A 70,482-nucleotide genomic window follows, 5' to 3' on the forward strand; every position below is an offset into this window, starting at 1 on the left:
GATTAAAAGCTTGATTCAATCGTAGTTGTTAAAAAATATTTTTTAAAGTATTTGAGTGGCATGTTTGTCTTTCCTCCACTGATCTTACACCGCTGCCTCTCTTCTGTAGCTGCATTTGACACAAAGGGAACATATGTTTCACTGGTAATCAGCTGTGGAGAGGTAAGGAATTAGCTGGAGAAAATAGGCTGCATCCAAATTATGCAAGGAAGAGTAGAAAAAACGCAGAAGAACTTTGATTATCCCAGAAGGGACGGGGGCAGTGAGGGTGGGACGCAGCGCTGCTGCTGAGGAGGTTTTCAGCACCACCTTCTCGGAGTCCTTCGGACTCTTCGTCCAACAGCAGGGTTTCCATGCTGTGCCTCGCAAGCTTTATCCAAGCTCTTGGCTGTTGTCACTTTACTCTTCCTTTCCCTTCTTAGTCTGTCCTGCCTGAAGGTGTTTAAGGCCAGACAGTGAGGTGTTTAAGGAAAGACGGGACGCGGCACCCCTGGCACAGCGGTGCTCGCTCACAGACCGGACTCGGCGATCTTCGGTTCTCCAGCCGAAGTGATGCTGTGATATCGGCCATGGGGGAAGCAGAGGGCGGCAAGCAGCCAGCCCAGCCTGGGGAGCAGGGCCCGCTCCCCGCTGTGCCCCATTGCTCTGCCCCGTCGCTGGTCCCTGCTCCGTCCCCTCAGAGGAGCCGCGGCCCCGCCTGGCGCGCTCCCGTGAGGGGGCGCGGAGGGGGCGGTGCCGCGCGCAGGCGCGCTCCCGCCGCTCCTCGGGCACGGGGCGGGGGCGGGCGGTGCCGCCCCGTCGAGGAGGGACCCGCGGCCGCCATGGAGGTGAGGGCGGGGGGGGCTGCGGTCACGGCGCTTCCCGGCTCGGCCAGTGAGGGGAGGCCAGGGAGGGCAGTCCCCAGGGGATCGGGCCGTGCCCGCGGGAGCTCCTGAGGCTCGTCCGCCGTGTGGCGGGCTGAGCGCTCGGACAGCGGGAGCGGCGGCAGCCCCCGGCTGGAAGGTGCCTCAGCCCTCCGGCCGGCAGCTCTGGGTCCGGGGGCCCTCCCCAAGGAATGCGGGAGTTTCCTCGTGTCTGGAGATGGAAATCTGTTCCCCGAAGGTTTGAAGTGCTGTGTTTCATATCTAGTGCGTTTTGCAATAAAGAGTGGTAAGCGTGTACTCTCCTACTGCAGCTGCTTTCTGTTGACGTTGCTGGAGTGGGAAAACAGGCAAAAGCCAACGGACCAACTTCTAGTTGTGATCACGAGAAATCTTTTCGTTCCTGTGTTTTTCCTCTGGCATAAGATGAGAGCTGTGAGCCCCGAGGAGCTCTGAAAATCTGCCTAGTGTATACTTTGTGACATTAGCTCGAGCAGGGTGACCTTCTGAGGCAAGAGGAGCAGCGGGACAGCCCTGGGTGGCAGCTCGGCTGCTGGCATCAGCAGGACTTGTGATAGCCAAAAAAATCAGCCCATTCCCTGACACCACTGGCACTTGTCTTTGAAGTGTCAGATTTGTTGGGAAATAAGCTGCTGCCTTTTTTTTTTCTTTCTTTTTTTTTTTTTTTTTTTTTGTGCTATTTACAAGCTGACCTCTTCTAAAATCCTCTATCATCCCATGTTATGACTCACAATTGGGCTTGGGAAGATTGGTGTATATTCTGATAACTTCAAAGAACTATTGTTTGCCTTTTTTTTTTTTTTTTTTTTTTTTTCTGAAGCAGAGCTCCTCTTCATGCCTCCCAGGTGCTGGATGGAAGCAAGGCAAAACACTCCTGCAGAGCTGAACCTCTTTCACTTCATTTCTAAAGGTGTTTTGTATTGGCAGCCTTCCAGGTAAAGTGGGGTGCCATGTTCATTTGAAACTTTCTTGGTTTTTTAAAGGTCTTTTTCAACCAAAATGCTTCTATGACATTATTTCATGGTACTAGTAGTCTGTAATGCTTTCAAAAAAAGTATTTACTGCTGTGAGGAATGTCCTGTCTCCTTTAAGTACCTTCCTGGTAACAAATGTTGGAACACTGGTACAAATCTTATGTGACATCAAATGTGACAATGCAGTGGAGTTTATTGACTTAATTTTAGAGTTGAAAGCACAGAAAAGGGCAAATAAAAAAAAAAATCAGTCTTGCTTCAAGGTTTAGAAAAACATTAAGTTAGATTAGTTTCTCCAAACAAGGCTGCTTGCTGATGTAGGTGTATGTTGTGTGGCTTTTTTTTTCTAGTGACAAATGTGATTATCTGATTGATCATTTGTGGGTGTGGAGCAAGAGCAGGAAATGTTTATCTTGTATCTGTATGAAAAGGAAAGTTGTCTTCTAAGAAGTTTTTCTCTTTGGTTTACACTAGCAAGGGAGCTGAGGGGGATTAGAAGAGCTACTTGGTGATGCAGAGACAGTCTTCTGAGAGTTGTTCATGCCATCAGATGTAGAAGAGAGTAAACAGCTTGCTGTTTAGTAAGAGGCCCTCAGAACCTACTTACATTGGATATCTCCTTAATTTAAAAGTGCTCTCAGGGTTGGAGGGCCTTTAAGTAATTGAGTCAACACACTATTGCTAGGAGTTTTCTAATTTTGAATATGTGTGATAACTTTGCTGCTAAGTTCTTACTTACTTGCCCTGTGGTGGCAAGTCTTAAACATGAGCTATCTGCCAGTGGTCAGTAGCAGCAAATACTCTGTTTGCCTGTTCTGCTGGCTGTGGAAGGACAGAGGATGTTCTTTAGTGCAATAACCAGCGTGTGTGCCATGTTGTTCCCAACAGAGCTCGCCATTCACAGTTATTTGTTAGCCCTGTGAAATACACCCTATTATATCCTCCCATCCGTGTGGCTGCCTTGGAGGCACATTGTCCTTGAACAAGAAATTAAAAAAATTACAGTGTTTTTAAGCCACCCTCAGTCTAAGTTGTTCTCCTGACTTGTTACATCTTAGCTGGATCAGGACACTTCTCTTGTTTGCCTTTGTCTTTCCAGTGTGGATGATAACAGTTCTTTTGCTGCCATTCTGAATGATAACTGCTGCTTTTAAAGAAATGCATGTGTGCCTGAGGAAACACAGGCTGATTTCAGGAAGTCTCATGTCTGCAGCATGTGTGTCAAAATATGCTGTTCCCCCAACACGAGAGGGAAAGGAGAGCTGTGGGCTCTCCTCTCCATTAAGGTTCTCCCTGCTTCCCCAGCAGTAATCCTGGTGAAGTAAGAAATTGGGATGGGAGGAATCTATCTGAAATAACTTGATGTGCTATCCTGAAAAGTGAGATCCACCCATTGCTGGAGGGTTTGACTGGGAACCTCAGAAAACCCCTCTGTTTGCAAGGGAAGTGTTAGCTGAAAATACCAAAGAGTTGCTCTGCAAATTGCTCAAGCAGGAGATGATGTGACACTGATCTTCTGGAAGTGTGACAGAGGGAATGTCAGGGGGAAGCAGGGACGTAAAGAGAAAGGTTGCTGTAACCTTTTCCCCAGTATGAAGGGTTTCAGGCAGGTGGTGTCAGCTGTGACACTGTGGGTTGTTACAGTAATGCTGTGATAAGGCTGGATCAATAATTTTTGTCAGACTTGCTCTTTCATGAAATTGGATTGCTTGGGTTTCCTGTGAACTTTTGGGTGTTCATTTGAAAACGTTAATACTCTTGTATATTATTGAGAAGATGATGGAATGTTTTTAAGCTCCTCTCCCTTCATGGATAACTCAGATTAAATGAAACTAGAAGTTGTACTGTAGGTGGATTGAGAAGGAAACTCTGGCAGCTAAGAATGAATTGTGGAAAACTAGTGCAAAAATCAAGTAGGAGTATTCACTTCTTACAATTTGAAATTAATGTACTTAATACAGAACAAGTATAAAATAATTTGATTTGACACAGGACTATCATACATCACTGCACATTTTTCCTCTTCAAATTGTATCTCTTGGTGTGTAACATTACAAACACAATTAATCACTATGTAGCTGTTTTATAAAGGCAGCTTGGGTTGTTCTGAGCTTCCTGCAACTTGATGGTTTTTGCAGAATCAGCACCTGCTGAGTGTGTCCAGTTTCATTATGAGCCACATCTACAGGAATCGGTGTTGATGGAGGAGGAAGGGTCCAGGAACAATGTGAGACACTGAGCTGAGAGGAAAACTGGACTGAAGTCTGTTTTCATTTTGTTCCAGTGAAATTGTAGGGGTGTGCTTTTGCTGTGTGTTCACATGAAGCCCAGTAAAACAGGTCCTTGCAATGTCTTTAGGCTCTGGGCACTACCTAAATGTGTGGAAAAACAAAAAAACATTTTCATGATTTCTGAGTGGTAATGTGATGATGTTTCTTTTCAGCTCCAGAATAACTTGGCTGAAGCAGGACCCAGTTTTGGAGCAGGTGGTGGTACCTGGACTCTGTTTTCTTCCACTGAGTTCAAACAACGCACAAACAAGGTATTTTCTTCTAAATAGAAAAAGGCACCTCTTCTGTGTTCCCACGTGCTTCCTGTTGCACACATGTGCTTCTTTTCCAAATATCCTCTTCCTTCCTTTGGGAAGCAGATTAGAATGAGAAGGGAATTAGGTCTGGGTAGTGGATTTTGGCATGTTCATATATGGAGTGTTATGAAGCAAGGTGAAAGATGACTTAAAGTCTGAATGAAGTGAAACTTGTGGTAATTGTTCCCTTTCTTCTTCTCTTGGCTTTGTTTGCAAGTTTTCTTTACAGCAAAAGAGAAAGGCTGTAACAGCCTTCCCACAAAGGCTCTGAATAGTGTGTGTGTTAAATATTGCCTCAACGCTGAGTTATGATGATGGTAATAACATTCAAGCACTTCAACAAAACTGCAGCTAAGACAGAAACTTGCTCTCATTTTACTTACACTGTGGATTTTCCTGGTAACATTACCCTCTGAGTAATAATCCTAACCTGACTGTGATCAGAATTTGAAGACACTCACCTTGGACCTGATGTGTTCACGGGTCATTTCCCTCCAGAGCAGTCTGTCCAGTCCCTGAGCTCTGTCTGGCAGGGTGAGCTGACACAGCACTCCTGCAGTATGCAGAACACCTCAGCATTGCTTGGATGAAGGCATGCTGTCCTTCAGTGTCTCCAGAAACTCTCTTGTTTGCACAGTTGCAGGAAAAAAAAAGCATTGCTTGAAAGCTTGAAAAATCTCTAAAGTGTTTGGCTGGACAAAAGGCATTTTCTTCTAGTACCTGCTGTTACTTAAGTACTGGCTCATTATAACAAATGAGTAATGGGAGTGAAGCTGTGATACCTTTAAAGGATGAGCTGTGTTGACAGAAGTGAGCTTCACAGTGATGTGAAATAGCAGACCAGAAATAAGAATCTAATACAACTAACATTTCATGCTTTAGTATGATGGCAAATTTAGTTAAGACTATAGGTTAAAAATGTCAACTTTTCAGCAATTTGGTTTCTGTATACGTAACTAGTGAACTTCCTGTTTTCAGGGAAGCAATTCTCTGTAATTTAGGAATAGAGTCAGACTAAAGGGAATTGAAATAATGTAGTGACTTAATAAACAGCTGACTGTAAATATCAGAGCCTGCTGGTAGAGTGCAAGAGCTGGTTGTGGAGCTGTCAGCTGTCCTGAGAGACGGGATTCACATTCTTGAGTTTTTGCTGATTTTTAGTCAAAGCTAGATTTTTAGTTTCAAGCTCTGAAGCTGTGATATTTCAAATGGAATAGAATCTGTCTAGCTATGGCTTGTAGAAGGTCAGGTCATTAAAGTTACTTGTTTGACACCTTGTGGAAATCAAGAATCACCTTGAAGCAGAGCAGCCCTATCTCTGAGCAGCTTCACATGTGTCATTTTAGTCCCAGTTCTGAAAAACTCCTGATGCAGGTTGAATTGAAAAAGGAGAGCTGGAATTTGCTGCCAAAGGCTCACCTTCTTTTTATGTTAAAATTTGAAACTGTATGTGTGTCAGTTTGAGTTAAAAGGAAGGTGTTCAGAAGCTGGTAAAATGTGCTTTATATTACTGTATTTAAGGAGTCACATAGAGCATCCATCATGATGATTTCTGAACACATTCTGCCTAAGACTTGAAAATGAGGATTTACTATTGTTTTGAGGCTTTTAGTGATGTATGTTGAAGTGTTTCACTAAGTTGTTAAGGAGAAAGGACTTTCAAAATAACATTTATCCTGAATTTTCAGACATGTGGGTTCTAAGTGACACTCACAGTAGCTATTACTGACAGAGAAGAGCAAGAAAAATATAATGGAGCAAAGAAAAAGTACTTCATGTATTGCTAGATTAATGTGGAATGTTTTCTGCCTTGGAGCTTCTCCCATGTTTTGAGTACTTTAGAAAGAGTGAAAGGCAGAAAAACTGCTCACGCAATCTCTGTTAAAAGAGAATTGACAGAAGTTTTTGGGACTTGCTCTTTCATTACCAGTGTTCTCATAATTACACTCTTTCTATTGATTTAGCTTTTTCTGTAGTACAAGATGACTAAAAGTGAATTTAGTCAGAATTCCTCATGGTTGTAAAATGTCTTAGGTGTACTTTGCTACTGCCTTGAACACTTTCAGCTGAGATTTTAAACTGTTGAGGCAAACTTAGCTGGATGTGACTGGTGTGAAGTACTCCTGCCTAGAACCTCAGTGTGAAATCATGTAACTTTTTGGAGATAGGTTAGCTGTACAAATATGGCCATGTTTTTATTTAGGCCTTCAATAACAATGTGCAGGCGGTTTTTTCTGCCATACTATCTTGCATCAGTGAATTGTTACCTCTGACTAAGCTGTTGTAGGATCTGCAGCTAGTAATGTAGGAAAAAAAATCTGAATGCCATAAACACTTCTTGCTTTGGAGCATAAATTACCCACTTATCTGTGGTTTAGAAAGGTACATTATGGTTCTGTGAGAGATGGTTTTCTTTACGGCCTTTTGGCAGCATCAACTGACCTAGATTGCTCTTGTGATACTTTAACTCCTGCGGTTGCTTTGTTTCACTGAGTGATTTGAAACTTCCCCACACCTTCCTGCTGTTTTGGAGGCTCATTTCCTTGAGCTGATTTGAAAAAAATGTCTTTGTAAAACAGCAGAATAGCTCAGAGGAGTGCCCTTGTGAGAGCTGCAAGTGCTGTCTGATATCAGGGCACGTGTTCTGTTGTGGGTTATTTCTGTGCTTTGCCTTACTGTGCTGTGAGATAAGGATTCAGAATAGATGCATTATTGTTCCCTCCTGTTTTTACATTTATTTATCAACCCCCCCAAACTATTAATTGGCACCTGAATTGCCTTTTTAGGTTTCCTCTGATATTTGAAAAAGAGGTGGCATCCTGTGATGAAGAAAAGCAGAGAAACTTTTGGATAGATAAAAACATAAGCACACAAGAGCATGTGCATTTTATCCTGAAGTAATGATTGTTAAAGTCACCTCTATGTTCTGCCACACAGAGATGGTCAGCAGCCAGCCTGTCCCCATAGCAGACAGTGGGAAAAGGAAAAAGAAGAAAAGAACCAGAGCCACAGATCAGGTCCCTGGGAAGTTTGAAGGTTGGTGACAATTCAAGAACTTTTAATTGCTACAGTCTGCTTTGCTTTAGCTGTTTTTCTGTTTTCTTAGCTAAACATTGAATTTTTTTGGTAGGAACAGTGCTGATCTCAAAAGGTTTTGATTGAATAGATGTGTGCACAAATGCTGTGAAATTTTGTAAGTAAAATATAGTTCAGTGAGAAAACTGAGCAGTATAAAACTTCTTAGTGGGCAAGTACCAGTGGAAGGTACATTTCAAATAAAAATGGTAGTACCATTCTAGGTTTAAATGTTCAAGTTTGTTATACTTAAAACCATCTCTGCAAATAGATTATGTATGGTAGGCATTTTCTGATGAAAGAATTCATTGTCTTCCACCTGAAAAAAGGTTTCTGAGTTTTACATGAAGGCAAGTATAGTGGCTGAGATCCTAGAGATTGCACATTTGTTCACACTAGAAATGTTTTATATCTCAGCAATTTTGATGCTGTAATAAAGTTTACTTCTTAATTTTTCTGGAACTTGAAAGAGGGAGGTGAAAAAGGAAGTGTAGTTAAGACTGGCATGTCTGCTTTAATACTACATAAATTTGAGGGAAACTTATCAGATAAAGAGCTTGTCTTGATGTTATTCATTAAAATAACCTTCACTTTTAAAATTCACTTTGATGGGTGTGTCTTTTCTTCTGATTTCTTTGGCAGACTTGTACAAGCTGACTGCTGAGCTGCTTGGTGAGGGAGCATATGCTAAAGTTCAGGGTGCTGTCAGTCTCCAAACTGGGAAAGAATATGCAGTCAAAGTAAGTAGAGAGTGAAAGCAGCATCACTTCTGTCTGTGATGTGTCTTCTCCCTCTCAGGGAAGACCTGCAATAGAGTGGGTAATAGCAAATCCTTCTAGGAAATTTTGGATGCTTGAAATGAGCTTGTTTTATAACTGTTGAGAAAAACCTGTCATCCTAAGTGTTGTGCCTCCAGAGTGAACTGGTTTATCAGCTGCAGGTAGAAATCACAAACAGTAAATCACTATGATTGGATCTCAGGGCAGGCTTTCCTCTCATGCCCAGCTTTAGATGTAGTCTACCTTTCTTAGGAAAGAAGAGGCTGAGTCATTATACAGCATGGCCTCCCAAATAGTGCAAGCTTTTGGGTGCTGTTCAGAGAGCATCAGGTGCTGCCAATGGTTCATGTAAAGCTGTCTTTATTTTTTGAGAGAGGCTAATTCTTTCTGTAATATCACTGAAAAGCTGGGCTCATTTACAAATTTGTTGTTGTCCTGAGTCCCCCATTTGATTACAAACACAAATAACAGAAATATGGAAGCTTTATGTTTGATTCTATTCAAAAATAGGCACAAAATTTTAAGCCCCTTTGGAAACGTAGTTCTATAGATGCTGGATTTTTTTCTGTACTTTGTAAAATTTTTGAGGTTTAAAGGTTGAAATAAACAAAGCTCTGCTTTAGGAATTTGATGTGATCAGATGCAGAGACCTGTGTAGTACCAGTGAATCGTTGCCTGTTCTGCACCAGAGAGCTCAGGCTGCAGAAATAAGAAACCAGTCCTGGATACAGGTGGTGGTGATGTCTTGGTAATGTCATGAGCTTCCAGTTTATGCAGCAATAATTCAGGCTCAGCCTCTTGTCCTCTTTCAACTGAGGATGGTGTGAAGGAAGGTGACTTCTGATGGCTCTGAGATTGAATGTATGTTTTCTTTGGGTTCTATTATTGGGTCTCCATAAGGTTTGCACTATGAACTTTAATTTTGTGTTGAATTTGGGTCTTGTTGCTTAAATGCCTCTAATGCCAAATCTGTTCTTTTTAACTGTTCAGTGTCTGATGTGACTCAAATCTATTCCTGGTAGAACTCAAGAGGATATCCTGTTCTGCACACTGCAAAGTTAAAATTATGCAAGAAAAAGCTTCTGGTAACTGGTCACTGGCTGTGTAATGTGTGGATTTAGTTCCTTTTTTCTCTTCCTGCCTTAATTTCTCTTGTCCTCTGAATGCCTTCCAGAGCTCTGCTGACTCTGCTCTGTAAACAAATGCCAGATGAAAAATTGAAAAAACAAACAAAGGTGGAGTGTTGTTCTCCAGTGGGCATGCCCTAGATTCAAACCTTGCAACAGTTACCTAATTCCAGAGCTATATGCATAGTTCCTACAGTAATTTTTCAAATATGGGTTCTTAAAACTCTTTTTCACAGATCATTGAAAAAAATGCTGGGCATAGTCGGAGTCGGGTTTTTCGTGAGATAGAAACTCTGTACCAGTGCCAGGGTAACAAGTAAGTATGGTCTTGTGTTTGTTTATTTAAAGTGTCTTGATTATTTGTTTTCAAATTTTTATATGTGACAAGATTAGAAGCTTTGGAGCAGTCTCCTTAAAACCACTTTGAAATTTAGACTTGACTTACTCAGATTAAGAATTTCCCCTTCTTTACCTGTGAAATTTAGGGGAACTATTTACAGATTAATACTTACATAACTCAATTATCAGCCAGGTCAATGTAGCTTGATTGTGCTTCAATGATGCATGGCTTTTGTCCAGGTGAGAAATTAACATTTTGACACTCTCCCCTGTGATTTCACCATCAGCAAAAACTGACATGATACCAGCTGCTGTGGAGAGGAAACCTCACCATTCCTTTCCCTGATTTGTGGTTTGTCCTCCTCCTTGTGTCAGCCTTCCTGCTTTTGCACTGGGACTCTTAGATCAGCAAAAAGCTAGCATAGTTCTCATTTGGATGTGTGCTGACTTCATGTAGCCACATGATGAGGCAACTGTAAAGCTGCTACTCATGACTGAAGAGGAAGGAAAGCTGTGCAGGCACTGGGAACTTTGTGATGGGTTTGTGGCATTCTGAAGCTACTTTTAGCTACTCTGTTAATCTAGAATGTATATACAACAGATGGTATATATATATTACAATTGTGCAGCTTATATTGAATTTTTCAAACAAATGCCTAATATAACATACAGAAATAATTTCAAAACCAACTTGTTTACCCAACTCATGGGCTTATGTTGTGCTGTAGAGTAGCAGACCACGAGTTTCCTCTTTTGTGAGGTGAAGAATAAATAGTCATCCAGTGCACAACTGATGAAGAAATCAAGCTCACATGAGCACATGCAGAATTTTGGGGGTTGAGTGTACCATTAAATGTAAAAAATTATGACTTACACATTTGACATTCTCAAAGCAACCTGGGGTATTTGTGCTGCAAAGAATTTACATGAGCTAAACAGGAGTTGGTCTAAAAATGGCAACTACGGAGCTGGATTTAATATCTTGTTGACAGATGCCTGTCTCCTTTGAGCCCTCTGTGTTTTGCTTTGTGATTTCCAGAGAGAAAGAACGCCAGTTTAATTATTTTTTCTTTATTTCTGCCTTCAGCACAATTGCAGTGTTTTAAATTATTAAATACAACCTACTACCAGTTATCTTCCTGTCAATTGAGCAGTAGCAGAGCTCTCACAATCTTGTCTGAGTGTGGTGTTTGGCCTCTTTCCCATGCTTAAATTTCAGTGGGAGTTGGAAATGTGGTTTTAATGCCACAGGCAACCAAAGCAACTTGATTAACTAGAACTTGTATTTTTGGTTACTTCTGGCACTTCCTAGTTATCCACTCTGGGCTGAAACTCTTCATTGCTGTGTGTACGCTCCATGCTTGTTTCTTTTATCCCCTTTTTTGTTTCATATTTTAAAGGAACATTTTGGAGTTAATAGAATTTTTTGAAGATGACACAAGATACTACCTGGTCTTTGAGAAGCTGCGAGGAGGTACTGTGCAGAAACTGTGCCTTTGCTCATTGAATCATTACTCTGTTGTAAAATAGTAATTGAAGAACTTAACTTTAAAAGCTTGAGAATTTAGTGCAGCATCTGTGTACTCTGGCAGAATTTTCCTTTGATGTAGGATTGACTTCATTGCCAGGAACCCTGGTTTGAAAATCATCTTGCCTGTGCCTGGGGTTGCTGTTATAGAGAACCAGTTGTGCTTGTGGGTGTTTCAGAGCCCATCAAATGAGCCTGAGTGGTCGCTGAGCTCCAGCACTTCCCACTCACCTGGGGAATGAGAAAGCTGCAGCAAGCACTTCATGGGCTTTCTCACATTTGTCTGCATGGAGTATAATTACAGTACATGCTAATTGCATGGCTGTGCAAAACCAGGAGTTAGTGTGGCCAACCCTTCAAAGGAGAACTGAGCTTCTGGAGTATCCTGCTGCCCAGAGAACATCATCTATTGTCTCTTGTCAAGAAGGTTTCCAGGAGCAAACTGTATGTGTGAGAAATAAAAATTCTTTCTGCATAGATGCAGAACTATTTTTGAAAGAGAGGGATGTGTATATTTCTTGAGTAAAAGCTTTTGTTTAACTTTTCACAAAATTCTGCATCTTTTTATTGTATTTTCCCATAACACTTTTTCTTAATGCACAGATGTCTCTGACAAATTAGCTGTAATGGGGCTTTTTGAGATTTTTCTGAATTTGTCTTTTTTTTCATCTCCACATTCTTCCATTAGTTAATCCTCTTCTTTGTGAGTCTGTGGTTGTCAGTGTACCTGCGTGGCTGCTGAGAGGATAATAATGCTACTCCCCTTGTAGCTCCTGATTTTACAAGTTCAGCTAGGGCTGAGGCTAGTCTTCTCTTAAAATATCAGTATTTAAAGGGTTAGGTATGTGGTTTGAATACAAAGAATGAGAATTAGTGTCAGATCTGATGCACTACAGATTCTGATGTGAGTAGCAAGGCTGGCAAGAATGAGAACATTGATCTTCAATGCAAGTCTTACTTCAGTAACTCCAGTCTCAGAGGCTGCTCTTACAGTGTTGGAGCATAATTTGGGCTTTCCATTTTAACTTTGCCTTCCAGTAACTGTGGTAACTGAAGGAGCTCTGCTCCTGTTTTATCTGTTTTCAGTTCACTATGATACACAGAGTCCCTTTAGTATCCTTGTCTGACAGTGTTTTATAATTGAGTGAGTTAAAATTGAGCTGATTAGATTGAACTTGTATGATTTAAGAGTTTTTTCCTTTTTTTTTCTCCTCTGAAATGCATTTTGAGATGTGCTGTAGGATGCTTTCTCTCTGAGTACTGGAGAGGCAGGAACAACTAGCGCCCTGCTATTCTTTCTTCATGAGAACTCTCTACGTGGGCTGAATATAAAGTCAGTAAAGTGTGTTTTTATTGCTATTGATATAATTCTTATCTGAGAGTTTGAACACCAACTCTATTCAGAAGGTAATTTCAGATAAACCTGCTGAATAAAATGAGCACTTTAGGTGGCTCAGTGTTGTTTCCTGGAAAAGTGTGGGGTCTTTTCCACAGGGCTGGAGTCATTGAAGAACTTCCACTGCTTTCTAAAGATGCAAAGAACAACTACACCAGGAAATCCCTTTGAACTTTGTGCACTCAAGATATCTGTAGCAAACTAGGTGGTGTTGGTTTTGGCTAGGGAAAATGTCTGTGTTTGAAATCTGACAGCCTGGTCCAAAGTGGCCTTCCTTCACCCAGCTAACACAGCTTGGCTGTGCATATCTCTCTTCCTTTTGAATGTCCTCTTCCCTCTCTGAATGCTCACTGTGGAGGAGTGGCAGTAGCATTGATGGTATTAGAGTAGGAATTGCCCAGTAAAAGATTTCCTTCCACATTTAGAACTAAAGCATAAAAGTGAAGTCACCTGAGACAGAAAATGTTGAGTGTACTGGGGCTGATAACAAATGGCAGTCACTACTTGAATTTCTTTGCCTGATTGCTTTTACAGATACACCTCTCTGAGTATGAAAATAGAAGGCAATAGTAAGGCTGCTTAGGGAGCTGGGATCTCTGTGAACTACATGGGGTTTTTTTAAAGACATTTTTAATCTTTTGAGAGGAATGATTGAATTCACTTTATGAAAATGAGGAATCAAACCTCCCTTTAGTCTTTGTTAAAGGGATACCAGTGAGGCTCTGCCTGCAAGCTACCAGCCCTTCAGTATGTTTTAATTTAGAGGCCTTTTGTCAGATTTTATATCCCTGGGCAAATTTTGCCTTAAGTCAGTGCAGAAGCCTTGCCTTGATGCCTGTGGTGAATTTGATGTGTATTTAAAGGTCAAATCTGTTTTTACTTAGATGGTGTTGAGGCACATCCTTGGCTTTCAGTGCAGGGTTTCAGTGGTGATGTTATGGCAAATGAGGGGAATTTGAGTATGACCATCCATGACCTGGGGTAGGTTGGGTTTTGCTGAAGTGTTTATAGATCTCCTTAGCAGATGTTTGAGTTTTACTGGTACTACTGGCAAATCTACTGTCCCAGTGTGTGGAAAACAAGCCAGTCATGTCCTGGGGCAGTAAAAAGTGGTTGCCTCTCATGCTGTGCTTAAACTAGAAGCTGTACTGTTTGAAAATTATGTTCTAGCACACTTAAGTGATGAAGCTGCTCAGTTGTGCCTTTTCTTCTTGGTCATTCCCCTCTTTGCTCCACAGAAGTTCTCTGCTGTGAAAGGCTGCTATAAAATGTGAAAATGAGATTATGGATTCATAATGCTTGGAACTAGTTCAGCATTCATACTGAGGTTTTCCCTTTCACCTGTTACCTTGACAGGTTCAATCCTGGCCCATATTCAAAAGAGGAAGCACTTCAATGAACGAGAAGCAAGCAAAGTGGTGAGAGACATTGCCTCTGCTCTGGACTTTCTTCATACAAAAGGTGAGAGGGCTGCCTCCATCTTTACTAGTTAATACTGTACACTCACTGTATAAAGCACATTTATCTCTAAGTAGCCAGCTTTTGCTAGTGTTCCCATTTACAGCAATGCCAGATGACTTAAGTTGTTTTCCTCTATGATGGTATTTTCATGTTGTAGTATTTTCAGTAATTGGGAGTGTTAAGATGGTACAGGCTTTCCAAGAAGAAAACTTGACTCATCATCCAGAGAGACTTAACATAAGGGTTGAGTCTATTTGTTCCTATTACACAAGCCACCATATAAAGGTTACTCAAAAGGGATCTAATAAAATTTTCAGATGAGGAAATTAAAATTTCAGATGAGTTACTAAAAAGTAACTTAACAGAGTTACTTTTTAGTAATTACTCAGAATTTCTGCTGGTCACTAGACCTGTTGGTTTGCAGTAGCTTTTGGCTCCCCACATCTAGACTCTCACTGTGAAATTGAGAGGCCTAAGTGAACCATGGTCTTTATTTGAAGGTGTCCTCAATTCCTTTGGAATTTGCTTAGATTTAAAGCAGTTATGTTCATAGAGATTTTTTATCACATTAGTGTTTTTCTGCTGCTTTTTTGACTTGGGAATACTTTGGTTTAAATTCAAAAATTTCTGTGCATCATGGTCATTCCAGTATATTTTTGTGCTGAATATGATGGATACTTTTGAAGTTTTTCCTAGGTTGTGATTGTCTGGGCTTGCAGCTTCATATACAGTGACTAGCTCTGAATACAATGGCATGTAATTGGAGACTGTTTATGGGTTATTTATTTTGATACATTTTTTCTTTCCTTTTTGCCATTCTGATTAGCCCGATAGATCTCAGCAGATTTAGTTTGCTGCCTAAATTGCTTATACTGCCCTGGATCTATAAATGTTTAGTTGTCTATACTTTCAAGTCACAGGACTGTTTATATGCTGAGTTAGAATCACAGCACTGGTACCTCAACAAGTTGAAGCCATTAAAAATAAAAATGTAGCAATGCTTGTAGTAAAAGGGGGAAGCCTGATGAATGCGGATCTTGTCACATGTTGTGACTGTTGCAAAAAGTTTATTTGAATGTGAAACCAAACTTAGTTTGGATCAAGAGGTTTTTGTAATCTTCACAGCCTGTCTATGTAATTAACATTAAACCTTCAGAGAGGGTGCTTCTTGAATACCTGTGTTTAGTAGATTTTGACTTTGAGATATGGGACATGTAAGAAACAGGGTGAATGTATGGAAAAAATTTTTTTTAATGTGCAAGTCGGTGGTGGGTTTCTTAACAGCTGCAAGTCCAGATACCCCACTCAACAGGTTTAACATCAACTGAGCTAATACCTTTCTGTAGTTCTCTCTCAGCTTTTAGTTTTAATTCCCCTTTTCCCAAACAAGAGGAGGGTGATTGATTAAAATAGCTGTAGAGCAGCAATCTGCTTTCTTGTTGTTTGCTGTGAACTGGGACAGCAGGGATATAGCTTGCAGAATCAGCTCCATCCCCTTTTCATTTTATTGTTCTCTTTATGGTTCTTCCGTGTGACATTAAAATAATTAGTAAGTAGGGTACAGAACACTAAAGTAAACAGGAAATTAAAGCAGTTTTATTGCACAGCTTAATGGCGAAGTCCTATAGCTAAATGCTTTTAAAAAAATTTGAATGAGGACAACTAATTCTTTTGACAGGAGTAGTTTAAAACTCAGCTGGATGATAATCCTGCCTTACACCCACTTGGGATGTGTGTGCTTTATTGCTAATAATCTACTGGAGAGGTGTTTAAAAGCAGTTGTTTTCTCAGTGCTCTGTGCAACAGCAAAATCAAATGTTACATAATCAGACATTTGAATTCGCACAATAATACAAAAAGACACTGTTGGCTTTCCCATTGTGAGCCAAGCCAACTGCTGGGGGTTTGGTCAGCCTTGTTGTAAATGTCAGCACAGGCCACTTCAGTGGGCTCATTGTGCCATCTTTTGTGCCAAAGCCATGTGCACTGTGTCAGTGTGGACACTGATTCCTTTAGTTTGGGGCTCTGCTGTTGTATTTTAAGCCATATCTTGTGGAGTATGCTGAAGAAATGACATGAAAAGCTCCCTTGCCTAGAGTTTGGTGGAATTTTCCTTCCTGTACTCTGAAGTAATTAATATAAGGTGTTCTTGGAGTGTAAGTTTTTAAATCAAGACCAGACTGCAGTTAAATTACAGCCAAGTTGCTCTTTTGATTTGATTTTTTTTTGCCTCTCATTTTCTACCTTCCATTTGAGTTTGATCATATTAAATGAAGAACTTCCAGAAATTGTGTTTTTAGGCATTTGAAGAACTTCTTTGACAGAGAACCACCTTGCATGTGGATTGCACAGATAACTTTGTGCTTCCCTGTTAGGTTTACCTATTCTGATAAGAGTCAAATGAAGAAGGCTTTTGGCTGTTTTCCTTTAGCTCTTCTTCAGCATCTCTAACTGAAACTTTAATTTTTCTTTTGCTTCAGCAATGAGTATGTACCTCAAAGGGATATTTTAATCTGGGAGCTGGGGGATTTTTTTTCAGAGGAGAGTGCCTCAAGTACTGTCTGTGCTGGTAGGAGTTCAGCAAGGCAATTGATCCACCTGGAAAGAACAACTTCACTGTAAAAAGTCACCAAAATAATTTCATTGAACTGTGTAAAGCATTAAACTTTCCTACAGGTCAGTCATCTCAATAAGCTGGTTTTAACAAACATAATTAATTTGGACTAACAAAAAGTTCTGATGTTAGGTTCTTACTTGCTTGACATACTCTCCTGTACAGTTAAGGATGATAAAAGGTATAGCAGGAGGAAACAGTGACATTTAACAGTTGCACTTTACAATTAAATTATTATATTTAAGAGAGGCAGGTGTGTGTAGCAGGCTCAGACCTAGAATATTTCCCAGGCCACCTTCTAAAAAAGAGAAGCTATGAGGAATAAAACAGCAGAGTATGCTTTCTAATGAATATTTGTACTCTGTTTAGGTATTGCTCACAGGGACCTGAAGCCTGAAAACATCCTGTGTGAATCTCCAGAAAAGGTGCTGCTCTGGTCTCTTAACTTTCCAAACTGAATTTTTTAAACTTGGTTCTCAAAAACAGTCCTTGTGTTTTTTCTCTTCTTGAAAACTTTAAAATCCATTAGTGAACTTCAACTAAATTTAACAGAACTGTAGCTTAAAAGAGACTAAATTCTTCTTTGAGCTGTGGAAATGTGAACATCTGGCTAAGAGATAAAAAGCCAGCTGTCTTATAGAGGGACAGCAGTGACACCCTAGTGCTTCATCTGTTCTGCACCAGTACCCAGATGAACAAGCAGCATTTAGAGGCCAGCTGGTCACATTATATGACCAGTTTTCAAAGTGCCCTGATGTGTACTGGCACTTGCCTAACCAAATAAAAGAATAATGTAGCAGGATCAGGTGCTCGTGGTGTGGGTTCAGCTGGGGCAGGACAGGTGAATGTGGGGAGTAGAAGGTGGCTGTGAGGGACTGGGGCTCACTAGGGATTTGTGTTCTGTCCTGGGGTTTTCTACTTCACATATATACATATTCATAGATTTTGCATTAATCCCAGTCTTCCTCTTATATTTTTTAGATATCACCAGTAAAAATATGTGACTTTGATCTTGGCAGTGGGGTGAAGCTCAACAGTGCATGTACTCCCATAACTACTCCTGAATTAACAACACCGGTGAGAGACCTGTTGTGGCTTTGTGCTTTCTTTGTTCTAGTACAAACCAGTTTTTCTTATCTCCAGAGGAGACCTTCCAAAGGGCTTACTGCCACTACACCCAGTGCTGGGCAGTTTATTTCAAGCAAGTGTATGTGTGGTAAATACTGTCTTGCTTTCCCAGTTACAGGACAAATACACAACAGCACAGGAGCTCAGTGTTAATTCTCCTGTTGGCCAGCACGCGACACATTGGTCCTGCTTATCTCTTACACAGTCAGATGGGGAAACTTTTTGTGCCCATTTTTGTGTGCTTATGGATAGACTTTGAACCTTAGTTTTGTGTTCATTTCCCCATGTTTTGGTTCTGTAGCCAAGCCTATGAGCTAAGGAGAATGCAAGCTCTCTAATCAGTGTGTAGCTTTATAATACACATTAGTTTGAAAAACTACAGTACTGTGCTTTTGCCATTTACTGTGAAAAAAAAAATCTGACAGTGTTGCAGAAGTCTTACAGAAATCTATTCCCCTGATACACTTGTCTGATAACTAATGGATAAGATTTAAAAACCTGAAAGATGTAAATTAATATTTTGACCTTGGATTAAAGGGTCACAGCCATGTGGAACAGCTTGTGGTGCTGCTAAATAACTATAGGAACTTCAGTATTCACTGATGCCTAATTTCTACTTTTAACCAAGCCACTTCATGTAAAGAGTGGAAAATTATAAACCTGAGTCTTGTTTTGATGTGACCCTCACTTTGAAACCTTGATGGAATTTGGTTTCTTAGTGTGGCTCTGCAGAATACATGGCACCCGAAGTGGTGGAAGTCTTCATGGAGGAGGCCACGTTCTATGACAAGAGGTGTGATCTGTGGAGCCTGGGGGTGATTCTGTACATCATGCTCAGTGGTTACCCCCCTTTTGTGGGCAACTGTGGCACAGACTGTGGCTGGGACAGAGGAGAAGTCTGCAGAGTTTGCCAGGTGAGTGTGCATGTCCTGGGTGTGTGGGAGTGCAGAGTTCTCCCCTGAGCTATGGGTGTAGAACTTGCTGCAGTGTCAGCAGTAGAGAGCTGTGCCTGATGCTGGCAGGTGGCTGGGAGGATGAGCTGTCACTGCAAAGTGAGGGTGGCAGTAGAGAAGCTGAATGATACCAGTTTCTAAAGTAAGGTTGGGCAACTGCCTCTCCTTCCTCCTGCTGTGGGATCTCAGAGCTTCTCCTCACCCTCTTCCCCACTCTGGAATCCTCCCTTGTTCTGTAATCCTTGATCTGGTTTATGGTAGTCACTGCAATTCCTCAGATAAAAGCTGAGCCCTGGGAGGGCTGCCATGCAGGGCCTGAATTTATTTTCCAAAAATGGAGTATTTTAGCTGCCCTCTTAGGGGTGGGGGGGAAGTGTTTTCAGCAGATGGTGTATTGTGTCCATCTTAGGCTGCATTGAGCCACTCTGTGGAGCTGCCTGTCACTCTCCATTGACTGCAAAAGGAGATTGGATGGTTTCAGTTGTTGCCCTCCACATTAGGTGGATAGAAATGAGTGGGAAGTCTCACCTGAGAAACCTTCTGGTTGCAGTGTGCTTCAATTTAATATTTTTTCCTTTACCAGAACAAGCTTTTTGAGAGCATTCAGGAAGGCAAATATGAATTTCCTGACAAGGACTGGTCACATATTTCGTCTGAGGCCAAAGATCTCATCTCAAAGCTTCTGGTTTGTGATGCCAAAGAACGACTTAGTGCTGCTCAAGTTTTGCAACATTCATGGGTTCAAGGAGTATGTATCCCCCTTTATAGAAAGAGTTATTCTTCTTCCAGAGTGACAAATAAGCTGTTCCCTGTCTCTGAACTTTTATTTGAGTCCTTGTGTGTTTCAGTGCTTGTATCATGATTAATTAAATGATACACAGTGGCTTTATTTTTTCTGCATGGTAAATATTTGGATGAGTATGTCAGCCTTTAAGTGTTTGTTTTGTTTTGTTTAATTATTGCTTTGTGCATTTTAAATGGCTTTCTTGTGAATAGCAAGTACTGCAGTACACAAATTATTGTGCTAATACAGTAATGCAGAATGCTGGTAAATAGGGTTATAAAAGAACAGCAGTGTCCTCTTATGTTTCAGTTCCCTGTTCAGGAAAGAAGGAATAGACCCTCTGGAGAGCTTCCAAAGCTGTAGTCTTATACCTGCAAGCTGTGACATCTTCTTGTGAGGAGAGACAGATTATGAAATATGCTTTGCCCACAGTGAATTAGTTTATTTGCAATATCTGTAAAGATTTGGGGGAGTCACTTGTTTTTTGTCACTCTTGGGGAAGCTTGGTTCCCAGCTGCTAATATATAACTACCTTCTCTTCAATGCTTCTTCTAGCAGGCTCCTGAAAGGGGATTGCCCACCCCTCAAGTTCTTCAAAGGTAGGGTTTATTTTCTAAACATCTGTAAACTTGGCCAAGAATCATTCCTGAAAGAATGGGTGGGAGAGAGGAGTTGACAAATTAGGAGGTAACATCCCTGGCTGAGAATGGAGCTTCATAAATGTGCCACACTAATTTTGTTAAGAACATCAGAAATATTAAAGTTCTGAATTTTCTTTATGATCTAATCTTGCTTGTTTGTGGGAAAAGCATTAGAGGGAATTCCTGCAGTGCAGTGTTCATCTTAGACAGGAAATAATGATGGTTTTGTCAGCTTGCTGCCCAGGAGAGGGAGAAAAAGGCATAAAGGCATGTGTTACCTAAAGAGACTGCTTTCTGATGGGTGAATGAATAATCACCATAAACACAGACTTGGATCTGACTTTCCTTGTAGTTGGTGGCACTCCCAATATCCGTTTACTGTGAGCAGGGCAAGCCTCATTGGAGGTGATTTGATGGGAGATTCTGTATGCCAGAGAGCCTGAGTCACACATCTGCTTCTGTGTCTCCTGCTGGTGATTTCAGGTGGTTCTCCCATCAGAAATCCATTTCCTGAAGCCACAGGTGCAGTTGTAGTGGGACTGCAGTTCTCTGGAGAAGGGCAGCAGAATGGTTCTATATGCCCATCCTTTGAGAAAAGGTAGAAATTTAGGATGACATCTCAGGTGGCTTCCTGGGTTCATAATCAGAAGTCCTTGGCAGAAGGAGGAGTAGAACTGTGGCTGTTTCCAAAATCCCAGAGTACTTTTCTCATGCATTGCTGGTCCTCTGAGTGAGGATAAATGCAAATATTAACTGGTCATTTTGCCTGCTGTCTCAATGATTTGATCAAAGAAATAAACACGCGTGGAAATAGATTCTGTGAGGGCAAGTGGGCGAAATGCCTGTATTGAAGCTGCTCCTCCTTTTCTTCCCCTGGCCAGGAACAGCAGCACAAAGGACCTGACCCTGTTTGCTGCCGAGGCCATCGCCCTGAACCGGCAGCTGTCCCAGCACGAGAGCGAGCTGAGCTCGGAGCAGGAGAGCGCCGCCCACGCTGTGTGCTCCATGAAGCTGTCCCCTCCCTCCAAATCCCGCCTGGCCCGGCGCAGGGCCATGGCACACGCCACCAAAACCAGCGACTTCCAGCCGGTTCCCCATAAAGCCTTCTGAAGTTCTGTGCCGCTGTGGCGGGGGCAGGATGAGTCTGTGTTCTTATTTGGATTTTCAGCGCTGATGAAAGCTGCTCTGCTTCCGACACTTTGATTAGGAGCCTGCTCTTGTGATGTGACTTGTAACTTAAAGGGGACAGATTTTTATGGGAATGTTTTTTACCTGTCAGATTTAGTGCATTAAGATAATTCAACTGGTTTTTTTTTTAAACTGCAGAAGATGAGTTTGATGCTGTATTATTATCTGAGGTGATAAATCACTAAGCTTTCCTCATTTTCTTCTTAGAAGAGCACAGTTTAAAATGCAAACTTGAATACATCAGGAAAAACCCACACTTTGCCAGGCAGAGCATCAAGCCTCTCCCTTCTGATGGCTGCTCTCCTTGGTGGCACATTTTGAAGGTGCTGCTATTATTGCCAGCAGTAGGGACTGGTCTCAACCAACAGTTCCCTCCTCTCTTTCTGTAGACTCAGGAATGAAGGTGATGACCGGGTGGATCTCTGTCTCCATTACATTCATTGGGCTTAAATGGAATGAGATGGGACTGTAGAGGTGCTCTTATTTCTAGAGATGGAGAGAGCTCTGCAGCTTTTTTTATGTTGTGATAATTTGTGTGTCAGCATGTGGAGTGAAAACTGGGGTTTTTATCTGACATATCTTTGCCCTTAACTCTAATGTACTCCATACCATCTCTTTTTTAATTTTCTGGAGTTTGATGTCCATTATGTCCCCTTGGAGCAGTTACATTCTTAAATCTGATAACTTCAGTGTAACGGACTGTTTATGGAACAGTTTATAGTTACTGTTAGGCTTTTTAATACTAATGTGGGGCTTTATTATATTAATGCTATCCTCAGCTGAACCTTCCTTTCTGTAAAATTGTATTTCTCCATGACCTTTTATGTGTCCTGTCTGGACTTCCTAATGTGAGCAGACAGACATCAGTGAATTTTGGTGTGTGAATAATTCAGAAATGCCACAAGCAGGGTACAGCTGTACAAAAATGGTGCTGCAGCCACAGAATTCTGCCTCCTGTAGTACTCTCAGGCTGGGTGTCTAGATTTTTGCTTTCAGTTTCAATACTGTGGTGCAACAGAGCCAAGAATAATGTGGAAGGGTTTTGGCTGAAAAGCTGAAGATTTTAAGTGACCAAAGGGAGGTCCGTGGAGAAGGACACAGATGTTGAGCACTTTGTGAAACATAAGCTGTGAAAATGGGGCACTGAGATGCCCATGATGCACCTTAACTTGTCAGCCCTTTTTGAAACCTTTTTCCAGGGCTTTGTGTGCAGGGGGGAAGGAGGAGGCCCTCAAGTGCCAGCACAAAACCCTCCCAAAGCAGACTGAGAAGGAATAAAGTAGCAGATGCAACAAGCACTTGGAAGTTGAAAGGTCAAAGCTGAATGTCTTTGCATGGCCTATTCAGAGTGGTTTTACATTATCAGTAATATCAGTGCATATAGCTATTTTTATAAAACATGTTGTATTTTGTGACTAATATTAAAGCTGTTATTTAAAAGTTTTTATACGTCGTGCCAGCCGATGAATGATGAAATGTATTTTGCTTTTTTAAATTAAAATGCCCTAAGTTATGTATTTAACACATTTGGCAGTTCTTTGTGGTTTTTTCCCCTCTTTATTTTTGGTGACATAGAAAAGAGAATTACTTCTTTGTGTGAGGCTGGATTTAAGACAGTTGAAGTCTCTGAGGACTAGGCATACCTCCCTCTTCTATTGATTAATTTTATTTATCAGTCTGTGGTCTCAGATTTCCTTTTGGGAGCTGAGAAAAGCACCCTAAGCAGGGAAGAGGTGTTAACTTAAGCCAATTGTTCTGCTCTCATGTGTAGTCTAGTTCTGAGTGCCTCTTGCAGAGTTGTCTTTTAGTTTCTTTGGAGGTCTGTGGCTCTTGGGTGGGGAAGGCTGTTTTCCTGGAGGCGTGGGATGCAGCACTCCCCAGTGCTCTGTGCAGCTCATGCCCTCAGTGAAATCTGAGCTGAGCAGGAATCCCAAACCAGGTGCCAGGCCCTTTATTGCTACTTGCCTTTCTTTTAAAGGAAATGCTTTTAGTTGAACTGTGCTTTAAAATGATCTGCTTCTCCCTCCCTTTTCCTCCTGGACAAGAGAGGTAGCAGAAAGCACAGGAGACCTTTTGGCAGGGGTACAGGAGTGATGTTTCAGTAGGGCAGGTCTTGGATCTTTCTTTGCCCTGAAATGAGAAGTCAGATTCAGTTCATGATCCAGCAGGTGCCTCTTTGCCTCTCATTTTTACCTTTCACTGAGAGTTCAGCTTTCTTCAGGTGAGTTATCCCCAGAGGCCCTCATTTGGAAGGTTTTCACAATGCTCTTTTCATGTCAGTGAGGAAGAGGTTCTTGCTTCTAGGTGGAAGGTCACTAAATCAGGGACTCTGATCTGTGCTTTTGAGATAGTGCTTGTGTTTTCTGTGAATCTCTTGTTTGGCAGCCTGTGGAACATGAATGTTTCATCACTGAATCCCAGTGCCTCCCCTTTGGGAAGGGCTGAATCTGTGCCATGCTTTTTCAGTTACATGTGATAAACTACACCAGGCAGCTTGTGTGGGCTCCCTGGCTTCTGAAAAATAATGGAAAAGTGTCTTCTTGTGGGGAAACTGGTTGGGAAGGCACAAGGTGACCTTCAAGAATTCAAAAAGATATTCTGGCTAGCAAGGAGAGCATCAGAGCAGCTAAGCTGATCTTTAATATCGATTAGGCAACCCACAAGAAAATTTTGCTTTCCATCGCCAAGGTTTTTCTGGGAGGTGGGTGAGGAAACGGGGGGAGAGCCATCAGCATGATTTCTGGGGAAATGATTTCAAAGAAATGGCAGCCAAGCAGCTCTAGTCTCAAAGCAGTCCCCTCAGGAGCCAATCCTACAGGATGTTCTGTAGGATTCTGCTGACCTTTATGTGCAATATTTCACAAAGTGCACTCAGCCTTGTGCTTACCAGTATGGTTTCTGCATTGTTGGTTGCATAAAGGGAAGCTCCCATTTTTCATTTTGTGGTATTATTTCTGCTCTCTCTTCCTTCCCCACATGTTTATTGAATCCTTTGTCGGGGATGCAAAGATGCCTTTGTTATTTGGAGGGCTGTGGGTGGGCTGGCTTTCAAGGTACTGAGTAGCTTTGTTAATTTTCAAAACTAATAATTTTCTTCAGGCCACTCCAGTGGCAGCAACAGGCTTCAAATCATCATCATTTGGCTTCCATGGAAACATACTGCCATGGCAACTGAAAGGTTTCCCTTCCTTCCCTTCCTTCCCTTCCTTCCCTTCCTTCCCTTCCTTCCCTTCCTTCCCTTCCTTCCCTTCCTTCCCTTCCTTCCCTTCCTTCCCTTCCTTCCCTTCCTTCCCTTCCTTCCCTTCCTCATGTGTGTTTAGTTACCCCTGCCAGATTCCATCAACACTTTTAAAATTCTCCAACCATAGAAATTCACTACTCTGGGAAGAACAAAAAAAGTTGTAAAACTAATGGTGCCATTTCACTGCCATTGTTTTGGAGGAAAAAAAGAAAACTCTTTCAAGTCTAGAAGGGGATGTCACTGAGACACAAATTCTCTTCCAGTGCAGAAAAAAAAAAAAAACCCAACTCCAGAAGAAATGCTTCATCTTTAGATTGTCTTGTGGGAGCTTGCTGTCATGGGCTGCTTTGGGAAATTGGGCTCTGCACCCAGCCCAACATCTGTAATACTGAGGAGGGTGAGAATTGACTCATCCAGTGGTTGTGAGCCACAGTACCAGTGTTTGGCTGGGTCCCTTCCAGCTAATTAATTTGACACCAGATTTTCTGTTGCTGCCTGTCACAGCTGCTTTCACTCTGAGATTGGTTAGCAAAGTTTGGCAGGCTGACAAGCAGCCCCAGTTCAGCAACTTTGCTGGGATTCAGCCTGGAGTGGGAGGGAAGGGGGAATTGGGCCTCCTGCAATGTTTTGCTAAGCAAGAAGCAGGGCAAGGACTCTGCAGAGCAGGGGGTACAGAGGAGCTTGGAGTCAGACACTTCATGTGTTTGCTTTCTCTTTGATCCAGGACAAAGCTAACTGGCGCCACATCTGATTAGAGTCCTGTGGCCAGCTCTGAGGCAGCACTGTGCGTGTATGGGTGGGAGTCTTGCTTCTCTCATTGTTCCCTTGCCCAAAACCACCACCCTCAGGACTTGAGAGCTTTTCTTGTCAGCTGCCTTTGTAAGTGCAATGCCTGCACCCAGCTCCAGACTGTGGGGAAGGCAGAGCTGCCTCATCCATTTCCTGCTCCTTTTTTCATTCCTATTTTCCACCCTGATCTTGCAGCAGCTCTGGATCCACTTGCTTAGCCAGGGGATGCTCCTGCAGCCTGCTGTGGAATGAGGTGGAGAAACAACCCCTGGAGCCGCATAGCTGTTTGCTGGAGACCTGTGAGGCTGCTCCTGCTTGTCACTAAGCTTTGCCAAGGGATTTTGTCGGTGACAAGTAACAATCCAGGGACTTCTGGTGGTGGTGGATGAAGCAGACTGGTTTTGTTCTCTAGCAGAGGGGTGAGGCAAGTAGTGCTGGGGAGGGGAGGGCAGAATGGGCTGCACTCAGCACTGCTGGGATCAACAGGAGTGGAGTGCATTGGATAATTCACAAGTGAGTGGTGTGCTCTGTGTGACATTATCTATGGGCATGAGCTGCTTTCAGAGGAAAATGTATTTCCCTGCCATGGAAAACTTTGGTGGGGCAAATGCTTTCTGTGTTCAGCCTAAGCACCAAGCTCTGGTGCAAAGCTTCCAACTGACTTCAGCAAGTGTTGCTCCCACACTGGCTGATTTCCTCCTATGTTGAGCTGTGTCATGTCCTTGCTGCTCTACAGAGAACTCTTAACCTAGTTTGGGTATTTTCAAGCTGAGTTTACAGCAATCTCCTAATAGTCTCCATGCTAAGTGAAATATGCCATCCAAACTTCTTTCTGTATTTTCTGAAAAGTTCATGTCACCCCTGGCTTGGCAAGGTCCTGTTTATCCCCCACATGTTCTTCCAGCAGCATCAGGATGGAGCTTTTCCTCATGACTGGCCTGCAACTGCCCCACAGTGCTATGATGCCCTGGAAAGCCACTTTTGGGGTGCTTCATCAGCACAGAGTGTGCTCCCTCCCATCCCTGCACCTGTTCTCACATCCATTGCAATGAAGGGAAGGGCAGCTGCAAAACTGCCCTTTTCTGAGCAGTTTACTTCAAGATTTACTTGAAACTAGAGCAGGTTCCCACTCCTGCAGGAAACACCATGAGGTTCCTAAAGGTTTGACAATCTTCTTTTCATTTTAGATCTAAACAGCTTGGGCAGCTTTGAAGGCCTTCATCCCACTATTTTTCACCAAATGTGCTGCTGGAGCAGCTGATTTCCCCATTGCAGGAAGCCAGCAGTGGTATCTGTGCTGGTGGCACGAACACTGTCCTGAGGCTTGGGCTGCAAATGCCAGAAGAGTCTGTCTGATCCTAACTGGAAACCTTGCTGGCATATCAATGAGCTCTGCTGCAGTCACAGGCTGCAGTTGGGGATTTATAGGGGGAGTGATCAGATTAATTGAGCAGCAGTGGGAGTGTTCAATTACACTGGCTTCTGATTAATCACCCTTGCTTGGAACATGTCAGCACACTTCCTCCTGCCAGAGGCATTGCCCGAGGTGTGTGCAGCAGCAAGGCCTCCGCTGTAATCAATGGCAAAGCTGTGCACTCCTCAGCACCAGCAGCTCCTCTCCTGCTTTGTTGATTCCGTGGAGAAATTTGCAAAAGTCTCAGCCAAGTATTTGAATCTGAATTTTGATTTTGATTCTAAAAAGAACTGGGGTGATGAGGAAGATATTTAGGAAAGATGGTCTTCAGGATCTGATGAAAACTTGGGCTTGTCTCCTTGATGTGGAGACATCAGCTATCATCGGTGTAACATTGCAAACACTGCCACCTGAAAGTGATCCTGCTGTGTTGGGGTGCTTTCTTCCCACACCCATTACTCCAAAGGATGGTGATTTTAGGGGATCTCTGGGGAAGACACCAAGCTGGCACCAGAGCTTCTCCAGGGTGCTCCATCTTTGCAGCCTGTTTCTCATGGCATGCCTTCCCTTCTTTACAGGGCTTGTGTGTTGGGAGTAAGGGTTATTTGCCTTTCCCACCTTCAAAGCCATCTCCAGCTGCCATGAAAGCTTTGGGCTGTTGAGAAGGTTCCAGAAATATTTTGGGTTGTCAAGGTTGGAGGAGAGCCTGAAAGGAGCATCAGAACATATTTGTAGCCTCTCCACCCCTTAGCCCACGCAATAATCTCATCTTCTTGTGTAAATATCTCTACTTTTCTGAATGTTAATCCTTGTAATCACATTCCTTCTGAGCCCTCATGTGTCCAGGTAAATACCCTGAGCCCTTTGGGTGGGAACTCCCCCATTCTGGCTCCAGCTGCGTGCACCAAGGCAAGTCAGTGCCTTGCACAGTGCCCTGGTGCCTCCCTGCTCCACAGAAATCTCTCAGCCCGCTGTGTAAGATTTCTCTGGTATCTTGGTGTCTGCAGCCACTACCTTGCTTCTGTTTATCCAGTCCTTTCCTCCCCTCTGGGAGCAATAGACCAGAGGTCAAGTTTTCCCAGCAAAAATTCTAATTGCTCCCTAAGAGTAGGGCTGTCTGCTGTTCTCTTTCAGCCCTGTTACATTAGTGAGGTGCTCTTTAATATCATGCTTGTGATATTCAGGTCCTCTTCTAAATGAGGGCTCAGTGTCATCACCAGATGTCACTGCCTGGCTTCTTTTTCTGTCTGGGTCGTCAGCTAAAATGATTTAATTGTTTCCATTGCAATGGAATTCTATGAATTCCATTGTTCCTGCTTTCTCCTCATTTGTTAGATCCTGTCCTGTCAGCATGACCATGGCATAGAATTCTGGCTTCTGTGCAGACGCCTCTCAGGGGCTCACATCACTGAAGCTACTTTTGCACAAAATGTACATATGACCAATCTCCTCACAAAAATATACACAAATCTATTTGTACAATATTTCTGGGTGAAAGGAAGAACCTGCCTGGGAATGAGTGTGTGGGTGGCAGCCTGCTGCATAAGCAATGCTGTTCTTTCAGGCTCTGCAGCAGCTAGAGGATGTGCTTTCCTGTCCTCCAGACTCAGGTTTTACCTTCTTAATATCACATGCCAATTAAAATTAACAGATGCCTATAACTTATGAAATGTTATAAAACTCAGCACCTTTGCTTTATCACAGCAAAGGAAATGATAAAAGCTGTAAGAAAAATCAGAGATCTCATCTGTGTTTTTCCTGTTTTCTTCCCAATATTTGAGTATTTCTGCTTTGAGAAATCCAAATTCCTTTTGATTGCCAGTTGACATCTAAATTGCACAGTCCCTATTTATGCTTCAACACACACCCTTCTCCCTGTCCAGGCTGCTTCTGGAGTATGGACAGCTCTCCATGCTCTTCTGTGCCATCCGGTCTGAGTACTGACTTCTGCAGGGGAGGACTTGGTCCATGATCTGGAGGCATCTCCAGGTTACCAGCTCTCTTTTACCTCTCATCTCCCTCAAGAATTAAGATGGAGACCCCAGGTTTGCCCCCTTCCATGCAGCTTCCCAGCAATATGGGGATCCTCAGGGTCTTCACCACCCTGCTTAATTCTGTTCCTGACTCAGGCATTTTCTCTTTTTAGGTTACACAAGAACAGATGCTGGGCAATCTCGACTTTCTCATCCCTTTGTGGTCCAGTTCACAGCTTTGTTGTGGCACAAGATGTCACATGTCCTCTCCTCTTCCACTGGCACATGCAAGGCAGCCTCTGCCATGGGTGGTGGAGCTCTCCTGAACTGCACAGCATTTTTTGCACAATAAGAACACACACAGACTATTGCTGTGACTCCTCATGGTGAGTTGTTTCAATGCTTAAAGCCTGTGGCTGGATGTGGAAGATTTCCAACACCACCAGTTACTCACAAACTGTACACAAACAGATCCCTTACATTATGGTTCTGGAAATATTTCCCCCTTGGGCTTCTTCATTATCAGTTCAAGACAGCAACAATGCAGTCCTGTATCTGAGTTATGAATGGCAGCCTCTGTCTGCTGCTGTGCAGCCACTCAGCCTTGCCGGAGCTCCTTCCATGGGTTTAATCCCAAAATGAGTTTTGAGGAATGCTGCCAAACTTTTACAGCAGCACCAAAGTCGGTGAACTGCCCTCCCCTCCCTACTCTTGTAGCTTTTTATTATTTTTATTTGTCGTGTGTTTTTGCTTCTGTTGAATAATTCAGCTAATGGGCTGGCACTGGAGCTCTTGAGAGCTGCTCCCTAATGAGGGAAGCAGCTTGCCAGCTTTTTATCTTTCCAGTCCTTTGACTGCAAACCCAACATTATTAACAAATCACCATGGAAGAGCCGTGGCAATACAGAACAAAATGTTGTTGTCTTAAGTGGGCGAGCAAGAAAAGATAAACAAAATAAAAGAAACCCAAGCCCTGCCTGGAAGAACAAAGTGTGAAAGTGAAGCGTGCATGGAAGGAAGTGATGGCAATAGAAGTCTCTTTCCAACCTCATTCTGTCTCAATATCTGCAAGCAGGAAAGCTGGATGGGAGAAAGGATGTTAACTTGCTGAAGAGACCTAATTCAGAGGATGAGTGTAGGTGTAGCTCTTGGCAGCTCTGTTTCTTGCCATGTTTTAATGAATAAAGGTTTGTATAGAAAGCCTTTTTTTTTCTTTGCCAACTTTATTATTTTTTAAAAAGCTGGATGATTTATGGTCCATGTGATAGAGATGGGACTTAAAAAAAAATAAGTATGTGATGCCTTTTTGCACATTGCTGAGTCCCCTTTAAAATGACATTGACATCCCTTTGCCTTGAGTTTGTTCAGACAAAGATCCACACTGACATATTTCAGATAAGCAGTTGAACCTGTGGTCCTCTCTGCATTTGTCCTTCCCTGGATACCCAGGGTGCAGCAGCTCTGGATGCCTGAGGAGTCCCACTAGAGAGGGCGTCTGCAAGGCGCCTCCTCTCCTGTGCAGGACAGTAATGCCACAAGTGGGGAGCAGGCAGAAAGTTGAGCTGATGTGGCTCAGATGAGTCCTCTCCTGAGCCAGCAGCTTGTCTGACACCCAAACTCCCATCTCAGATTCCTGCCCAGGGAAATTCTGCAGCTGAACTAAAATTACACCGAGTGCTGCATCTGAGTTTGCCGTTGTTAACATCCTGATGTTTTCTGCCACAGAGGGAAGATACTCATCCTGAGTCTTGGGGTCAAATTCTCACTCGTGGATGTAGCATGAGATCCTTAATTTGATAAGGGGATTTTATCTCAAATGTTGACCTAAAAATATACATCTAAAAAATCTCATGCACGGCAGGTCCCAATTCTACTGTACAAACATGTGTGCAAAAGAGTCCGCTCTCAGGAAGTGTTGTTTTCTCATCTCTTTCCTGTTATGTTGCCAGCATTTGCACAAAATGCAGAACTCTAAGCTGAATGGCACAGCTGGGCAAAATTTGGCACTTCTGAATTGAGCTAACCTGGCTTGATTGGAAAATAAAATCCCACTCATCTGGCCTGTAATTGCTATTAAAGGGTCCTTTGAAGATACAGGGCTGAATTAAATCAACCTTGCTATATGGACATCCAGGGAATTGCACCAAATTAGAACAGTTAAAGATCTGACTTGTTGTGTTTGCACTCAAAGCCTGGAGAATGGATATTGAGATGAGCAAAAATGATGATGGCAAGGAAAAACAGGGGAAAACAGACAAAAAGAGTGATTGAGAGCTCACAGAGCATTGTTCAAAATGGGCCCCCAGGGAATGCAAACTCACAATTGTTGCTTCTGGAAGACAGAGCCCCTTTTGTTTGCATGGATGTATTGCTGAGCACGCTGCCCCTGCTTCTTGCTCGGTTATAAAGTCTCCTGTTTCACATCAGTCCTGCTCGTGTCTTAGTCCATCCTTCAGCCACTGGTGGCAGGAGATGAAACTCCCTTTGCTTTGCCTGGCAGGGATGTGTGTGATGTGAAGCCAGATGGCTGCCAAGATGAGCATTTGAGAGTGTCTCCACATTATTGAATTGCAGCTGCTGTTTCTGCAATCAGAGGTGATGGGAGGGCTCCCAGCAGCAACCAGGAGCAGATGGGCAAAGAGGAACGTGTCTTGGAGGGGTGTGACTAAAATCCACTGGGATGGGGTGGGCTCAGTCCCACTCCAGGCTGATTTAGGCTCTCTGTCAGGGATTGTAGGAATGGGTTTATTCTGCAGGCCCATAAAGGTGTGACTAGGAGGTTGCTTTGATGCACCAGCATGATCCCACTGTAGCTGGTTGAAACCAAACTGATTTCTGTTGTTTCTTGCTCTTTTTTCTTTGTTTTCTTCTTACTGCTGCATTACCTTACTAAAAATACCTAAAATCATACCATTTTCTGAGCTGCTTCCTCTGCTTGTTCTTGTTGCAGGCACAAACATCCATCTCTCTCTAAACACTTCTATCCTCTGCCCAAATTAAGTCATTGCTTCAGAGCAGAGCTTCATCTTTAGGGAACCTGTTATTCCATAGTCCTGACTTGCCTCCCCCTGAGCTAACAGGAGATTTGGCCCTCAGGACAGGGCTCTGGCTTGGTCACAGCTGAAGGGAAGGCTGACAATGCCATCATCCTCTAATTTGGATCTTGGAACATCCTGGCTTCTTGCTGAGCATTAGAAGGGCTGTCTTGGGTCAAGCTGAATCCTGTGTAACTCTGGATCCTTTTCCAGTCACAAGCCAGGAGAACATGCTGAAAGAAGAAATGTAATTACTGTGCTTTTCCTGCTGGTAACCCCCAGCCTTTGGCAAGCAGCAACTTAAGGACTTCATGTGTGCTGTGCAGTCAGGAAAAGGCAGAGGTGCTGGTTGCCTTTATGAAATTTAAGCAAGACCTCCTATTCCAGGCTTCCCTCCTGTCTGATTCACCCATGGCACACCCCTCCTGCAGCCTCATGGCTCAGAAGACAGGCTGAATTTCAGCTGATGTTGTTTTTGAATCAGGATGTTTCAGGGTGGGTCCTGCTGGTGATGAGTTTTGCTGAGTGCTGTCTCCTGAAGTTGTAAGTTGGCAAGCTGCCCTCTAGGTTTGGCTCAACAGCAGAGGTGTCAGAATGTGGTGCTCTGGCTGGGAGCTTTTCATGGAAAATCCTGCCCTCCAGGTGAAAGAAAACAACAATAAACCAAGGGCCAGCTCAAGAGTCATTGTAAAAGGGCAGTTGGATGAAACTGAGTTAATGTAAAACAGTGGAGCTATGTTGATGATGTCATGAAAAGTATCTCGGAGTGGGGGAGGATCTGGTTTGTCATTTTGGAAGCCTGTAGTGGTGACAGTGGCCTAAGGTGGTACCTGACTGGTGACCACTGTCATGGTTTAACCCCAGTGGGAAGCTCAGCTCCATGCATCTGCTCACTTCCCCTGGAAGAGTAAAAGTGAGGAAACTCATGGATTGAGATAAAAATAGTTTAACAGGCAAAGGAGAAAAGCCATGAACACAAGCAAAGCAAAACAAGGAATTAATTCACCACATCCCATGGGCAGGCAGGTGTTCAGCCCTCCCCAGGAGAGCAGGGCTCCATCATGTCTGATGGTAACTGGGAAAGGCAAACACCATCACCCCAAACTTCTCCCCTTCCTTCCTCTTCCCCCAGCTTTATATGCTGAGCATGATTGATGAGCACAGTGTGGAACATCCCTCTGGTCACCTGTGCTCAGCTGTCCTGACTGTGCCCTCCCAACTTCTGGTGCACCCCCAGCCTGCTCACTGGTGGGCTGGCAGGGAAAGCAGAAAAGCCTTGAGTTGGTGTAAGCAGTGCTTGGCAACAACTAAAACATCAGTTAGCAACATTAGTCTGGTATTAAATCCAAACCACAGCACTATACCAGCTACTTGGAAGGAAATTAACTCTATCCCAGCTAGAGGATAGCGTGTCCTGAAGGCAGGACATCACCAAGGTACCTGGATCCCAGGGAACATGCTCAAGGGATGATACCAGAGCTTTTGCATTAAGACACAACTGAGTTTGCCCTGGGTTTCTCCTACAAAAGAAGCCTTGTTTCTGGAATGGGATGCAGAATGAGCTGACAGGCAGTTTAGGATGGGGTAAGGTCCTTCCTCAGAAGGAAGGTATGGAATTTGTACCCTGTCCTTTCCCTAGGATGTCAATAGGCTCAGTTACACTGCACACGACAGCTGTGCATGGAGCTATCTGTGTTCTGTGCATCTCTGAGACCAAGTCAAATTTGGTTCTGTTTCCTCCAAAAAGTGTATCCCCCATTTTAAAAGGTCTATTTTTCACCTTTAGTCACAGCCAGGCGTGCAATTGCATGTTTCCTTGCGTGTGTTTGCACATACAATCGCCCCAATTCTGAGCGCAGCTATTTCCTATCTGTTGTGATCTGACTACAGCAGAAATTAAAATAAAGATTAGATTAGTTACCGTGGTAACAGCTACCCTTACTTCATGTGACGCACAGATTCTGTGAAGCAAAGGAGCACATATCAATTTGTGCTCTTCATTTTTGGGACACTCAGGGCTCAGCTCTCCCCAGGAGGTCCTCTGATGACAGCAAAGTGATATCTTCCCATTCCCAGCAGGAATCCTCTTTGACGTTGAGTTCATAAAAGCTTCAGAGGTGCTGACACCATCTCTGGGTAGAAACAATCTAATTTTCGGTTCAATTTATTTCTTGAAACAACAACAGCAAAAGGAGCAGGAGGATGAGGAACAAAGTCTGGCCTGGGGGAGAGTGAGGCTGGGAGGGGGGTATTTGCCTGCTTGGGAGAGGGAACAGCCAGGAGCTCACAGGGCACCAGTGAGGAGGCTGAGCGAGTTCTGTGGCTAATAAGCGATTGCTAACGAGGGGGAGAATTGTCACATAACATCAATGGGCATGAATTAGCAAAGTGTGCAAAAGAGGGGAGCTGTCCCATGTGCTGGGTGCTCAGTTCACTTGTTCTCATGGCTGCACATCAAGGTTTGAGATGTTTCTGGTTTGTATTGAAGGAAAATGGACAGCCTTGAGTGGATGCAGTCAGACTAATGATGTCCTGTGGTGTGAGATGTCGCTTGTTGCATCTCCCAGCCAGGGGATGTTTGGAGGTGTGGGATGAGATGAATTGCTGGGTCTGCAGGAGAGGAGCACATGAAGAGATGATGCACTTGGCTGCAGTTATTGATGGCTGCTGTGTGCCTGCACACTCCACAGGGATAATGGGTCCTTCTGGTTCTTGCCCATCGGGCACATGCTCATGATGTCTTTCAATCTGCATCCTTGGTCCTTCCTCAGAATTTATTCCAGAGCTATCACTGGTCCCAAAGCTGCATCTTTCAGTGCAAAGGGCACAGCTGTGAGCCTGCCTGTAATGAAAAGGTGAGAGAGGAAGGTCTGGGGGGTGCCTCTGCCTGCACTCTTCCCACATTTCCTGTCCATTGTTCCCTGCCATTTTTGTCTCTGTCACCCTAACAAACATATTTTATGCCCCCCTTCCAGAAAAAACTGCTCTCCTTGGGAACATTAGGTATCTTGTTCGGTCACAGATTGAACAACCCACCAACCTAAAAACCCACAGACCTTGGCAGGGTGTTTTGAAAAGGGGCAGTGGAAAATAAGTTTAATAACTCTTCAGCTCTCTGTCTCTGGCTTGCTCATAAAAATCAATCCCTGTTGATCTGTCTAGCAATGTGTGAACCTGCTTGATAGCACAGCTCAGCCCTCTCAGCTGGAAGCCCAGCTCAGTGTTTCTTGCAGCCTTTTCCAGGGATGCAGACTGTGGCACCTGCCTGTCCACTTCAGGGAGTGGGAAACGTCTTGGGGCTTCTCGGCACCACGGCCAGGACTGGATCTAACAAAGCTGTTTCTAAAGCTGGGATGGGGAAGCAGAGGCTCCTGTGAAATGTCAAATCTTCCATTTTCCTGACTTTCCCTTGAAAAACATTTGGGAAGAACTTCCTTTGGGGCAGTGGCATAACATGCTGAAACAGGACAAAACGTCCCAGCTCACACCAGAGAGGCAGCAGTATAGATCGAGGTGTCTGTGCTGTCACAGCTGTAAGAACAGAATATATTATGAGTGCTAATTATATTAATTAAAGTTGTGCTGCTGTTTGTGGGAACATTTCCAGAGAGGAATGCAGATTTTCCCCATTGTTTTATTTCCAGACAGAAGCTGGAGGCCTGGCAGGGGCCGAGTCTGTACAGCACAAGAACAGACGTGCTGCGGTTTCTGAAATGTCGCAAAACACCCAAAGTATTTTAAAAATGCAGTCACCAAAAGCAGAATTCCTTTCGTTTGGATTGATTCCCTAGAGATTTTGAGGCATGAAGCACATTTACTTTCCCTAGCACCCTTAACCTGAGCTGTGCATGCAGATGCCTGTCCTGGGAACTGCTTTGTGCCTCAGTTTACCTCCCGTTTCAAGAGAGGAAATGCAATAATTAAACTTCCTCTGCCTTGTTTTATTTGGGATATCCTGTCTTCAGCACCTTAGCCTGTGTTTCTCAACACAGCTGTCACCTTTTCACTCTAGCAAAGCAATGTCAGCACCAAAGAGATGCAGCTCTCTATGGTCTGGGAGGAGCCTTGGGCTGTGCAGAGCCCCTGTGGCCTCAGGGATGAGCTGTGCTGTTTGTGCACCTTGCAGCTTCTCCTCCTTTCAGCCCCTCCAGCTCAGCTCAAGCCCCAAGAGCCTTTCATGGGCAGCACTGCTGTAGGTTTGACAAAGCTCTCACTGCTGTTTGTTCCTTGCTCCTCCTTCCCCAGGCCCCTCTGCCGGAGCTAAAACAAGGCACCATCTCCAAGGGGCAAGGTCCTTTATTGCGCAGCGCTCTCGCTTGGGGAGGAGAGGGCAGCTCCAGGCGGGAGGAATGAGCTGTCTCTCCACACAAGTGCTCTATTTATGGGCTGTTAAGGACTCTGCTGGCTCCTTACGGGGGCTGCAGAAAGCGCTGTCTCTTCTGCTCTCGGCCTGGCTGCAGGGTACCTGTGCCAGCTCCTGTCTCCCACCGATGCCATCGCCCCCGGCTGTCTCAGCATTTGCAGGGCAGCTTCACCCTGACCTGGCCAAGATTGTCTCATTTTCCACCTGGATTTGTTTAACAGTAGCCAGCTCTTGCCCTTTCTTCAGCAAAAGCACTCCCCCTTCTCTGCCTAGCATCTGATTTCTTAAAACCTGTAAGAACACAACCTCTCTCCCAGACTGGCTGGGGGTTTTTGAGCTGTTAGTGAACCTCGTCCTTTTCTGCTCTGGGCATCTGGGTAGTTAATGCAAAAGGGGAAACAAGTGGAGAGGCCAGATCGAGTGAAACCTCAAAATAAAACCCCTTTCCTTTAATTAAATGTCGTTTGTATGGGTGGCAAAAGCTGGTGCAGGAAGGAAGGTGGGTGTGCTGTGTGCAGGTCAGCAATGCTTGTGTTTGCCTGCTCTCTTCAGAGCCTGGCCCTGGATTGCTGCTCCCTCTTGGTCTCACCAGAACGAGAAAACCTGCTGAGCTCCCTCCCAGCTTCTGACTTGAGGAAGAAGAGTAGAAATAGATTTTGGGACTGGAAAAAGGGGCTTACTGAGGACTTTCCCGCTGCCCCAAGGTAAGCTTGGTGCATTATTAGGATCAGCACATGTACTTTTCTGCATTACTAGATGCAATAATGGTTCTGTGTCTTTACAAGCAGCAGATTCAGATCGATCACTTGGTACATGCTTTGCTACAGAGAGAGAAAGTGAGGACAAAGACCTGATCAGTGTGATTTGGGTGAGGAAGAATGGTGGGGAAAAGAGGCAGTTTTAGTCCTCAGCCCTGCTAGAGCCTGGTGGCGAGATCCAACATCTCATTTCAGCATGTCAAACAGGGCCAGGGGGATTTCTTTTGTGGCACATCCCAGCTGCCTGTCAGCACCTCTTGGACCCTGTCCTGAGGAGCAGACACAGCTGCACTGAGCTCAGTGGTCCTGCCCGCCCCAGTAACGTTTGCCAGGCCGAAATGTGGGACACAGACCTGGCCTTGCTCATCAGAAGCAAGGCAGCAGGTAGCAAGGTGTTTATGACATCCTGCTCATTCTCCCTCGCTGCTGCAGCCCCTTGCTTCCACTCCCCCAGCAGCCCTGGCATAGCAGGGTCCAAAAGATTTAGTGCAGCCACACTCACTACTGCTCTCCCTAATCTCCCCCACTTCCAGGGACATCCAGCTCTCTCTTTGTTTTGCTCCTGTTTGGTGTACCCAAGATTTGAGCCTTTCCATCTTTCAGCTTGATACCTTTCTGAGCAAATGTAATCTAATGCTTGCAGCAGCTTTTCTGAGGCACAATGTGTTGTCCTCCCAGTACAAGCTGTCTCTGTTGGCTCAAAACTGCAATAACAATTATCTTTAATAATCTCTCTTGTTCAGCTTGTATAAGGGAGCTTAACTACAGAAGATGAACTTGAGAATTTTCCTAGCCCACGTCTGATATGATCCCAGGCTGGCTTCTATTTCCTACCCCTCTGTAATAATTAGTTGCTGGTGAAACCTGAGTGGAAGTTGTCTGGGCTCAGAGAGCTGAAGTTTGCTTCCTATGACATATGAAAACAGGAGGACAGTAGGTAAAAAACACCAGGTCACTCTGTTCTCACAAGACTTAGAGAGACAAACAGCAGCTCGTCTTCATCCTGAAATAATCACTTGCAAAGTTAGAGCTTTACAGTTGGGATGTGTCAGCTGCAGCCTTGGCAAGACTTCCTGAATCAGTGACCAAACAGCTCAGCTCAGCAGGTGATGAACATCTGCTTCCATCCTCTGCTCTCTAGTCACAGATCTTCCCCAAAACCAGCCACAGAGTTCCTCTTCCTCGTGGCCCCTTCCCCAGGCAGCCTTGCCCTGCTCTCACAGCCCAGAGGCCCAGGAAGGTGGAATTCATGCATGAAGCAGAGGGAGGAGGCTGTGGGTGGGGAAGAGAGGAGGGGATCACACTGGTTCCAAAGGGGGATGGAGCCCCTGAGGGCTCAGCTCTGGCAGGTTGGGCTGGGATGGTGCTCTGGGGTGAATGGTCCTTGGTAGAGCCAGAACTGCCTCCCCCATGCTCACAGCTCTGCCTGATGGGAACTGCTGGCCACTAAACTGCCTTGTGTCATTGAAGATCAGGGAGAAAGAGGAGACAAGCAGCATTTCTCACACATCTGCAGAGTGCAGGCACTGGGGATTGCGCCTGGGCTCTGGGAATGTGGGGGGATCCTGATTTGTACAGGGCTTGCAGGCTGAGCTCGGGCTGCCTTTACTCCTTTGCCTTCTGCGGGTTCACCTGTGTGTGAGCTGAGCTGTGTTGTTTGACAGAAATTGCTTCTGACACTGTTTATGTCTCTGCCTGGACCTAGGAGACCTGAGTGAGTGCCCACACAGCGGGAATGCAGCGGGGGTGGGAGCCTGCAGTGCTGGAGACATGGGATTGCACTCCAAAAAGCGTGAAAAATGGCTAAAAAATGTCTTTAGAAGGGTCTAAAATACAGTGGTGCTGCCCTGCCGAGGGAATTTTACAGAAAGCAAAAGAAAAAAAAAGGTAAAGTGTGAGCTTGGGCTCCTTTTGCAAACTGGCCTGAAGTCAATCTGTGTCCTTCACATGCCAATAAATCCCCCCCAGGCACTGGGTGTCTGATCTGCAACATTCACTGTGTGCCCAAGGAAAATAAAGCTCAGCAGGTGTCAGAGCTGATGCTTTACTGTGGATTCCTTTTCCAAACCAACAATGGCTGTCCTGGTCTCAGCCATGCTGATTTCCTCCCATCCCAAACCATCTAGACAGCCAAATAGATCTTGTTATTTATGTTGGGGGATTGCAGCTCTCCTTGAGAGTCTAAAGCAAGCTTAAAAATCCAATTTTTCTTCAGGGTAGAAGACTTCATTGTGGAGTCATGTTTTTATGTGAGCTTGATGCTCTCAGGCCTGGCATCTGCTTGGGTGTCTGTGGGTTTTACCCTGAGTGTGGCTTCCTTTAGTAGCTGCTGAAGCCTTTTAGAGGTTGATGCTTCTGTGGGATCTCTGTATCCATCTCCAGGCTCCAAGGTCTCTGCTGGAAAGCTGCAGAGAAATCTCTGCCCTGTTTAATCCATGATCCAGCAGGCTGTGGGACCTGGTGCAGTCTAGGAGGAAAGCTGGCATCCGGGCTCTGCAAAAAAATCAGCTGAGATTCATGAGATCTAAGAGGTTTTGTACGCTTTGCTTGGTTCAACAGGGGTTTGAAGGGCTTCTGATCAGCCCTGCCTGCTCCTGCTCCTCACATCCCCACCCAAGGAGCCCTGGTGTCCAACACTGTGCTGCAGAGAGAGCAGAGAGCTCCCTGCCTTGAAAAACTGGGGCTTTCTGCTGTGGGTTGGCCCTTCTGGGTGATCTGTGTGCCTGCACTGCTGCTGTCCTGCTCCACCCTTGCTCTGTGTGCTGTCCTGGCTGCGTTGTGGTGCTGCTGTCAGCAGCAGGAGGCAGGACACAGGTTATTTCAGTGTTTTCTCAGTGAAATCAGCAGCTTTCCTGGCTGTGCCCCAGTCTGGCTGCTGATGTGTTTCTCTCTGCTCCAGGCTAGAAGCAGCACCTGCATAGCAGCAGCTCTGAGATGAAACTTACTGGGCAGCCTGCTTAACAAATTATAGCTTGAGCAAATTAAAAGCAAATGGAAGAGGAATGATAACAAGCAGAATGGGTGGTTGTTGGCACTTTCTCAGGGTATTCAATCCTTGGCTGTTCCTGCTATTTTTCTCCATCTTTTACACTGGCTTTCTCCTTTCATTTGCAGCAGAGGGATCCCTGGGTGCATGCTGGGGCTGGATGCAGCTGTGCACAGTGAGTGGAGGCTCAGAGCATCACCTCCCTTGTCCCATCCCCACTACACCTGGCTGCTCACTGACTGCCACAGACTGTGGCTGGTCTGAAATGAGAGCTCTGAATGCCTGGGCAGAGGAACGTGCCTCTTGCTGGGTCCAACTGGCAAGGGTATCAATAAGTCTTAATTATATTTTTGGCCAGGTTTCCCTCAGAACTGAGGCTCACATGGTGCTGTTCATGAGTCTTTGTGTGTCTCCCTGCTTTGCTTTTGTTTCTCTCTCTGCTCATCTCTGCTCTGTGCTGAGGGTGCCCTGCTCTTGCCCTTCCTTGCCCTGACTCCTGCTCTCACAAGCACTGGGGAGGGGATCAAATAAAAAACTCATTGACTTCTGCTCTGGCAGATGAAAAAGCCACATCAAAACCTGAATCAATGTGTGGGGCAATTCTGTCTGCCTTGGAGGGACCAGCAACCCATGCAAATGCTCAGGCATAATGCTGAATCCCACAGAGATTCCTGCCACCCCAAAAGGGGCTTCTCTCCCTATTTTTCTCCTCCTGCCTGGAGAGCAGAGAGAGCTTCCAGCCCACCCAAGAGTCTCTCTTCTGGAAATGAGCCTCAGTACTGAGAATATAAAACTTTGCAGCAAACCCATAAATTCCCAGGTAATGTTTCCTATGAATTCTCCTGGATTATAATTCTCCTGCAAGTTTTATTAATGCTTTCTAACAAACCCACCACTCGTGGTACAAGAAGTCAGTCATACACTATCTGGGAAATTGTGTTGCATCAATTAAAAAAAAAATTAAAAAAATCTCCTGCAGTCAATCCTTCTGCTCCTCCCTCTCCACACAGACACTTCTGCCACTAAAGGGTATCAGAATCAGCTTTATGCTGTCCATAAAACCAGGTCATTGTCAGTTCAGTCCCTCTGCAGCTGTTTCTGTCCCTCTGGCCATTCAGATTGCTGCAGACTTGGAGCAAGGTGCAGAGCAGCAGAGTTTGACTGAGAGGCTCAAAACATAAATAGCCACGTGTGGCAGAGGGGTGAGCAAGGTGTGGAGAGGTTGTGTCATTCCAAAGGTGCTGTGTGGGATCCAGGGAAGAAAAGGGCCCATCCCCTCATTCCCAAAGTCACAACAAGGTTTTCTCAGCGCCTGGCTGGTGCAGGAATCCCTGTTCTGTGCTGTGGGCGGTGTGGTGATCAACAGGAGCTGAGTAAAACCTCCTGACCAGGAAAAACAACCAAAACTCTGTTGCATGATGAACACAGGGAGGGCTCAAGCCTGCAAGTGCCTGTTGATGCCTGGGCTGCTCCAGAGCCCCTGGAGTCTGCCTGCAGGGAGCTGTGCTCACCAGGGACCCTGGGCCTTGGCTCCCTGTCAGGAGTGGCTGAGGCTCTGCAGGAGCAGATTTGGAGGAAGCACAGTGGTGAGCTAGATGAGAAAAGCATCTCTGTGTGTGCTGTGCTTGTGCACCCCCTGGATGACCTGCTGGGTGATCCCTGGAGGGAGCAAACAAGTGGACTGAGCTGAACTGGACACAAAATGCCAGAAAACAGCACTCTGGCTGAGCTAAGGGCTGAACTGTTTCCTTAGCAGTGAGGATGTTGCTGTGTTATGGGGAACAAATAGTTACACCTGAAATAATGCTCATAGATTTCCAGGCATTGATCCAGCTTGGCTTGCAGGTCTCAGGCCTGGAAAATAGGCTTGAATGGTTATAAAAGGTATAAATTACTTTAAATTAATCATTGATTTAATCTGTCTCTCCAGAACCTGGGATCACCGTGCTATTGAATCAGGAATAAGCTGCAGTTGCATAAAAAGAAGCATTTGAAAAATGCACGTACTCAGTACTTTGGCTTTCTGCTCTTTCTATGAAGCACACACCATTTCCCACTGAGATGAGTAGGTGTTGTACAAGCCCCAGCAGCGAGCAGGAAATCTCACAGGGAAGTGCCAGAGCACTTTCAGTCCAGCCAGCACCAAATTACACCTGTTTGGACACGTAGGGGAGCCAGCAGACAGTTCCTCCTGGGTGAGGCAGGGATGGGGAGAGCACTTGCCTCTAATTTTATAAAATGGGGTTAAATGTGATAAACACCCAGGTGAGCCCATGATCCTTCCTTGCCTGGGGATGCTCTGAACATCCTTGTGGGTGATGTGATGATAAAAGCCTGGAGACAGAGAGGATGGGGGGCCCTTGGTAAGGTGAAGCTTGTCAGGAGGTTGGAAGCCTTGGAGAAGATGCTGGAGACGAGAAGATGTCCCCCTCAATAATTCCATGGGAGGAGAGATGACAGCAAGGTGATGGCTTGGCTAGAAAACTTGCTAAGGGAGCAGAAAGGAGCAAACAGGGAAATGATTAATAATTTATAGACTTTTGTAAAGATGTGGCAAGTCACTGAGCTACTGCACTTAATGAGGCAGCAGTCATGAGCAGGCTCCTTCCAGCACTCCCTGAGAAGGCTCCAGGCCTCTGCCTTGGGTGCAAAGGGAAGCACATCAGCTGAAAGCTCTCCCTGAGGTACCTAATGAGGGGTCCCTCGTTAGCTGAATCTCCAGAGCTGCCTCTGTGTGCTCCCAGCCTGTGAAACTGGGGCGTGGTGCTGCCAGCACAGCTCAGCCTCTGACTGGGAAGGGATGGGAGTGTGCAGGGTCAGGTCCTGAGAAGGGGTGGGAGAAGCAAGTCTGCATGGAGACCAGCAACAGCCATTGAGAAGGAGGTTTCTTTGGTGGATAAAAACCTCTGTGCTGGCTGGGTAGGGGCTGGGCTCCTGTCCTGCCCCATCAGTTATTCCCCCAGCTGTGGCAGGTGAGCAGCACTTCCTTGTACCTGCTGGCAGAGTTCCAGGCTGGGGGTGCTCATCCAGATCCCTCTGCTCCAAGCCCACGGACACAGCACCTCCTGATGTGTGTCTGAAATGGTGTCACAGGAGAGAGGCTCATTTCCTAACTCACTGGTTTATGGACCCCATCACTCTGTGATGGAACAGGAACCTCTGCTCTGTGCCTGTTGTTTGAAAGAAGAGGGGACTGCTCTTTCCAGGAGCCAGAACCTGTTTGATTTGGGGTACCTCACCTCTCTCTTCAGCTACTGTAGATAAAACTCTGCAAGCGTTATCAGATCACAGTGCTGCTTTCTGGTGAGGATCTGATGCCAAAGCCTGCTCAGTTAATCATGTATGAGCTGCCATAGTTTTCATAGCACATAACTATTATGGGATTTCTTTTCCTTCTCTGGATCCTGCTCTTGTAGGCATTAGCTGCTCTTCTACCACGTGCAGTGCATCTCAAACCCGTGGGAAGCAGTGGCTCCCTATGGACCAGTGGGTGGTTGTGGGGACTTGAGGGGGCTGAGCTTCTCTGTGTCTGCCAGAGACAAAACCAGGACTTGTGTGTGGTGCCTGAGGCCTGAACCCCTCCTGAGAGCAGGTGCTTGGAGGGAGAGGAGGAGCTGCTCCCTGAGTCCGCTGATGACACTGGGAGGGCGAGGTAGGAACTGAGAGGCAGAAAGATCAAGTGTGTTAGGAGAGAGGCTTTGTGGCAGAGCTAATGAGCTGGAGTCAAGTGCTTTAAACAGATGCTTCCCTGGGCTCTGTGTAAAATAAAACTTGTGCAGGCACAATGGTGCGAGGCAGGGTCTGACGTGATGACCTTACATCCACTTCACTGAAGGATGTGATTAATGACCTCTGCTTTGTCATGGGATAACTTGATATCCCAGACTGAGGTGGCAGACATCTGCTCTCTACCAGAGGGTAAATACTCATGGGACAGCTTCCTACAGACCTTGTTCACAGCCTGCTAAAGTCACTGCAACCACTTCCATGAAGTTCTGTGGGATCTGGACAAGCCCCAGAAGGATCCAAGCAGTCTGGTTCTTAATGCACCCCGCAGCTGAGGAGATAAGATACTCTCTGAAAAGCTTTTCAGACCTTCACATAAGGACTTCTAATTCTGATCATTAATTTTCACTTAATTCTTGCCTATTTTGCTGTGCTGAAGAGCTAAGGACTCACCTTGAGAAGTGTTCTACTGTTGTACTAGAGGTCAAGCCATGGGGGGCCCAAGAGGTTTGGAAACCACAAAAACTTATAAGAGATGATGCCTGGGCCCAAGCTGTTAGATATTTTGAAGGGACATGGAGTCTGTCACCCTGACATTGCTTTTCTGCCTATATTTCCAGGTCCTAATTACCCTTGTAGACTCTGGGCTGCCTTGTAAAGCCTCAGCCCTTGGGTGAGGGCTGTTGGATGAGAAACAAAAATGTCAGCGCCCTAAACAGTGACAGACTGATCAAGGACATGTCTCCTCCTCAGACAGAAACACCATCTGTTCATGATGTTGACTCTGACATCCCTCAAAGCAAGATTTTCCAGGAATCCAAACTGGCAGGAGCAATGTGATTTGTGCTGCTGGTAATTAGTATCTCTTGTGGTCTGGCATGCTGCAAGTTGACCATCAGGTGGATATAACAGGAACAAATTCAGTTTCTTTTTGTTGGCTCACAAAGCAGCAGCAGATCTGTTCCAAAGAGGGTTTGGTCTCCATGTCCAGGGACAGTTTGGATGTGGAAAGTGATGATCCCTCATTTTACTCATAGTACCTTAGCCTGCTTCCACTGGGAAATTGTTTTTGTTGGTCTAAATCCCCATGTGGCTGCTTTTCCCCACAGGTATGAGAGAAGTGAACATATCTGCATCTGAGGGACCTGAGAGTACGTTTGCAGTCTGGCTCTGATGTTGTGCATCATTTGTTGTTGCTCAAAGGGGTACTGGAGTCCCTGGATGGACAGGAAAACTCTGTGGCCAGGATAATGGGTCCCTGGGTGGAACTGGTTCCCAAGTGGACGATGCACTCCTGTGGTCCATCATCCACAGTCAGAAAGGGGCACAGCTGGCTGGCCTCTCCCTGTGTGTAGGGCTCAGCCCCAAGAATGGTTATTGCTTTCTCTCAGATTCCATTGTCTTGGTTTTTCTTCATCATCAAAATTCCAGTGCTGGTTTGTGATGCCGCCTGAATCCCATCCTCAGGAATGTCTTCAGATTCACCTGAGGCATACTCCCAATAGCAGAGCATAAATCCTCTTGGAAGGACAGCTCCTTGCTCACATGATGCCTCCTGTTTGGGGCCTGAGTCTGTTCCCATGTGCATCAGTGGTTCTTGTGGTGGTACCCAAAAGCAGGTGAGATGTATTGGTGTATTCTTCCAGGAGAAGAAGGGAAAAATAAGGAAAACTGTTATAATATATAATATGTAACATCCAATGTATAATCTCTAAGATGTGAAGCACACTCTGATTTCAGTTTATGAGGAGCAAACAGTCCTTCAACTAAAATCTCTACCAGACCTTTTTTTAAAGAAGAAGATGTAACAATGAAGTGCCTGAAGAACAGCATTTGAAATGATGAAGTAGAGCTACTGATGGTCACAGTGTGTGGTTTTCTCTCTTCCAGATCAACTGCACTTTGGTGTGATCTGGCTGGCAGAGAGAGCCAGGATGTGACAGAGGAGGATCAACTGGGTGTTTGCCTCCTGGGTGAATAAAACCATGTAACTTCAGGCCTCCTCTTCCAGTGATGCTGCTTGCTAATTAGACTGTCAGTGGAAACCTTTGAGAGCTAAACAGAATAGGCCAAATCCTCCCTGCAAGGTAATTAAAAACATTTGCCCCTGGCTGATAACTGACCCACTGATTTCCTCCTGTTTGAGAAAGCTTTATAAAAAACAACTGAGCTGTTTGTGTAACAGGACAGCCAAGTGCACAGATGTTTCCTGTCCACTAACCTTTCAGAGCTGTGAGAAGATGTCATAGGAAGGAGAAACATGTTTGAAATTCTGGAAGCCTGTTTGGTTCTTTTGTTTGTTTGTTTGTTTGTTTGTTTGTGTGGTGGGGAAAAAACAGTCTCCAGATTATTTAAAAACCCATAACAAACCACAGAAGTGTTCTGGTAGACCAGCAGATCAGAGGGTAGAGAAAAAGCTTTAGTGATGCTGAATGTCAGGCTGGTGGCACCTATTATTCTCCCTCAGCAGCTGTCAGTATCACAGATTAGGACAGTGGCAAACCTAGAGCAAGCTGTCCTCCCCAGGTCCTCCCCAGTGATAACATGGTGTGCCTGGAGCTGCAGCTGGTCTGTTGTGTTTGACAGGTCCAGCTGTGTCTGTGTTCTAGGTCTGAGCACATTAATACTGCTGTTGTCCACAGTAGAGTCCTGTGATTTTAATTACACAATGTACAAGGAGGTGTGTCCTTCATGGGTATAAATCTTCTCCATAGCAATTTCACAGCTGCCTCTAGGAATGACAAATACTAAATTTTTTGCCTCCTTTTTGATGCTACAGACAGATAAACATTGCAGAAATTGGCCTCTGCCTCTTCTGAATTTCAGAGGCAGCACAGAACCATGAGCCAGTGAGGATCCTGATGTAGTGCAAACTTTCTCACAGATATGGTGGCATTTAGAGTTGGTTTGGAGCAACAGCAGCCCCAGCCTGGCATTTCCTTCCCTTAAGAGGCAATTAAATTGTAAACTCACAGAGAGGTGCCAGATCTGGAGACCTCATGGAAATCTGTAGGGGAGGTATCTGCAGTGACCTTTGTCTAATGATCTAATTAAGGGACACAAACTCCCCAATGCTCTCTCAGTGATGGGCACAGTTCAGCAGGCAGCAGAATGGGCTCTGCACTTTGCTCTTGTTGGGCTGAGGGATCAGGCTGCTGGCCTGCTGCTGTTCTCATGAATGCTGCTTGCGTGCCTTCCCTCAAGGATCAGTCCCAACCAAAATCCTTTGAAAGCTCTAAGGAACATTCCCACCCTTCCCACCTTATTTCAGCCATTCTCACATGGAGAAAAACCTCTCATGAGCAGTGTGAAGCCTAAGGGCTTTGTGTTGTGGTACTCACCATGCTGACCTGCTTCAGGGCAAGATGTGGTGGCACTAAAGCCCAGCCTTGGTGGGTGCAAGAGTGCCTGAGGCAGATTTCTTAGGGCTGAACCAGTCAGGAACTGACAGTGGGAAAAGACAAGGAGGCAATGCTTCCTCACATTCAGAAATTTCTGACTTCACTTAATCTCTGAATTCAGCAGAAGCTGGGAACAAACAATTTCTCCCAGAGGAATATTATTTCTAGTCAGCACAGGGTTGGGATCTTTCCTCTAAAAAAGGCAGGGCTTCCCAGTCCCTGGCAAGTTTGAAGCTAGAAACCATCAGTCTGGCAGAAACCCCTTGGCAAATCATAAATGCTCATGAGCTATCAAAGCTCTGCAAGGAAATGAATCTGCTCTGATTTATGCCGGTGGGAAATCTAGCCTTTAATTTTAGTTCTTGAATTAGCAGTTGTTTTAATCACATGAATGCAGTCTGCCAGTTGTCAGGGCCACATATGCAAAGCACAGAATTACTGCTTCAGCGGAGCCCAAAAAATGTAACATTTCAGTAAAGCCTTTTTTGGGGGCTTATGGGCCATTAAGAAGAAAGTGTGATGGAGAGTCATGCAACAAGCAAAGGGAAGCAGGAGCAGCCTTCTTCATCACTGCTTTGTGCAATTAGGGCACAACTGACAGGTCGTTCAGTATTAATTGGCCCCTTTGGAGCCTGAGCTTTATGAATGCTGTTACACAACGTGAGAGCAGTGGGCTCGAATCAATGACCCTGGCAGTCTCTTCCCCTCTGACAGCCACAGTTCCTCCATAAACATGGATTATTGGAGTGCTGCTGCTGGACTCTGGGGTGTCACACCAGGAATGAGTTCAGCCACTCAGGTTCTCTACCCAGCAATAGGCAGCAAACACTGAACACCAGCTCTGCCACATGTGGAACTGTCTCTCTCAGAGGTGCCAGGGGGAGATTTTCTCCACAAAATCTTCCATTTTACACTCTCTCATCACTTTTCTGCTAGGGTTAAGTACACTGAGACATTTTGAACTTCATGTTACAGGTCCAGGGAATCAGGAGACACTGCATCTCTGGAAAGGTCTGAAATGAGATTTCCTAGTCATTTCTGTCTATAAGCCCAGGCAGTCAACACATCTGATCAGTGCTGGTTTTCTGATATCCTCCTGCCCTGTTGCTCAAGCCATGCTATGTGCTGTTGGCATTGCTCAGGCTCAGGAGAAAACAGAGTTGTCTTCCTCAGCAGAGACTGAACTCCTTTCTATGAAGTTTGGTTTTGCCTGAATTTCTAGGATGACCTGTAAAGTGAAATGCAATATGGTGCAGTAGAGGATGCTGCTGTATTAAGAATCCTCAGGCTGAAGTGGTGCCTGGAGAACAGAGAGAAGTGTTCGTTCCTCCTCGGTGATTTCTCTCTTTGACCTTTGTTTTTCACTGCTTCTGTTACCTTTCTCCTCTCTCTCTCTCTCATGAAAGCAACAATCTGAAAGAGGGGGGCATGATTGATGTTCAGTGATCTCCAGCCTGGTTCATAGAGGATTCTTCAGCAATAAATTGGAGAAGAGCCTGTGCTCAGCTGTCACTGGCAGCAGCCAGGCTGGTTACAGCAGTGGGAGCATGGAGAGCAGACGAGGACAGCTGAGTGTCAACACATCTTAAGCTCTGGGAGAATTATCTCTACTCCATCCAGTGCACAGCTCGCAGTTTGCCATATCCCCTGTGCTCACCAGCTCTGCAAACAGACAGAGATTGATCCCTTAATGTGGGAGTTAAGATTTGGCTGTGCTTAACACAGGGTCTAGCAAGAGGCGTGGTTTTAGACCAACTACCTCTAAGCATACCATAGATCTGATTGCTCGTTTGAAACATTAGTTTTGCATCTGGGGACTTTTTATCTATCTGTCTGTCTATCTATCTATCTATCTATCTATCTATCTATCTATCTATCTATCTATCTATCTATCTATCTATAGCAGCTCCCCACACTCAGGATGTTGCACCTCTGCAGTTCTTGTCCCAGCACCTCTCACTGCCGGCCGCCCAGCACGGACTCCCCGCACGCATCCCTCCGGCATCCCCCCGCCATCCAAAGGCACGGAACACCGGTTGTATTTTTTTATTTAATCACTCGTTACGTGCGTTTCAAACCTTTGAGAGATGCGTGCCTCGCTGCAGCACCGGCGAGCCTGCACGCTGTTCCTTGGCATCTGGCGGTGTCTCCCTCTCTCCCCCGCTCTCCGCCCCGGGGCTGACCCTCGGCGGAGATGCGCTCCCCGGTTTTTCCTCTCCCCGGGGGAAAAAGGGGCTGTTCTGCTCCGGGCACCTCTGTCAGCTGAAGGGGGCGGGAGCTGCAGCCTTGAAGTAGAAAAGGAAGAAGGAAAAGCAGCGGGGCGAGGATGAGCGGTGCCGGACAGCGGTGGGCGGTGGGCTGAGCCTCCTGGGCACCGCGGGCTGCAGGAGGAGGAGGCAGCAGAGGATGCGGCGGGGCAGGGATGCTGCGGCTGAGCACCCATCCGCCTGAGGAGAGCAACATCGTCCTCCGAGGGCAAGGAAGAAAGTGGGGGGAAAGCGGCGGAGCTCGCACAGAGCCCGCGGAGCTCTGCCAAGGACTGCCCGCCTGACACCCCAGCAAAGTTTCCCGAGCTCGGTGACAAGAGGGGAGGAGGGATGTGAGATCCTTCTCCCCGCAGCGCACAGCTGGGCTTCCAGCCCCGGTTCTGCTGGGACGAGCCATGGCTTTGCCATCCCCGACTGAAGGGTGAAGGTGAGACCCTGGGCAGCCGCTCCCTCCATCGCTGTCCCTGGCTCCGTGCTCCAGCCCAGGTGAGTGTCCTCCCCTTCCAGACACCGAGGCTCTCTCTGGCCCTGCCAGAGAGTTTCCCAGCAGTTTGCCCAGGAAAAAAAGTCTCGTGCTTCTCCTGGCAGATAAATGTTGCGTGCCTGTGTTTGTGAGCCTGCCTGTGTGTGGGGTGGTTGTAGCTGTCTGACTGCAATTTCAGTTTGCTGTCATTATTTTTCGCTGTCATTATTTTTCTGTGCCATCACACCTCTGGAAAGGGGACTCATCTGTGGTCTGTCAAATATTTCCATTGTGCTGCTGTACTGAGATGGTGTGGAAGGATGACAGCTCAATTTCTCTCCACTACAACTAAGAGGGAAGCGTGCCTAGCTGTACATGCTGCTGGTGCTGCTGCTATGGCTTTAAACAATGCTCCTAAAATGCTGGCTGAATATGTCAGTATGACCTTCAAGCTCTAGGAACTCTCAGAGATATGGGTGAAAGTCTGTCCCCCTGAGAGTATAGGGAGGGGTGGCTATTCCCCTGGAAGGAATCATTATAGCCTCTGGATTTTCATCGTGCCAGCTTGAGTGTGCAGCTTTTATTTTTGCACAGCAGTGCTTGCAGTAGTGCATTTCATGCTGAAATATTGTTTAGAGAAGAAACCTACACTCTAACTGATAAGAAAAGAACCTGTTTCAAACAAAGAGCCCAAAGAGAACTTTTTCCACACCTGATGGAACAGAACTTGGTCATTTTAATCAGAATAATGTGGCTGAAAAGTTGGTAATTTTTTAAGCCATTAATTTCACTGTAGTGAAAGGTAAAATCTGCCAGATATCCTCAGGCAGGTCAGCACTGGGAGCTGACCCACATCAGCCCATCCTTGTGCCTAAGAAAGGGATGGAGAAGCATCAGCCCGTGCTTTAGGAGATGACAAAGATGCTCCTGTTGTACATGACAATCAGAATAAACATGGACTTCATGTTGTCATAGGGCCTTGTTAGGTAGAGGATAGCGTTAGGCACTCTGTGGCTTTGGTTTCTTTTTTGCTTTATCCTCCACTGCTCTGTTGGCTTTCTCAGCCCCACGTCATCTGGTTGTCTAACAGGAATTCCTTGTGTGCAATCCCTGGTGTTTCATATAGAGACCAAGACAAAAGCAATCACTGATCTACTTTCTAGGTGTCCCCAGTGCAAATATTTCTCTGTGCTGTTAGTTACCCTGTGGTGTGTGTGCAGATCACGTTCTGGCCCTGCAATCATGCTTGGCTTCCAAGATTTTCTGCCTCCAGTCTGAAGGGAGAGGTTCCAGGAGGAATCTCCAGTGAGTCCATTGCTTTCTGCTGGGAAAGGTCCATTACCCCATGTAGGTGCTGCCAGCAAAGATGAGGGGAAAGAAGTTTTGTCTTGGATGTAGCATGGCCAGAACACTTCTGGTGCAGCTGTAGAGAAGGTGTGACAAGCTTAAGCCCCCGTGCTCAGGGATCTGTAATGATGAACAAAAATTGCCAGGCAGAGAAACTGAGCTATGAGGGACCATGGTGGGTGATCTCTGCAGCCTTGAAAGCAGCCAGAAACCAGCAGAGTCTCTTTGGAGTGGCTACAGGTGCCCACTGACAGATGTGACGGGCAACAGGTTGAAGTTCCTCTTGAAAATCTCAGTGGCAGCCAGACCTCTGGTGATGCCTTGCCTAAGAGCAGAAGCAGCTGGGGTGTTTAGTGTCCTGCTGGAGCCCAGCTGCCTGGCTCTTCCAGGAGGGAGAATTCCTTCAGACTGGAAGCAAGTGAGTGTGAAAGCCAGGAGGAAGGAAGCTGATGGAGTGAATCTGTGATGTTTTTTAACCACGAGAAACCACACAGTTCCCTGCTTGGTATTTTGCAGTAGAAGAATGTGGGGCAAACCAAGGGGAAGAGCCACACTGGGGTGTCTGCAGCCTCTGTGTGCTAAAGGTTTGGGCTGGCATCTGCAGGAGCTGGTCTGCAAGCAGTGCAAAAATGTGTTTTTAACCAGAAGCTATCTTGCTGCTGGTCCAGGGCTGGTGAAGGAGGCAGAATCAGGGCTCCAGCTCCCATCAGCATGCCAGGGTTCCCAGGCAGAACAAAAGGACACTGCTAGGCAAACATGGATGTGTGTTAGCCTGGCTGATGGAGAAAATGCCCTTTCTCTCTCACACTCTCTCAGTATCCTGAAAAATCTTTGCCTACTGAGAAACTTCTCCCCAGCCAGGCATCCCCAGATGAGGAAGGATTAATCCTGGTATGCACCTGTCCCTGTCAGCTCCAGCTGCCTCACTGAATAGGAACTCTGCTGAAAGTTGACTGCTGCACACATTCAGGTCTAAACAAAAGCCCAAGCCAAGGAAATGAGATATGACACCTGACAGAGCAGCAGAGAGCTCTGCCTCAGCTGGAGGTGCCAGAAAATTTTATAACCTAGGAAGCATGTTGAAAACGCCTGGCTGATCCCACTGGCATGTGTCAGTGTGATGGGTGATGGCTTATTATTTGTTGGTATTTTGTTTGTTTGTTTGGTGGGTTTTGTTTGTTTTTGTGTCTTTGTTTGGTTTTGGGTGATTTGTTTTATTTTGGTTTTGTTTGTTTGGTTTTTTGTTTAATTTAAAAGCTACAGAGTGTTAATAGCACAACAGAGATTCTTGGCTCTTGCCATAGAAACTGAGTGGTATCAGTTTTTTGCTGACAACACTTTTGAAAGGGATTTGACAGGAGAGGAGGGAAGAAGCTAGGGAGCTAGGCAGGAGAGGAAGGAAGAGCAGACTGCTATTGTTTGCAATCTGGCTGGGAAGAGAAATGCTCTCCTGCCTGTAAAATCAAAGACATCACCAGCAAACTGCTGACAAATTGGCTTCTGGCAATTTGACTTCCCAGCAAGTACGGCAAACACAAATCCAGCTCTCATCGCATCCAATAATCTCCTCCATGGAGAAGCTGCTGCTGTCAGTCAGGGCTGTGTTACTGCCTTGGGTCCTAGACAGATCCTCACACAGGCTTTTTTTCAGCTTCAGCCTCTCAGTTTCCATGAGCCTCCATCCTGGAGCTGATCCTGCTCATGCTCAAACCTTGTAGAAGTTTGGGTTTATTTCTGCCCAGGCAAGCAAGATTCCCAGTCCTCTTCTGTGGGGTCTCCTGTGATCACAATAAAGATGGTGAGATGCATGGTAGAAAGCATGGTCTAGCTGACAAAACACCCACATTTGCCCCATTTTATTAGGCTTGTGTGACTGACAGGCTGTCATTCAGTGTCTGTGGATGGCGTTTGTATCACTGAGCACCCAAGTGTTACCTGCTCGAAGGATCTCTAGGGTTGTCTCTGTCAAGTCAGCTCAGCCTCCCAGTACAGACACTTTTGGGGATGTTCTGGGTCATCTTCTGGGACCTTTTATTCCCCACTGGCTGGAAAGGCAACCTGGATGACTCATTTCAATTACTGGAGAACTGAGACATGGAGCAAAGTGTCCCCCTTTCTGCCACAACTGTGGACCATTACCCATTCAAAAATACATCCCCAGTACTGCAGTGAGGGATGTTCAGGGCACTCCTGGAGTCTGTTATTTTGGGCAGGCGTTGTGTGTGTGGTGCCAAACCCTGTGAGAGCAGCTATGGCACAGGCTCTGGCCATGGCACGCTCGGATTCACTTGGAGCAAAGGACATGGAGCACGCTGGGCTCAGTGCTCCAGCCTGAGGGTGACCACATGTGACCACCACAGTCAGGGACAGTTCAGTTTGGATTTGTGCTTAGTTGCACAGAGGGAAGATGCTGGTCACCAGAAATGGTGCGGGAAAGGTACTTTGGTTCATTGCTCTAACAGCTGCTTCTTCGTTCCTCTCCAGGTTTTCGAGGCAACAGGAGACTGGAAACAGCCTTCTCAACGCAGCATTCACCCTGTGAGGACTGAGGTGACCTCCAAGACTCTTCCCAGTATGTTCAGTGAAAAGAGCAGTGCCTCTTTGCCCCAAAAGCCCACCCAGAAGAAGACCCGACCCCAGGGCCTCCCTTCCCCTGCTCTCTGCTGTGCCTGCGGACTCTGCATCATGCTAGCAGGGATCAACATCACCTTAGTGGGAGCATTTGCCTTTGGGACCTTCCTCCCCGTGAACAACCCTCCCATCATCATCGGCCCCATCCTGTTGGTGGTGGCCTTCACGTTCTTCGGCGCCTGCTGCATCTGCAGCCGGAGGCCCCCGGCCCACGGGGCCAGGAAATCCAAACCAGGTTCTAACATTGGGCTCATCAAACCTGGCAACACAGCCTTTGAAATTGAAACCAGCGAGCACACGGTGCAGGACACCACTGCTGTCCAGCTGAGCCCCACAAATTCCCCCATCTCCTCCAAAAAGTCCACACCGGTTCACGAGAACGCCAAGGCTTGCAAACTCTTCACCATGGAAGGCAACGGGCCAGTGGCCAAATACACCACAGGGGGAGAGGCCATACAGCTCAACCTGCCCAGGGACCTGGCCACATCCTAAACCCGGGCAAAGCTTTTGTCAGCAGCCAGCCAAACGCTGCCATGGGTGGGCTGGAAATGTACCATCAGTCAGAGGCGTGGGGAGGGTGCTTGTGGAAAGCCAGCAGTCAGTCAGGTCTCTCTGAACCACTTTAAGAGAGATGGATGCAACAGCAGAAAGAAAAATAATCCAGATTTTTGCTGAAACATGCCCATTATACAGTTTTAAAAAGAAAACTGATAACGATGCTGCTGTGCAAAGATGATCTCGGTCCTGGAAATATGCTGCCATTTTTGGGGAGCAGATAGGAAGAGGGGAATGAATTAATTTGTCTGGTATAATGTGACAGTTGGAAGGAGAGGATACATGGGACTGACAAATGACAGCTCTTTCTTCTCAGAAGTGAAGCAATTCTTGGACATAAAAGAAGCAGGAATGCAGTAAATTACAGCTTGCTGCCACTCAGTCACAAGAAGATTTCAGTCACAAGAAGATTTTTAGTGCCAGACTTTTTGGCAGTAGGGACAAAGCTATGAATTTGCTACTGAAAAAGCAGTGTGAAACCATCTCTCCTCTGTTGAAATTTCTTGCCCCATCCTGCTCTCATTTGGGTGATTTTACTGCCCATTCTAAGAGAAGGAACCACAAGGATCACAATCAGCACTGGTATTTTCCTCTCATGTTAATGAGTTTGAGCTGCAGCTGTGCTACTCCTCACAGTGTATTTCTTGGAAGATCAGTCAGGCTGGATCCTTGGGGGAAAGCTCCTGGGGTAACCAGAGACTAACAGGAGCCTGCAAATTAAATTTTTGGGCCATGATTATGTATTGAGTACTAGGCAACATTCTTTCTATATTTTTGTGGAAGGCTGGCCTGGGACATGCCTCAGGGCAGGGGCTAGATAACTGTATGGGCTTCAGAATAGCTGTGCTGGAAGATGGTGACTGTGCCACCTTCCTTCAAGTGACTGTGAGGTCCATTGCCCAGGAGTGGATGCTTGCTGCAGGAAATGCGCTGCTCAGGGTGCTCATGGGCTCGCAGACCAGCGGGATGAGTTTGCAGAAGAGAATTTATCAAGAGCTGTTCCAAGCAAAGACACCCCCTCTGCCTCAGAAAGACCCTAATCTGATGGAATAATGCTGCAAAGGATTTGTGTTCTACCCTGGGTGACTCTGGCTGGGAGCACAGTGCTGTGCTGATGTGCTTTGCTCTGACTCCTGTTCACGTGTGGGACCAGTGTGGGGAAGGACAGCACTGCTAGGCAGGTCTTGCATGTGCAGCAGCAAGAGAGTGGATCTTGAGTAGGAATGGCTGCACAGGTCCTCTGTTTATGGTAACTCTATATTTGAAATGTGGTTTTTGGGACTTTGAATGACAAGGAAATCATCTGGACCATACCACATCACTACAGTGGCCCAGCTAGCCCAGAATCCAGTTTCTGACATGGCTGAGAGCAAGGTCAGGAAAGGAACATAAAGACAGGGGAAAACCAGGATGCTGCTTGCCAGAAGTGCTTTCCCAATTTCCAATGTGCTATTGCTTAGGAGCTTCCTGAGCTGGAAGTGGTGCCTGTATGTAGCAGCCCTGAATGGATTTCTCCCCATGAAATAATCCATTTGCGCCTTGACTGTCTGTCAATTCCCATCATTTGTGATCCTGCAGCAGACAGTTGCACACTTTGGCTTCTTTTCATCCTGCATCCTTCTACCTCCCTTTGATGGCTCAAATTTCCCAGGTTAGAAGGGTCAGCAAACAGCCCATGGCCTCATCACCCCTTGGGTTTTCTGAGATGTGTTTTCCACGTCATGTTCCCTCCAGTCATGTGTCTCTTACAGTACTTTATATCTCCTGTAGCCAGAGGGAGGAAACTCTTCCCATTCAGCCCAGCAGCAGCTGCTTTTTTGGCTGAGGACAACACAGCCCTGAGGCCTTAGCCGTCAGAAATCCATGTAGAGAGAGATGGGAGGGCTAAAGGGGAAGTGCTGGAGGAGAGGGAGGGGTTGTGGCATGGCCAAGGCTCCCCTTGGCCACCAGGTACCTCTGTGTGAGCAGGCTGTGAGAGCCATGTGGGTGCTGTGCCATGGAGCACGTGTAGCCATGTGGGAGATGGAGAGAAAAGCCATGGTGCTGTACAGACCATGCAGGAGGTGTCTGGCTGCTCTGGGGAGCCCCTGGGCAGCTCACGGCCCCTGCAGGAGCCCAGGTAGGATGAGGTTGAACTAATTCCTTGACAAAAGGTTAACCAAAGAGTTGTAACGTGAGTCCTTGAGTCCTCCAGCAGTTTGCTGCCTCCAACAGCTCCTTCACCACCAAGGAATTACATCTTGATTTTAGCAGGGTGGGTCTGTACTGATTAGGAGGAGAAGAGGCAGGTTTGGGACAAGGGTCTTTGTGTAGAGCTGGGTAGATGCAGGCTCAAGTCTTTGGTACAGCCTCCAGGTCCTGGGCAAGTCACTGATGTGTGCTGTGAGAGGGCAAACACCTGCTCCCAGATCCATGGAAAGCTGCTGTAAGGATGAGCATTGCCAAGGAGCAGGGTTGGCATTGGCACACCTCAATCTGGAGATTGCTCTGAGCTGGAAGGGTCTGCACAGCCTGACCTCTGTGTGAGCTCCCTTAGTGCTCATTTTCTTGGGGAGCTCTCTCTGCCCCCAGCACTGCCTGCCCTTTGGAATGCAGGAACTGCTGCGCTGAGAAAAAGGCTCCCTCGAGTTTTGCCTGCCCATGAGTGCTGTAGCAATTAAGCAGAACAGCTTGCTGATGTAGGTTTGATTCCCAGCTTGCTGGCCTCACTAGCATACAACAGCTTGGAAGTCTTTTAGAGACATTTCCTGTGTGAATATGGTTACTGCAAGACTTTTCTTTGAGCACTTGGAGCCAGAAAATTAGCAAAATCAAGTGATAACCACACAATTCCTTTCTTTGATCACTGAAGTCTTGAAAGCCAGGACTGGAGAGCATCCTGGAATCACTCCTTATCACAGCTACCCTGTGAAATGCTACCAGAGGTGGATAATGCAATGCCTGACCAGGAGAGGACAACCAGCAGAGATGGTGTCTGGGCAGGCAGAGGGGTAGGAGCAGTGAGATGCTGATGCCCTGGTGAGGTGGGTATGCCCCCAAGCTGTGACCCCAGCTGCCCAGCACGAAGGCCATGAGAACATCCTCTGCCTTCCTGCTCTTGCCTTCTTCTGTCTTTTGTAATTTCCATGTCTGTCTGTCTGCTCACCCCCATGGTCAGCTGTGCCTGGTGTTGTTGTGAATCTCGTGCCTCCTTGTGTAGTGGGAGATGAGAGTTCCTAGTTCTCCAAGTCAGCATTTCTGGTGTGAGTCTTTTTAAAAAAAATTGCTGTTTGTGTGTGCAATGTGGAATTTGGAAAAGAGAGACGCATTAAAATAATTGCACTCAGAAAGCATTTGGCTTGTCTGCCTTTTCATTCAAACAACCCCCTTCTCCTTTATCCCCAGACTGCGTGTGCCCCAATCCTGTCTGTGTTCATTTTGCCTCGTGCTCCTCACTCTCCTTATCGTTTTCCCAGACAGTACAAGCTGCTGCAAGGAAAAAGTGTCCCTAAGAATTCACATTGCCTCTCAAATTCCACTTTTCCTTGAAGTCCTGGGTGCCTAAACACTAGTCCCACTGGAGACTCCCACTATCATTGCTTTCCTTAACACAGGAATAGCCAAATTCAGCCTTTTTGGGCTGCAGGTGTGTGTTTAACCCCCAGCTGGGTACCTGAACAGGGCAGATGTGAACTCTGGGCCTCTGGGATCTCAGGGACACAGGAGGAGCAGGGCTGTGGGTTGGGGTGGGTGAGGACTGTGGGCTGCTCTGATTCAGTGTCTCTGAATCAGAGAGCACTGGACTGAATTATTTCATCCCCAGCCCTGGGTAGAGATGATATTTAATTTATGGTGCAGGGGAGGGAGCTGTATCTGTTTGTGCCTGTGTGTCTAGGATTGGTGCTGTCACCTTTCTGTGCCTGTTCTGGGCTTAGCCCAACATGGTCTCTTGGAGATGAGTCAAGGAGGGATGGCACAGTGAGAATAAAGAGGATTTGAGAGCCTTGCAAATTCACCTCCTCAAAGAGCTTCTCCTCCATGTGCAGCCAAGTGATTTGAGATGAGAAGAAATCTCTCCATTCCAGGCAGCCTGGCTGGTTAAAGACCTGAGAAATTAGCTGGCTAAGAAGGATCCACTGACAATGTGTGTAAAATGAAAACCTTTTCCCTGCAGAAAGGATTTTTTTTTGGCCGTTAGGAAAAACTCCCTGGAAAGGTTTTTCCTTTTTAAAAGTGGGGCCAGAGAGAAAAGCTTGGAGGAGAGTTTGCTGAGCATCCACTGCCATCCTCCTGGACTTGCAGCCTGTAGCATTCCTGCCACAGCAGTTGCTCTGCACTAACCTGAGCTTCTCTTTCCATCTGGAAGAATAAACCAGAAACAGTCTATGAAATGTAATTAGCTTTTTCTAATTTCCAGCCCAAATTTATCTGCGGCTGGTTTATTTCCTTTTATCCTTGTACCAGCAATGGCTTTTAAACAAGATACCTTTTAACCTCCAGGAAATTTTTATCCCTGAAACATTTTAGGTTTGCTGCAGATCTCCTGGAGCTTTTCTTTCAATGGGCTGAACTGGCTGATTCCTTCCATCCTTCCCTCCTGTGAAATGCTCAACTTTGCCCAGGAGCCCTTACTTCTCTCTGCCTTATTCCTCTGATTTTGGCTCAGGAGCTCCATGAAAGCTCTTGCACAGCCATTCTTTTGCAGGACTCCCAAGTCCACAGCAAAGTACAAACCTTCCAGGTCTGTCTTGTACAAGAAACAGAGCATTTTCCTTGGATAAGGAAAGGAAGAGGGAAAAAAAACCCTGAAAGAGAAAAAACATCCATGAAAATGTGAAATTTCCATTTGCAGAGTCCCTCTTTTAAAAAAAATAAAATGAGCTTTTATGTCATTAGTCTCCATTGAGTCCCTGGCAAATGTGCTCAATTTAAAGGTTGAAAGGCTGTTTTTCTCACACTGTCAGATGTTGTCAGCTCAGCTGAGCTTTCAGCAGCCATGGGAGAGACCCTCAGACACTGCCAGCAGCCCCACTACATTGTGCTCTAGGAGAGGTTTGAGAATTTCTTTAAAACTCCTGGATTCCAGACTGATGACCCCAAGGAGCTCCTTATTTGGGGTGGCCCTGCCACATGTCCCCAGAGTGATGTGAAGCCACAGCAGATGTCCATCCTCTCCAGCAGCACAGCCCTCTGAATGCACCAAGGATATGGAGCAGCTCCCTGCTGTTCTTTCACACAGTTTGTTCTCACACACCTCCTAAGGAAGCCAGGAGCTTGACTTTAATTTTGAGATTAATTTGAAGGTCTTGGAGATTGACCCCTTGCAGTGGTGGCCAGTCTAGGGGTTTCTGCTGTCCCAGCTGCCCCCAGTGCTGCCCCAGAGAGCTCCAGCAAGGAGGTGACCAGGGCTCACCCAGTGAACCCCCCAGGCTGCAGAAGGCAGCTGGGCTATCAGGGCTGGTCAGCAAGGATGGCTCCACACAGGCTCCTTCCCACAGCCCTCTTCATCTCCTTTACAAAGCCTGGGCAAAGCAGATTTCACTGTTTCCACCAGCAGATCTCCTGCTACTCATCATCATCATCACCCTGAGCCTGTCCCTGCAGGACCTGCACACACTGAGCTGGCTTTGGAGCCTCAGAGCACAGACAGTGTCAGGCTGGGAGGACAGATGATTTTTTTCAAGGCATTCACGCACACAGAGTCCCCAGGAGTTTTTCCAGGGAGCCCAAAGTCATCTGGAAATTTTGATTTCTTGAAATTGGCCTGTCCTGAGAATACACTGGTTCTCATGATGCTTTTGCCAGGAAATAAACTTCCCAGGTTCCAGATGAAATTTCCGATCCAAACACTTCAGGGCTGCTCTATTACTCAATCCTCCAGGCACCCCTAAAAAAAGATCTTGCTGAACTCTGTCTCTACATAAGGACCAAACTTCAAAGGCAGCTTTGGGACTACAGCTCCTTATCAGACCCCCTGTTTTCAATCAAATCCAAAAAGCTAGATTTCTCTGCAACAGTGCTTCTAATGAGCCCTGCCTCTGAAGATCTGTGTACCCTCCCCAAGACATCACAGTGGGTTTCTCCTGCTGAAATCTTCACTGGAGTTTCTCGCATCCATCTGCTGTGACAGCGAATACAACTTCATACATAACGCTCTGGCCTGGTGCCAGATGGATATTTTATGAAGTTATAAAGTCAGACAGAAAAATGATTTCTTTTGCTGGTATGTAGGCAGAAAAGATGCTTCTTTTGGAGACAAATCCCTCTCTGTTGTTACCTCGGCATGAGAAATCAGTATGATCTATAGTTCATCTTTTTATCTCCAGCTGAGCCAGGCAAACATGATGCTATCATTAGGAGCTGATCCTCCTTCCCCCATGGCAAGCAGCTGCTGCTTTATCCCTTTTGCTGTCTCCAGGTCTCTGCAGTTTCCATTTGGAGGCAGATTTTACATGTACAAACCCAGGGGGTCTGGCTTCTGCAGCTCACTCAGGGGTGGGTACATCACTGCTACCTGCACCCCAAGGCTGCTTGTGCAAATCAGTAGCCAGAGTTGTTTTCTGGGAGCCTTTCAGAGGGCCATGGAGTTCACTGGAGAAAAATAACCTTTATCTGGCAGCTAGAGCTGCACCTGGGAGTGGCAGAGCTGTTTGCTCCAGAGAGGTAAGCCCAGGCAGCAGAGCACAGAAAGCTCCCTGAGGCTCCCTTTCCAGCTTCATCCTACATGGCATTCTACAAATGGCTTTGCTTTCTCATCCTTTGTCTGAAAACATCAACCTGCCCCAAAACTTTTCTGTGCCCTTGCTGGAGAAATGGATTTTCATAGCCATAAGTCTCTGGAAATCTTTCTGAATGTGTTCTGACACCATGTAGATGTCCAGCAGCCCCGTCCATGCCCCTGGTGTTTTGCTGTGTGGGTGCCAGTAGGGCAGCTCCTGCTCTGGGTAAAGAGAATGACAGCAGGCAAGAAAGGAAATTGAGGCACAGAGCTGAAAAGGAGTAGCTCAGCTTTTCCCAGGGTAAGAATAAAGCCACAACACAACATCTGTAACCTCCCAGGGCAAGGACTTCCATGCCTTAATCCTGTGTGGTGTGGAGATCCACCTGCTCGTGTATGCTGGCTTCCTTTGAAGGAGAGGGAGGAAACACCATCTCTTTTTGGGATTGAACCTCCAAATACACCTTTGGGTGGGCCAGGTTCAGACACCCAATAAATGCATGCAGATCCCCTTGTTCAGGGCAGCAGTCTGTGAGGGTCAGAAACACAGAGATGGGTTTTCTCTGCAGGGCACTGAGGGATGAACTGACTGAATGATCCTGTTGGATGTTATTTTCCTGACTCGATGCATTTCTCTGGCACAGGGCTGAATTTCCCAGCAGCTCTGGGCTACGTATGTTTTCATAGAGCCTCATTAAATACATAGCTTCAGTTCTGAAAATCACTTTTGTTCTAAATAAGAGCTGTCTGCTGGGAGAATTAATTCCTCTGACTTAAGTCACCTCCCTGGAAGTGATGCTGTTGTCTTCGATTTCATGGCTCGGATGATTACACTTTTCCAACACGCAAAAATAACGAGATTAGGGAATTTGTGGCAATGAAGGCAAAGAGGAGGAACTGGCTAACAAAAAGGGAAGAGAAATTGAATTTTCCTCTTAAAAGAAAAGGAAATGCTCACTTCACAGAAACAGTTTTGCTTTGGGGAATAACAGTGGGGAAAACTCCTTTTGAACTGAAGTCTTTTATTAAACTTCTCAGGTTTGTTGCCACATTCAGAAAGCTTTGTGATAATGGTGGTAACCACCATTATTGGTTCCCAGCCACCCACCAGCAAGGCTGTCCCTGTGACTCGGGGAGGAAAACCCAGGAGTGTGTTTTCCCTGAGGATTTAGGCAAGCTAACAGTGAGCCTGTGGGCTTCTGGCAGGGCATGGTCGGTAGAGGGGAATTCCAGGATGCAGGGGCAGTGGGGGAACTGCCAGACCACACTTAAACTGAACCTGTCAGAGTTTGCTGGTTGGGAACAAAGTTGTCAGAGCAACTTCTTATCTGCATCAGGCAGATAGTGATAGAACAGGGTGGAAGAAGTTCTTTTAAAACTAAATGAGGAGAGATTTAGATGTTAAGAAGAAATTCCTTACTCAGAAGGTGGTGAGGAACAGGAACAGGTTGCTCAGGGAAGCTGTGAATGCCCCATCCCTGGAAGTGCTCGAGGCCAGGTTGGATGGAACCCTGAGCAACCCAGTCTAGTGGGTGGCATCCCTGCCCATGGCAGCAGGGCTGGAACTGGCTGATGTTTAATGTCCCTTCCAGCCCAATAGATTCTATGATTCTATTCTGAAATGGGGCTGATCTCTGCCTGTGCACACATGGCACACGTGGACACCCCACACTCCTACTGCCAAAACCCAAAGGACCAGCCAGCTGATGTGCCTCTGTGATGCCAGGAATGGGAAGAAAACATCCCCCTGGGAGTGGGAGAGACAACTGCCAAAGGGAAAGGCTCTTCTTTGGTGACACTGGGAACACTTTAACACTCACAAAATCATTAGGTTTAATGTTTCTGTTATTTTGCTGTCAATTCTCCTAATGGTGCTCCAGCAGCATGGAGTTGAGTGAGTCATAGAAGTAATTATTAACTAGGCTATGGCACTGAAAAGGCATTCAAAGTTCAATTCAGCACCAGCCCCAGTCGATGTGCAGGGTGTACATTCATTAATGAGCAGGTGCTAAGTGCTGAGGAGAGAAAAGGAGAGAGCCCATTCTGTACGAAATATTTTGCCTCATTATTCCCCACAGGGAAAAAGGTAGCAGCAGGTGGAGGGAATAAATAGGAGTAAGGACATACATCTTGATCCTCACATTTTTGAGGGCATTTGAAAGACAGGCACTCTGAGTTTTACTCCATCAGTGATCAGACTGATGCAGGGACCCAGAGGTGTTGGCATCTGTAGGTGCAAAGCATGGCAGGAAGCTGTTCCAACAAAACTTGGGAGCCTGAGTGGAAATAAACAGGCAAAAGGGATGTTTTGGACGTGGGGAACTGGATGTGCCAGGAGATGAAGTGATGTGACTAAGGTCACATAAGGATTTGGTGGCAGAGGAGAAAACACTGTTTAGAGTTAGTGCATCTTGCAACTCACCAGCAGAGCTCCCTTTTTCCTACATGTGCTTTCTGCTGCAGGCACACAGCCACCCTTCCAGGCAGCCTTGTAGCTGGGGTGGCAGAAGTACTTTAGCTCTCTCCCAGCCATCTGTCCTTCCTCTGCCCAAGGCTCAGTACCTGCAGGAAAATGGCAGAGCAGAAGTTCACATCAACAGTGCCAGTCTAGCCTGGGAGGCTGGGTTTGTGTAAGAACTTTTTATTCTGTTATAGTCCCATGTTCAGGGGAAAGGGTTTTGTTTCAGTTTGGAGAGCAGGAGTGATAAAACATATTTCTGGAGGTAGGAAGATGATATCTGCTGAGATGAGCAGCAGCTGCCTGGAACAGCAATTACAGACCCTGCAGAGGTGTCATGGGTCTGGGCAGCAAACCACCCAAGGCACTTGGTTTGCATTTCATGAGCCTGGATCTGTGTGAATAAAAGTGAAGAGTCACTCAGAGGAGGTGATGGCTGTCTAGAATGAGAACAGCAGTGATCTGTCTTCTTTCATGACGTGTGAAGCAGGGTGATGGAGATGGGATAGGAACTTATCTGTACCAAGCCACAGGCAGCTTCCTGAGGGACTGAGCCCATCCCCATGGCCACAGGGATGAGGTGACCAGCTCGTGTGGGGGCAGAGGTGTGGCAGACAGCACGTGGCCAGGGCTGGACAGCTTTCTCCAGGGCCTTGGGGATGCTGTGCATTCTACCACAGGGCTCTTGCACATCCCCTGGCACCCAGGGAGGATCGAAGAGACTTCTTGCCCCTCGCAGCCCAGGACTGGTGTCTGTCTGCCCCTGCACTGCAGCAGTTCAGCCTGTGCCTTTGCAGTTGAGGTGGGTTTGTAGTGGTGATCCCTGTTCACATTCACAAATCTCTGATGCTGTCTCTGGTGCTGTCATGGGGTGAGGGAGCCTTGGGGGAAGGGGATTAACGAAAAAGATGGATTGAAAGGTTGAAATGGCTTTTTTGTTTTTCATATGAGCAAGCCACAAAAATACCTCAAACCCATTTGACTCTCACAGTTTCTTCTTAATCTTCTAACCTCGCCTTTCCCCTCTGTGTCCAACATCCTAGACCAATGATACTCTTGCAGAAAAAAATGCAAGGGAAACCAAGGACTCTCATCAAATATATGAGAGTCAGGGAGTCAACATATTCCAATGAAAGCTGCTTTGGTGATGAGTTCTAGACAAGCTCTGAGCAAGGTTTCACATTTCAGCTTCACGGGTTATTGGGGCTGCTGTGATAACTCTGCTTCTAAACGAAAGCAAGCCTGTGAGGTGCTCCTCAGATTGTTTCCATTCAGATGATGCCTCCAGCTGCCCCCAAAAGCCAAGTTCCACAGCAGCAAAAAGAGCTTTATAGCCTTGGCTCTAATTAACTCCCTACAGCAAGAGACACTTTGGCTGTAACGCACCAGTAGCTTTCAGATATGCCATTTATCAGCTCCTAAATGCAATCAGAGCCAGTTTGATCCAATTAGGCAGCAGCAGCACAGGATAGCACCATGCAGCCTGTGTGCTGCAACACTCAGGACAAGGAAATGCAGTGCTGGAAGAATGCAACCTCTCCATCGAGGATATAGTGTCATCATCCTTCCATGTCAATCCCTTTCTGTGACTAAGGTGAAAGTCCTCAAAAAGCACTTCAGTGTCTGCCAAAGGCTGAGCCTGTAACTCTTGCATGTCCTGCAGACAAGCCTGGTTGTCTCTTCCATCCTGCAGTGGGGTTTGTGGTGCCAAGAAATTTCAAGGATCATCCAAATTTGACTCCCTCCTATGGGCAGGGACACTTTCCACTGCACCAAGTTGCTTAAAGCCCAGTCCAACCTGGTCTTGAGCATTTTCAGGGATGGGGCAGCCACAACTTCTCTGGGCAACCAGTACCAAGCACCCTTTTCCCATCACTATCTGCCCATGTAAAAGGCTTCTCTTGCTCTGTTTTGTAAGCTCTCTACAAATACTGGAAGGCTGCAGTGAGGTCTCCCCAGAGCCTTCCCTTCTCCAGGCTGAACCACCAGAGCTCTCAGTCTGTCTTCCTAACAGAGCATCCTCATGGCCTCCTCTGGATTCATGCCAGCAGGTCCCCATTCCTGCCCCTTCTGACCTTGAGGACTTACCTGGGGGACAGTTTGTGAGCTGGGGAGGGTTTTCTCCTCATCAGCCAAGCCTGCAGTGGGCACACAAGACGTGTGGGAAAGGTGTCCTTGGTGCATGGATTCTCCCTGTGGTGTTTTCTTGATGCTCTGCTAATAGCTCTCATTGAGGGATCAGTGAAGCTGCTGCTTCCCCCATTTTCTGTGTGTTTTTGTCTGCACAGCTCTGTGCTGGTCTTAGTCTGGATTCTGTCCTTTTGCCAGAGTCCAATCCCTGGCATCTTAGGCCAGACTTACAGGGCCAAATTGCAGCCAGAAACACCCAGCATCACCTCAAATGATAGTGTCATCCCTGAGCATCTCTGGTCACCCAAACTGTCAAACCAGAATTTCCTGCAGCTATTAAAATACAGGAAGCCTTGCACTACCTTAGCTAAAGTTGTGCAATCTCCCCCTTCTTACCAAAAAAAAAAAAAAATTAATCAGCCACCACAGATCGCAGATCTTGCTTCTCTTTTTGGTTTTGCCCCTGGGGAGCTGACTCCATCCTTCATCATTCTGTTGGGCCACTTGCAAACCATCCTTCTCCAGAGCCACCTGTTTAATGCTGAATTAATTTACATTTCTTTTAAGTGCTTGTGTTTGCTTCAGCACACAGGCTATGAGTTATTGCCTGATCTGCTTTTCTGCTCAGGAGGTTACGAGGGCCTTGTTAAACAGAACAGAATATGCAAAATGAAAGATGACTTACCCATTGAGCAATACTGAAGTTTAGAAACACCAGGCAGCAAGACAAGAGCTCTTACATCACTGCCTGCAAAGCTTTCTGCCCTGAGTTCAGTGTTTACATAAAATTATCATCAAGGCATGAATTTAACTGAAAACTGCCAGTCTGAATGACTGATTCCCCAGCAGTCAGCACATGAACTAGATCCCATTCAGGTGAGCACCAGCTGTATGGGAAGTGGGTTTTCTCCAGACTCATTGAGGAGGAGGTACCAATATCAGGAGCTGTCTGCTTGAGGGAGGAGGCACCTTAAAGCAGTGGCTTGGTTTTGATGCATGCTAGAGGTCAGATCCTGAGGAGCAGAGCAGATCAGGTGGGATCTGAGCAAGGAGACACTCGATGCTGCTGGAGAGGCACTGGAAGAAGAGCTGAGAGCCAGCAGGCACAGCCAAGGGGCTGGAATTGGGGTTGGGGCTGGGGATTGGAGCACAAGTGTGTTCTGCTGCCTTTGATACATCAGGTGGGGAGGGCACCCAAGAGGAACATTTAGGCTGGGTGCTGCCAAGGTCTGCTCTGAGCAGCTTCACCAGAGATTAAAACCAGATGCACAGAGCATCAGGGGGACTGGAGTCATTTTGGCACTGGATGCAGCGGTTCTTGCAGCAGCAAGCGCAGCTACCAGTGCCTGAGAGACGCTGTGAAGGCCCTGGGGCAGTGAAGGCAAACCAGCACAGTGCTGGCATTTGGCAGGAAGAGCCAGCATTGATTACGAGTCTCTTTTCCCACTGAGTCGCTGCTTTCTACCAGATAAAACCAGATTTAGCATTCATGGAACTGCTGGGCTATTGGGCTGCTGTCCTGCCAGCCTGGCCAAGCCTGTGCCAGGTCTGCCCCTTCTCTGATGCCTACAAGTCCCCAAGTGTCACCTCCTTCTCCTCTGTACCTGCTTTGTTCCCCTCTGCCCACAGCTCTGGGGACCTGCAATGAGCTTGTGAACCAGGGAGCTGCTCTTCCCCTCTTTTTCTTTTTTTTTTTTTCCTTTCTCTTTTATATTCCTCTTTTAGCTTTATCGGGCAGTCTAATAAAATATATTGTCTCTCCCTATAAACCTTGCCTCCAGAGACTTAACCACACTGAGGTTGCTATAACAACAACCGAGCTCTTTGCCAGCAAGAAACGAAGGAAAAAGGCACTGGGAAAACCAAGGGAGAGCTCAGCAGAGAGGCCCCCCTGCAATGTGTCACTTTATCCCTGGGAGGGGCAGGAGCAGGCAGAAGAGCACCAAGGACAAGCAGCACTCTGGGGGAAGGAGGGATCAGAGTCCCAAATCTGCTCAGGATGCGCTGCAGGACCCTCCCCTGATCAGCAGATCTCCCGAGTGACATTTGCCCTGCTCAGGTGAAAAACCTGGCACACAAACACCCTGACATGTGCAGTGCTGTTCCCCAGTGCTGGGCTGCTCCCAGCACTCACTCACAGAGCACAGCTCCCATCCCAGCCAGGAAGGAGGTAGGTGGCCAGGACTCTGATGGGCAAACCAGGCACAGGTTTCAGAGGATAAATGGATACCACATCTTCCTGTAACTGCAGCTGGCCAGAAAAGGTTTCTCCTATCCCTGAGCACAGCAGGAGAGGGGCTGCCATGGTTCCTTGGGCTGAAAAGAGCCAGGAAGGGCTCAGGTAAGGGAGAGGAGGTGGAAATTGCTGGCAAAGACATGCAGATGTTTGTAGAGGATGCTTGTCCTAGGAAGTAGTAACTTAAAAGCATGACAAAAATGGTAGGAGGGCTTATCTGGAGTAGCTACAGATACCTACAGGCAGGGAGACTCTTCTCTTTTCTGCTCTTTTTAGCTAATTGCAAATGCCACAGCGAAGCTCCTCTAACTCCACCAGTTAGGGATTTATTCTAACCAAATCTTAATTTTTCCCTCCCAAGTTATGGATTAGGGGCTCTGAATTGTTAAACATCTGAGGATTGCCAAGAAAAGAGAATTCGTTAAGCACCCTGAGAGCTGGGCATTAAAGAAAGTTAAGTTATTGTTCTCGGATCCACTGCAGAGATGAATATTTATGGCTCAATCTAGTTTTCCAAAGTCTCATAATTTCTTATGTCAACTGTATTTTATAGAAATGTCCACAGGGAAGGAATTGACTTTTGTCCTGGGCCCAAACCAAACAAGCTCAAGCAGTGATTATTTGGGTTTTGAAACAGTGGGATAATTTAATCTCAACATCTATCGATCTCCTTCTGCACTGGAATCCTATGGTTAAACATCTGCAAGGCAATGAATAGCCTAGAGTACAAATTCATTACAGAGTTATCAATAAGTACTGAGCTTCAGACTGAGAAAAAAAATGTTTTATAATCTGCTTACTTTGGAGTAAAAAAAAAAAAAGATGCAACTTTGCCCAGCTAAAGATACATCTAAGGCCATGAGAGAACTGCTTCCTGTTGGCAAGGTTCGAAAGGCAGTTCCATTTCAAGCCACATGCTTCCCAGTTTGGGAGAGACATGGGTAAATCCTTCAAGAAAATAGCTGGATTTTCCCCCAAAATCAGATTTTGAAATAATAAATTTAAAAAATAGTTAAAATTTGGGGAAAACAGTGTCAAAGTCTGGTGTTGCTGACCCTGATCCTTTCCCTGGCCTTAAGCTGGGGATGAGTTTTGTGAGTCCTTCCCTGGCTGTGCTCCCTCCTGGAGGCAGCTGCTTTGGGTGGTGAGCAAAGTGATTCCCATATCAGTTAATTAATTGGTGCAATCTGTTAATGAGGTTTATAATGTACTTTGTGGGCCATCTGGACAAAAGATGATTTCGAGGATGGCTGCAACATGTCCCTGCCTTTTATCAACTGTAATGGTTAAATATGGACTAATTAGGGGGGACACACAAACCAGATAGAAAGAGCTGGGGCTCTCACTGGTGGATTTATCATTGGTGAGTAGGAACTGCAGCTAACAGGAAAATCTATGCCTTTCTGAGCAGGATGGGGGTATCAATCCATGCTGAGCAGTGTGGCAGCCCAGACCATGCAGTGGGCCAAGGGCAAAGCTCAGGGTGCAGGAGATGCAGGGTGGCAGCAGGGCTGCTCCCCCTGCCTTCAGGCACAGCAGATGCTTCACAATCCTCCCCCTCAGCAGCTTCTTGGGATCCTCCTGAAAAAATCTGGCCCATACTTCACTGTTGTGGTTGGAAATCTAAAGGCAGAGGGTTGTCAGTTTCGATCATTGCAATGCAGTAATACAATAATCACCAGGTGCCTGGGATATTATTTAAATGTACAAAACAAATATTACAGAGTGGGAGTGTAAAAAAATACTGAGAAGAGATAGACCCAGGCAAACCCAGTGAAATTTCTTCTCTCTGGACCCTGCACTTGTCTCAGCCCTCAAATAAAGTGATGTTCATCTCATCCCCGTTTGTCAGAGCTCATTTCCCTTGCAAGGAAATAAAAAGTGCTCAGCTCTAACATATGCAGCAGGGAGATATGAAAGCATCTGGAAGGGAATCTTCTCAGTCAGTCATGAGAAAGGTAAACCCTTTGTGAAAACACCCAGGATCCACTTTGCAAAATGACTCCAATAAATGACAAAACAATATGTATGCATTCTTAAGGAAGTAAGAGATTAAACAAAGATCTAGAGCTTATAATCATTGCTGCTTTGGGGCAGGAATAATTTACAGTAAAGGACACCTGCCTGATGTGTTGTTTAGGGGTTTTACAATGAGTTTTCTCATTTCCCTTTCCTAGACAACACTTGAAATTTTTTTGTAACCAGAATAATTTGAAAAAACTGGGCCCCTTCTATGTACATTTTCTTCCACCTACCAGTGCATAGATCCGAATCCATAGCCCATTAGAGCAGAAATTACTGGAGAATGATGACCACCCAAATTAACAACTATTATTGCAGTTGTTATCCAAAACCCTCTGAGCTGAGCAACCTGGCATCCACCAGAAGACATCCCTTTCTAGGACTTGAATTTAAAAGTTGTTTGGTTTGGATTTTTAGTGTCAATACACTCCCCTGCAGAGGAAAAGACTCAGTAGCCTATTGTCAGATTGGGTCTGGCAACTGGTATTTGTCAGCAGTAAGAATGTTGACCGACCTAAGACGTGGTCCTGAAGCT

The 70,482-nt window shown here is 45.9% G+C and overlaps 2 protein-coding genes across 9 annotated transcripts; both read left to right on the plus strand.

Annotated features, from left to right (window-relative positions):
- Window positions 1-754: 754 nt before the first annotated feature.
- On the plus strand, window positions 755-22,971 carry MKNK1 (MAPK interacting serine/threonine kinase 1; the record flags this gene model as incomplete). Of its 8 annotated transcripts, none has more annotated exons than XM_084211730.1 (14): window positions 755-827; window positions 1,705-1,816; window positions 4,299-4,397; window positions 7,380-7,478; window positions 8,160-8,257; window positions 9,660-9,739; window positions 11,163-11,236; window positions 14,043-14,147; window positions 17,131-17,186; window positions 17,743-17,838; window positions 18,609-18,803; window positions 19,426-19,590; window positions 20,182-20,225; window positions 21,149-22,971. In XM_084211730.1, 11 exons carry the CDS (start codon window positions 7,382-7,384, stop codon window positions 21,375-21,377), a joined length of 1,239 nt encoding a protein of 412 aa, XP_084067856.1. In that variant the 3' UTR covers window positions 21,378-22,971. The 8 variants fall into 8 exon arrangements, with proteins under 8 accessions (XP_084067856.1, XP_084067860.1, XP_084067858.1 ...); XM_084211734.1 differs by having other exon boundaries at window positions 20,185-20,225; XM_084211732.1 differs by having other exon boundaries at window positions 805-827; window positions 1,702-1,816.
- Window positions 22,972-53,779: 30,808 nt separating this feature from the next.
- Window positions 53,780-54,387, plus strand: TMEM275 (transmembrane protein 275). Its single transcript, XM_084211660.1, has one exon. It carries the CDS (start codon window positions 53,793-53,795, stop codon window positions 54,339-54,341), a length of 549 nt encoding a protein of 182 aa, XP_084067786.1. The 5' UTR covers window positions 53,780-53,792; the 3' UTR covers window positions 54,342-54,387.
- The last annotated feature ends 16,095 nt before the right edge of the window (window positions 54,388-70,482 follow it).

The sequence above is a fragment of the Fringilla coelebs genome (genome assembly GCF_963513975.1).
Source record: "Fringilla coelebs genome assembly, chromosome: 9".
Classification (NCBI taxonomy): Eukaryota; Metazoa; Chordata; class Aves; order Passeriformes; family Fringillidae; genus Fringilla; species Fringilla coelebs.

Bases quoted from the DNA above. Each gene is read 5' to 3' on its own strand.
- TMEM275 (XM_084211660.1), top strand. From the start codon at position 53,793: ATGTTCAGTGAAAAGAGCAGTGCCTCTTTGCCCCAAAAGCCCACCCAG.